Source organism: Oncorhynchus clarkii, chromosome 12 (genome assembly GCF_045791955.1).
Source record: "Oncorhynchus clarkii lewisi isolate Uvic-CL-2024 chromosome 12, UVic_Ocla_1.0, whole genome shotgun sequence".
Lineage (NCBI taxonomy): Eukaryota > Metazoa > Chordata > Actinopteri > Salmoniformes > Salmonidae > Oncorhynchus > Oncorhynchus clarkii.
The window spans coordinates 17,157,223-17,229,311 of NC_092158.1; the positions used below are offsets into that span (position 1 = coordinate 17,157,223).

A 72,089-nucleotide genomic window follows, 5' to 3' on the forward strand; every position below is an offset into this window, starting at 1 on the left:
GAGGAGGAAGAGTGGAGCTTAGAGGAGGAAGAGCGGGAGAGAGGAGCTTAGAGGAGGAAGAGAGGGAGAGAGGAGCTTAGAGGAGGAAGAGTCAAGCTTAGAGGAGGGAGAGTGGAGCTTAGAGGAGGAAGAGTAGAGCTTAGAGGAGGAAGAGAGGGAGAGAGGAGCTTAGAGGAGGAAGAGTGGAGCTTAGAGGAGGAAGAGTGGAGCTTAGAGGAGAGAGAGTGGAGCTTAGAGGAGGGAGAGAGGAGCTTAGAGGAGGGAGAGAGGAGCTTAGAGGAGGAAGAGTGGAGCTTAGAGGAGGAAGAGTGGAGCTTAGAGGAGGAAGAGTGGAGCTTAGAGGAGGAAGAGTGGAGCTTAGAGGAGGGAGAGTGAGCTTAGAGGAGGGAGAGATTAGCTTAGAGGAGGGAGAGAGGAACTTACAGGAGGAAAAGTGGAGCTTAGAAGAGAGAGAGAGGAGCTTAGAGGAGGAAGAGAGGGAGAGAGGAGCTTAGAGAGGGAGAGTGAATGAGCTTGGGGGAGAGAGAGGGGTGCTTAGAGCAGGAAGAGTGGAGCTTAGAGGAGGAAGAGAGGAGCTTAGAGGAGGAAGAGAGGGGGAGAGGAGCTTAGAGGAGGAAGAGTGGAGCTTAGAGGGGGAGAGATGAGCTTAGAGGAGGAAGAGTGGAGCTTAGAGGATGGAGAGAGGAGCTTAGAGGAGGAAAAGTGGAGCTTAGAGGAGGAAGAGAGGGAGAGAGGAGCTTAGAGGAGGAAGAGAGGGAGAGAGGAGCTTAGAGGAGGAAGAGTCAAGCTTAGAGGAGGGAGAGTAGAGCTTAGAGGAGGAAGAGTAGAGCTTAGAGGAGGAAGAGAGGGAGAGAGGAGCTTAGAGGAGGAAGAGTGGAGCTTAGAGAAGGAAGAGTGGAGCTTAGAGGAGAGAGAGTGGAGCTTAGAGGAGGGAGAGAGGAGCTTAGAGGAGGGAGAGAGGGAGAGAGGAGCTTAGAGGAGGAAGAGTGGAGCTTAGAGGAGGGAGAGGAGCTTAGAGGAGGGAGAGTGGAGCTTAGAGGAGGGAGAGTGGAGCTTAGAGGGAGAGTGGAGCTTAGAGGAGGGAGAGAGGAGCTTAGGAGGGAGAGAGGAGCTTAGAGGAGGGAGAGAGGAGCTTAGAGGAGGAAGAGAGGGAGAGAGGAGCTTAGAGGAGGAAGAGAGGGAGAGAGGAGCTTACAGGGGGGAGAGAGGAGCTTAGAGGAGGAAGAGAGGGAGAGAGGAGCTTAGAGGAGGAAGAGAGGGAGAGAGGAGCTTACAGGAAGAAGAGATAGAGAAGGAGCAGAGGAGTGGGAGATAGAGGGAGAGAGTGTACCCGGGCTAGTCAGATGCTTATCACAAATTCCATTGATGTTTGGGCATGTCCAGGTGAGGCACAGAGGCAGGCTGGCAGTAAGAGGACACTTCCTCTTCACCCTGCATTAATCTACCGTGTGTGTTTGTGGGTATGTACGCACGTCTGATGCAATCTCTCTCATGTGATCTCTCGCACAATGTTTTGTTTTGTCAGGCAACATGTTCCTCTAACCTGACAGACTGAAATGGAGCAGAGCAGGATTCAGGATGCAGGATTCAGGATTCAGGATGCAGGATTCAGGATGCAAGATTCAGGTTGCAGAATGTAGGATGCACATGAAGCCGATGGAAGAAAATGGTGAGATGAGAGCAGGAGAGACTTCAAGCCTTTTGAATAGTCACCATTTTGGGTGTAACGGTTCATCAAACCCATGGTTTGGTAAGTATTTCGGTTTTGGGGTCATTGTTTGCTTTCAGTACGGCGGGAAAATTAAATGCCTGGTGTTGTCTGATGTTTTTTTATTTTTTTATTTAACCTTTATTGAACTAGGCAAGTCAGTTAAGAACAAATTCTTATTTACAAATACGGCCTACACCGGCCAAACCCTGACAACGCTGGGCCAATTGTGCGCCGCCCTATGAGACTCCCAATCACGGTCGGTTGTGATACAACCTGAATGTGACAGGAATGTTATGTTTGGCCTCTCAAGTTTCCACTTTGACGCTGCATTTGTAACCATGCGGTATGAGGGAATTTACCAGTTGCAAAGTCGTAAATACCAGTTGGATGCATTCCTGTGATTTGAACTCGTTGAGAAACGCTGATTGGCTAATGTCCAACAAGCTGCGTCAACCATAAAGTAAAAGTTCAACTATCATGTAAACAAATGATAGAGTTCAAAAACCACAACAATAGATTGTTGATGCATTTATTGTCAAATGCTTATAGATGCCATTTCTGTAGTAAGTGATGTTAGATTTCACCATGTGGGAAAAGTGGGTGCTCAGGATGTTAGATGAGTTTCCCACTAGTAACTACCAGTTAGAGGGACGTTAAAGTGGATTTTTCCTAGTCGTATGTGGTAAATTCCCAATTCCCACTTGGTTACGAACACATCATGACAATGGCTCCTTCTGTGCCAGATGCACGCTTGTGACTGTCATAAAGGGATCATCTGTAGCATGCTACATCTCCCACTCCTGGCTACTGTGATGGGCTGTCGCAGTCTGGCAAGATGACGGAAGTGGATGCCGGGGTTGAATGGAGCAGCGCGTTGAGCAAAGTTGGGTGTTGATGACAACAGTAGTGTCAAAGAATGGAACAAAAAGGAAATGATCTCAAATTGGAGTGGAGGTCTTGGGATAATTTGTTTCTTGTTGGGATGCATTTGTTGATTTAAGGATGCATATCTGGGAGACCAGTTTGAGGTATTGAAGATGGGAAAAGTGGAATTTATCAGAGCAACAGGAATGGTCGTATTCTGATGAATTGTGTTTCTGAAGAACAGAGGAAGATTGCAGTGGATCTCAAAAGAATCCACACAATAGGTTCTGTAAGTTCTGTTGTTTATTGATAAAGATCTACCTGAAGCTGTAAGAGCTGTAAGAGCTGTAAGAGCTGTAAGAGCTGTTGTTCCCAAACCATTGCAGTTAACAACTGTAAAGGATTTGGCCATGTTTCAGGTGTGTGAAGATGGATGGAGTAAAATTAAGAATGATGTGTGGAAGGGCGATGGTGTTGCAAGTGCGTCATTCTATGAAAATGGTGGCTTTTTGAACAGCCAACTTTTACAAATTGTTATTCTTTTTTTTAAATCAAAACTTAGTCTGATAATAGTTAACCCCTTAACATTATAAATCAACATAAATGACAGCCTAACATATTAATATTTTTACTACATTACATTAAAAAAAATGCTTGTGCTGCCTTTTTGTCACTGGTGTTACCTATATTTTAGATGACAATTCAGGCTTTCTAGAATGTAATTTCAGTCTTTAATTTGCATATATAATCAAATACAGAAAGGATTTATGGTAATACAAAAAAATGGTTTGGATTGGTAGTAATTGCCTTTAAACATGCATCTGTAAAATTCTATTGTCTGACATTTTTCCATTTACTCTAGTTTTTTTTGTAACAGAAATAATTGAGGTTGAGTCATCAAAATTGAATGATTGTATCCTTAAACTGTTTACTAATGAATGTAGCAACAGTTAGGTAGATACAAAAACCATATTCAATCAAATTGGGCAACTCTGATGGCAGAACACCAACATGCCATACAGTAATACCAGTGACACAATGTAACACCAGTGACACAATGTAACACCAATGACAAACATAAGATTATTTCAAAGAAATGTTATTCATTTATTAGATTTCATAAGATGGGTTGATTTATTATGAACAATAAAATGAGGGTTATTGGTCAAAGATTAAGACCAAAAGATGAAGCCTAGTGACCAAAAGATGAAGCCTAAAATGTGTCTTTCATAACACAATATTGTCACACAAACATATAAAACATGTCCCCTAGAACATCAGAAACACTAACATTGAACATTGATATCATCTCTTGGGCTTGGCCGGTAGAACTTGTTGACACCATTCCTGTGCAGACACTTTACTATGACATGATGTTCTTCAACCTCCAGTATAATGCCAGGGTTGTTCGTCGTAGTTCACGATACACCACTGTCCACTGTGGTGAGACTCAATGACATCTGGACAAAGTGGAGCTGAGGTATCCAGGTCGATGACATTAGTTGATGTAGAGGTGAGAGATCACGGCCATTAGCCAGCATTGTCGGGAGGGTGACTTCTTGGAGTCCACAACATGGGCATTCTCACACGCCTTGCGCTGCTTGGCAGAGACAACTTATGTCTCTATATTTTCCGCCGGGTATGGTACTTACATCCTGTTGAATTCGCATGGTTCCTTTTATGGTAACCAGAGATACCTCAGACATCTTCTGTGCCTTTCGTTCCACCTCTTCCTCGCTGACATAATGCAACTGTATTTGAGTGCCAGAGTCCCTCAACTCCTGCTAGACAGACATTACATCTCTTATGTCTCTCCCGTGGCGGACCAAGAGGTCGGCTGACCTCTAATGAACCCCCCACTCCATCCGGAGGACCTTTTCTGTGACTGGCCTCAAAAGAGTTCCACGTAATCCCCTGGAAGCTGTTCTTGTAAGGTTCTATGCAAACTATGTAAAAGTTGCCCTTCTGTTTATATTGTGTGGCAGGGCCATCACTGAAGAAATGAAGGTGTTGCACGGCAGGGTACTGGAGTTTTATTATGTCCAGGATGGGGTCCAGGTGAGCCCATATGGCTGCTGGATCCTGCCTTCTGCTGGGTGAGATGGTGCAGAAGGAGATGGGAGGCTCCTCTGCCACAGAGTACACCAGTGTGGAGCGTCACTTGCTTGTGTGACTCCCAAAAGTGAACTGACTCGATCTCTGAAGCGTACTTGCAAGTGAAGTTCTCACTGAAGTCTATATGGATCAGGCAATCATGTCAGGTTTTCCCTGAGATCCGGTAGATGTTGTACTGCCATCTAATGTTGAACAGATGTCTCCTGAATTTAAAGAGTCTAGCTTGGAATTGCCACAGTAAAGGGAAAGGTTGATAGTGTTAACAGGGAAAACTCTAGGTCACCAACCTTTTCTGAGTCAAGATCAATTTCTGGGAGGGTGGCGCTAGAGAGAGTGCTATGGAACGTGTTTTGTTAGAGCTCCGCTTAATTTTTAAACAAATTCATATTTAAATCTTAATCTCTCACAACCTATAACTTCAAACATTGTCTGGCAATATGACAAAAGGAAATGGGAAATGCATTGAGATACTGATCTGTATTATAATCGTGATAAAAAAGTTAATAGTAGAATTATGGAATAATTATAGTGGATGTTAATGTAAATGTACGTTCTGCCAATGTCGATGTGTGTTAAATTGAGTTTTTTACTTTGAGTGATAAGACCAATTTTAATCACTGAGCAATGTCATTCTAAATTTAGGTTGGATAATTAACTGGATTCTAATTATGATTTTATTTGGAAAATGAATGATTTTTAAAACTGAAGGATTGTTGTTATGAACTGAAGATGTTGAAGCTATTATAAGCATGCCATGGTGAATGGAGAGGGTGAACTCTGATTTAGAGAGTGAAATTGATCCTAATCTATTTTATGTATAGGAATTGCCCTGATGCTTATCTTGGGTCATGTTCATTAGGCACCAAGTGGATACATTTTATTTTAACTAGGAGTCATTACCTGGATTTGTACAACAGGATATGCTAATTTTAGTTCCTGGAATGGATATAGTCATTTCCAACATACTATGCTTGGAGTGTGATAGATAACTAAAGATTATTTTATTAAACTCCATTGTTGCATGCACTACATTATGCATTAAACATGTGCTTTTCACTGTCTATGGAAAATATAGCTTTGAATCTCATAAACTGTATGTATTGTTTTTCTTTGTGGGTTCGTGCAGGTGACTGTGGATCCTAACCTTCCCAGACAAATTGCTGGAGTGCTTAGAAAATATGTTGAGGATTGAAATAAGAGACAGTGGTAAGTTTCTTGGAATGAAGCTGGTCATGTGCAGGAACCCCATGCAATGAGTTATTGTTTTGTGATTTTTGGTTTATGTAGAATGTATGTATTTTCTATGTAGATGGATGTTCTCTTAAATCTTGTAATTTTCGAGAATATTCTCAAAATGGGGGAGATGTCATGGAAAATTGCAAGATTATGTTTAATGCGTGTATTACATTATAATAGTTGTTACATTTGACAGAATAGAGTATTGTGTGTGTGTTCCACTGAGGATGGGCCTCTATGAGATAGCACTGACAGAGGAGATTTATGATGTCTTTGGGTAATAAAACCTAAAGAGCATTCCAGATAACATGAGCTAATGGTTCTGTTCTATGCCGTATCAGAGAGAGACGGTTCCCTTTTGGAGTGAGGGGGCCAGCCACTGGTCTTTACAATGAGAACTGTTGACACAGCAGTAACTGTCTGCTATGTTTTATAGACATCTTTCATACAAATCTTAACCTTTGTGAACTGTTCCTAAGATCTGTGGTTTGTCAGTGTAAGTTGAGAGGGGTGTATCTTGGCTATAAAAGATCTTTGTACTTTTCTGGTGGTACTTTTCAATGGTTCATTAGAAATAGCGCATCATTGAAAGTCAAAAAGGCTATTGCAAAGCTCTTATTAAAAAAATATGTAGTTTAAGTATAACTCTGACTGGTGTGTGAAGTTTGTAACTCTCTCCTCATTTGGTAAAGCAGAAATATGCCACGACAGGTTCTACAGGATGCCTTCTCAGAGCATGCGCAGAACACCTGTCAGGCATATTCACCGTAATTTTCAACCTCTCCTTGTCCCAGTCTGTAATCGCTACAAGTCTCAAGCTGACCACCATCATTCCTGTTCCCAAGAACTCTAAGGCTTCATGCCACAATGACTACCGCCCCGTACCACTCACATCTGTAATAATGAAGTGCTTTGAAAGGCTGATAATGGCACACATCAACTCCATCATCCCAGACACCCTAGACCTACTCCAATTTGCATACCGTCCCAACAGATCCATAGACGATTAATTCTCAGTTGCACTCCACGGTGCACTCACCCACCTCGAGGTAATTGAGGTAATATGTACATGTAGTAAAGGTAAAGTGACTATGCATATATAAAGCAGATAGTGCAAATAGTCTGGGTAGCCATTTGATTAGCTGTTCAGGAGTCTTATGGCTAGGGGGTGTAGAAGCCTTTTGGAACTAGACTTGGTGCTCCGGTTTTTAAGGTCTTCCTCTGACACCGCCTGGTTTTGAGGGTCTGGATGGCTGGAAGCTTGGCCCCAGTGATGTACTGGGCCATACTCACTACCCTCTGTAGTGCCTTGCAGTTGGAGACTGAGCAGTTGCCATACCAGGCGGTGATGCAACTTGTCAGGATGCTCTCGATGGTGTAGCTGTAGATGTTTTTGAGGATCTGATGACACTTGACAAATCTTTTCAGTCTCCTGATGCGAAATAGGCATTGTCGTGCCCTCTTCTAAACTGTCTTGGTGTGTTTTGGCCTCCCGAGTGGGGCAGCGGTCTAAGGCACTTCATCTCAGTGCAAGAGGTGTCACTGCATTCCCTGGTTCGAATCCAGGCTGCATCAGATCCGGCCGTGATTGGGAGTCCCATAGGGCGGCGCACAATTGACCCAGCATTGTCCAGGTTTGGCCGGGGTAGGCCGTTATTGTAAATAAGAATTTGTTCTTAACTGGCTTGCCTAGTTAATTAAAGGTTAAATAAAAAATAAAAAGTTAGCTTGTGATGTGGACACCAAGGAACTTGAAGCTCTCAACTTGCTCCACTACAGCCCTGTCTATGAGAATGGGGGCGTGCTCAGCCCTCCCTTTCCTGTAGTCCACGATCATCTCCTTTGTCTTGATCACATTGAGGGAGAGGTTGTTATCCTGGCCATGTCTCTGACCTCCCTATAGGCTCTCATCGTTGTCAGTGATCAGGCCTACTGTTGGGTCGTTGGCAAACTTAATGATGTCTCTGACCTCCCTATAGGCTCTCATCGTTGTCAGTGATCAGGCCTACTGTTGGGTCGTTGGCAAACTTAATGATGGTGTTCGAGTCGTGCTTTGCCGTGCAGACATGCATGAACAGGGAGTACAGGAGGGGACTGATCACGCACCCCTGAGGGGCCCCCATGTTGAGGATCAGCATGGAATATGCATTGTTACCTACCCTTACCACCTGGGGGCGGCCTGTCAGGATGTCCAGGATCAGTTGCAGAGGAAGGTGTTTAGTCTCATCTGATCACTGGGCAGCTCGCAGCTGTGCTTCCCTTAGTTGTCCGTAAGAGTTTGCAAGCCCTGCCACATCCGATGTGCGTCGGAGCCGGTGTAGTAAGATTCAATCTTAGTCCTGTATTGATTCTTTGCCTGTTTGATGGTTCGTCTGATGACATAACAGGATTTCTTATAAGCGGCCGGGTTAGAATTCCCCTACATGAAAGCGGCAGCTCTACCCTTTAGCTCAGTGCGGATGTTGCCTGTAATCCATGGCTTCTGGTTGGGCTATGTACGTACAGTCACTGTGGGGAGGATTTCATCGATGCACTTATTGATGAAGCCAGTGACTGATGTGGTGTACTCCTCAATGCCATCGGAAGAATCCCGGAACATATCCCGGTCTTTGCTAGCAAAACAGTCCTGTAGCTGTGCATCTGCGTCATTGGACCACTTCCGTATTGTCCTGACTTTACTTTTCAATAATCTGATGACTGTTATTTATCCAATCAATTAACTACAGTATGTTTAATAGTTACCCGATTGATATTAATCATGTAGCAAATAACTCATTAGGAATTTGGGGCACCACGGGAACGGTTGTTTAACTTGTTGCGTCTACCAAACCCGGATCCGGGTTTCTATTTACAGACCTAAGTTCATTACCATAACGCAACGTTAACTATTCATGAAAATCGCAAATGAAATGAAATAAATATGCCATCTCTCAAGCTTAGCCTTTTGTAAACAACACTGTCATCTCAGATTTTCAAAATATGCTTCTCAACCATAGGAAAACAATCATTTGTGTAAAAGTGGCTAGCTAGCGTAGCATTTAGCGTTAGCATTAGCGTTAGCATCCAGCACGCAAGATTTCAACAAAAACATAAAAGCCTTCAAATAAAATAATTTACCTTTGAAGAACTTCGGATGTTTTCAATGAGGAGACTCTCAGTTAGATAGCAGATGCTCAGTTTTTCCAAAAAAGATTCTTTGTGAATTCGAAATAGCTCCGTTTTCTGCATCACATTTGGCTACCAAAAAAAAAACGAAAATTCAGTCCTCAAAACGCGAACTTTTTTCCAAATTAACTCCATAATATCGACTGAAAACATGGCAAACGTTGTTTAGACTCAATCCTCAAGGTGTTTTTCACATATCTCTTCAATGATATATCGTTCGTGGAAGCATGGTTTCTCCCCTCAATCAAATGGAAAAGTACAAGCAGCTGGCGTTTGCGCACCGAATTCCACGCAGGACACCAGGCGGACACTTGGAAAATGTAGTCTCTTATGGTCAATCTTCCAATGATATGCCTACAAATACGTCACAATGCTGCTAACACCTTGGGGGAACGACAGAAAGTGTAGGCTCATTCCTTGCGCAAACACAGCCATATAAGGAGACAATGGAAAACAGAGCTTCAGAGATTCTGCTAATTTCCTGCTTGACGCATCATCTTGGTTTCGCCTGTAGAATGAGTTCTGGGGCACTTACAGACAATATCTTTGCAGATTCTGAAACTTCAGAGTGTTTTCTTTCAAAAACTGTCAAGAATATGCATAGTCGAGCATCTTTTCGTGACAAAATATCACGCTTAAAACGGGAACGTTTTTTATCCAAAAATGAAATAGCGCCCCTAGAGATCCAAGAGGTTAACCTCACTGCGCACCGAACCCGTTAGCGGGATTAAATTCGACAACATACGGTGATCACTACATAAATAGTCATATTAAACATTCATGAAAATACAAGTGTCTCACATGTATCGAAAGCCTAGAATCTTGCTAATCCAACTCCGTTGTCAGATTTAAAAAAGGATTTACTGCGAAAGAATACGATGCGATTATCTGCGCATTGAGCCCCATAAAAACAAACAATTTTAACCAGCACAGGCGTAACATAATCACAAACTGCATTAAAATAAATTGTTTACCTTTGATGATCTTCGTCTGTTTGCAATTCCAATGCTCATTGTTACACAATGAATGATCTTTTGTTTGATAAAATCTGTTTTTATAGCCTAACACAAAACATTTTGTGAAACATTTTGTGAACCGCTTGTGTCGTGAATTCCGTCTCATTCCATTTTCTGCGACACATTCCAGGTAAATAACCCACACAGAACGTGACTTTTCCAGTCATGTTTGGTTTCACTGCAATCAACTGGTTTGTTTGTAACAAAATCAAACCTGATGGGCCATTTCGCGGGACGTATTGACTGAAAGAAACCGATTTGAAGACAACAAGTCATGACATCATTGTGCACCTATGATTTGCCCGCTGTTTCGTTGATTGACTGTCTTTTAACCCAATGACCACTGATCATCTTGAAATCTACCTGGGTAGATAGCCAATGAGCTGAGATAAACGGCAATACGCCATGTTTATGTGTTGCAAGACCAACCCATGTAGTAAGCTTCAGCGTAAAGTGAGTCATTCGCTATTGAAGTTTCATACCGGAAGGAGCTACCCATATAACACACGCATTGTTTGGTGAATGCGCAGATTCAGCTGTTTGTATATCAATCATTATGGTGACTAAGTCAGGGAAAGCTAAATCTAAGTCTAGATATACAATTTTAGAATAAATTGATTGGGAAGGTGAGACAGAGATTGTTGTAGGACGCTTCATTTAGCGATTGTGGAGGAATATTTTTTGAATGGGGGAGGACATCGTTTTGGACTGGTAAGTTCTTATCATGCTAATGCCCTTGTTTGAAATTAATAATATAAAATATCATTTGTGATTTTTTATTTTATTTAGAAGCAATATATAAACATTTTCATGAAATGTGAGATGCGTGTGTCTGCCGCCCCACCCCAACCCACATGAAATAGCCTATTTGAGGCTGTTGAGGAGAGGGCAGGACCGCATCAATGGCCAAAGTGAAATGGAGACAGTAGATACAGCTGGTCTGTTGTAATATAATAAAGACAGTAGATCTAGCTGGTCTGTCATAATATAATAGAGACAGTAGATCTAGCTGAATGTCATAATATAATAGAGACAGTAGATCTAGCTGAAATGTCATAATATAATAGAGACAGTAGATCTAGCTGAAATGTCAGAATATAAAAGAGACAATAGATCTAGCAGGTAATAATAATATAATAAAGACAGTAGATCTAGCTGGAATGTCATAATATAATAGAGACAGTAGATCTAGCTGAAATGTCATAATATAATAGATTCAGTAGATCTAGCTGAAATGTCATAATATAAAAGAGACAGTAGATCTAGCAGGTAATAAGAATATAATGATATATTCAACCTAATATATTCAACCTTCAACTCTCTATATATATCTGTTTATTATACCTGTTGATACAGGGCTCATATGTGAAACTATTCTAACTGAACATTTTCTTTCACAGTGACCCTGACTCCGAATGGGAGTCTTATCCGGTGTCCTGTGTGAATTTAAGTATGCTCTCTCTAATTCTCTCTTTCTCTCTCTAGGAGGACCTGAGCACTAGGACCATGCGTCAGGACTACCTGGCATGATGACTCCTTGCTGTCCCCAGTCCACCTGGCCTTGCCGCTGTTCCAGTTTCAAGGCTATGGAACCCTAAACTGTTCATTTTTACTCTTGAGGTGCTGTCCTGTTGCACCCTCTACAACCACTGTGATCTCCACCCGGCACAGCCAGAAGAGGACTGGCCACCCCTCATAGCCTGGTTGCCTTTCTAGGGATTGCATTGCTTGCTGTTTGGGGTTTTAGGCTGGGGCTATATAAATAGATTTGATTTGATATTGATTTGACTGAGGGTCTTCCAAATATTGAAAGTGTGTAAATAGTTACCCATGTTATTTTGTAAATGTGTATATATATATATTTTTTCATATATTTTTAAATCAATAATATTTTTTTTTTCCCGTCATGTAGCACACTCATTTTGGAAGTTATCATTCTGAAACTTTGCAGGCGGAAATTGCAGGCGGAAATTGCACAAAGTAGGGGGGGAGCTGCAAGAGGTTTTAATTGCAATTCATCTGATCACTCTTCATAACATTCTGGAGGTTATGCAAATTGCCATCATACAAACTGAGGCAGCAGACTTTGTGAAATTTAATATTTGTGTCATTCTCAAAACTTTTGGCCACGACTGTAGACCACACTATTTACCAAGAGAGTTTTCATCTATATTTTTCTACTTACTTATTTACTACCACAAACCGATGCTGGCATAAGCTATAAGCAAACAAGAAAATGCTCAATGTAGTGGCCAGGGACTTTAAATCCATTTTACCTAATTTCTACCAGCATGTTACATGTGCAACCAGAGGGAAAAAACTCTAACCACCTTTCCTCCACACACAGAGATGCGTACAAAGCTCTCCCTCACCCTCCATCTGGCAAATCTGACCATAACTCTATCCTGCTGATCCCTGCTTACAAGCAAAAACTAAAGCAGGAAGTACCAGTGACTCGCTCAATACTGTCATGACTGTCCCATGAAGATCCAGATGGGTTGGATCAGCTTTGCAGTGGATCACTTTGGCCAGACTCCTTCTGGGGGGGGGGGGGGGGGTCAGAGAGCATGTCAGCTTGACAAACCACCCCTTTTGAAGAAATGTATAAAATGAGGGGCTAAGAATGAACATATTAGACCAGAGATGTGTGTAGCTGCAGCTCATGTCCAAAGTGGTTTGAACTCTGAATATCAACATAAGGTAGAGGCGAGAAGCTCACCTCCCGGACAATCACTGGTTCGGCTGATTAGCTGTCTTAAGTAAATTGGGACCATTCTACTACTCTTCTTAAATCACTGTAGTATGCTACTCTTATCACCCAATGGGAACCACCGACACGGCTGGCTAACCTATCTTCAAAGAGGCAGTTTCAGGAGCGAATGGAAGGGAAATCAACTCTGTAGTTCTGTTCAGGACTACGCAACAAACCAAGACATTTACATGTATATACATTCATAATTTCTTACTCCAAACAGGTGGCGGTTCATGTGCAAAATACATGATTACTATGAGAGTAGTTTCTAAATGTACCAAAGTATTTATGTCTCTGTACCTTTCTCTCTCTCCCTCCTCATCAATTTTGCAACAAGCCGCAATATTGTGTCAGTCCACAAGGGACCTGTTTCTAGTGTAGTATGTGTGCATGTTTATCCTGTGTTATCATTTAGTCAACTAGTAAATAGATAATTAACCCAATCTGCGTAGTACTAAGTAAGGCTGGAGTTTTTGCAGATGCAGGAGGTTACGACTGTTCAAAATTATTTGATACAAGGTTATGATTAATACGTTGACTGTTTTATGAACCTTTAGTTTAATTCGGGAGATGGTAACTCTTTAACACAGGTGTGAGTGTTGACAAGGACAAGGCTGGAGATCACTCTGTCATGTTGATTGAGTTCAAATAACAGACTGAAAGCTTCAAAAAGGAGGGTGGTGCTTGGAATCATTGTTCTTCCTCTGTAAACCATGGTTACCTGCAAGGAAACACGTGCCGCCATCATTGCTCTGCACAAAAAGGGCTTCACAGGCAAGGATATTGCTGCCAGTAAGATTGCACTTAAATCAACCATTTATCGGATCATCAAGAACTTCAAGGAGAGCGGTTCAATTGTTGTGAAGAAGGCTTCAGGGTGCCCAAGAAAGTCCAGCAAGCTCCAGGACCATCTCCTAAAATTGATTCAGCTGCGGGATCAGAGCACCACCAGTACAGCGCTTGCTCAGGAATGGCAGCAGGCAGGTGTGAGTGCATCTGCACGCACAGTGAGGCAAAGACTTTTTGAGGATGGCCTGGTGTCAAGAAGGGCAGCAAAGAAGCCACTTCTCTCCAGGAAAAACATCAGGGACAGACTGATATTCTACAAAAGGTACAGGGATTGGACTGCTGAGGTCATTTTCTCTGATGAATCCCCTTTCCGATTGTTTGGGGCATCCGGAAAAAAAGCTTGTCCGGGGAAGACAAGGTGAGCGCTACCATCAGTCCTGTGTCATGCCAACAGTAAAGCATTGTGAGCCCATTCATGTGTGTGGGTTGCTTCTCAGCCAAGGGAGTGGGCTCACTCACAATTTTGCCTAAGAACACAGCCATGAATAAATAATGGTACCAACACATCCTCAGAGAGAAACTTCTCCCAACCATCCAGGAACAGTTTGGTGATGAAAAATGCCTTTTCCAGCACGATGGAGCACCTTGCCATAAGGAAAAAGTGATAACTAAGTGGCTCAATATTTTTTGGGTCCATGGCCAGGAAACTCCCCAGACCTTAATCCCATTGAGAACTTGTGGTCAATCCTCAAGAGGCGGGTGGACAAACAAAAACCCACAAATTCTGAAAAACTCCAAGCATTGATTATGCAAGAATGGGCTGCCATCAGTCAGGATGTGGCCCAGAAATTAATTGACTGTCACGACTTCCGCCAAAGTTGGTCCCTCTCCTTGTTCAGGCGGTGTTCGGCGGTTGACGTCACCGACCTTCTAGCCATCACTGATCCATTTTTCATTGGTTTTGTCTTGTCTTCTTTCACACCTGGTTCCAATCCCATCATTACATGTTGTGTATTTAACCCTCTGTTTCCCTGTCACGCCCTAGTATTTTGTGTGTTCTTGATTATTTTGGTCAGGCCAGGGTGTGACATGGGTGATTTATGTGGTGTGTTTTGTCTAGGTTTTTTTTGTAGGTTATGGGATTGTGTTTAGTGAAGTATTCTAGGTAAGTCTATTGTTGCCTGGAGTGGTTCTCAATCAGAGGCAGGTGTTTATCGTTGTCTCTGATTGGGAACCATATTTAGGCAGCCATATTCTTTGAGTATTTCGTGGGTGATTGTTCCTGTCTCTGTGTTTGTTGCACCAGATAGGGCTGTTTCGGTTTTTCACGTTTCATGTTTTGTATATTGTTCATTTTTCATTAAAGATGTATAAAGATAACCACGCTGCATTTTGCTTCTCCTCTCTTTCACCAGAAGAAAACCGTAACAGAATCACCCACCACAACAGGACCAAGCGGCGTGGTGACAGGCAGCGGCAGCAGGAGCAGCGAAATCAAGATTTCTGGACTTGGGAGGAAATCTTGGAGGGAAAAGGACCCTGGGCACAGCCAGGAGAATATCGCCGCCCCAAAGAAGAGCTGGAGGCGGCGAAGGCGGAGAGGCGCTGGTATGAGGAGGCAGCACGGCGGCGTGGATGGAAGCCCGAGAGTCAGCCCCAAAAATGTATTGGGGGGTGGCACACAGGGAGCATAGCGAAGCCAGGTAGGAGACCTGCGCCAACTTCCTGTGCTTACCGGGGGGCTAGAGAGACCGGGCAGGCACCCTGTTATGCTGTGGAGCGCACAGTGTCCCCAGTGCGGGTGCATAGCCCGGTGCGGTACATACCAACTCTGCGTATCGGCTGGGCTAGAGTGGGCATCGAGCCTAGTGCCATGAAGCCGGCTCTACGCATCTGGTCTCCAGTGCGTCTCCTTGGGCCAGTCAGCATGGAGCAGCCAGAGCCGCCATTCAGCATGGAGCAGCCAGAGCCGCCAGTCAGCATGGAGCAGCCAGAGCCGCCAGTCAGCATGGAGCAGCCAGAGCAGCCAGTCAGCATGGAGCAGCCAGAGCCGTTAGTCAGCAGGGAGCAGCCAGAGCCGCCAGTAAGCCAGGATCAGCCAGAGCCGCCAGTAAGCCAGGATCAGCCAGAGCCGCCAGTAAGCCAGGATCCGCCAGAGCCGCCAGTCAGCCAGGATCCGCCATTCAGCCAGGATCCGCCATTCAGCCAGGATCTGCCAGAGCCATCAACCTGCCTGAGCTTCCTCTCAGTCCTGAGCTTCCTCTCAGTCCTGAGCTTCCTCTCAGTCCTGAGCTACCCCTCAGTCCTGAGCTACCTCAGTTCCGAGCTGACCCTCAGTCCGGAGCTGCCACTCAGTCCAGTGGGGCCCTCTGTTAGGGTTCTTAGGCCAAGGTCGGTGGTGAGGGTCGCCAATCTAAGGACGCTAAGGCACGTATTTCGTGGGTGATTGTTCCTGTCTCTGTGTTTGTTGCACCAGATAGGGCTGTTTTGGTTTTTCACGTTTCATGTTATGTATATTGTTCATTTTTCATCTTTCGTTAAAGATGTATAAAGATAACCACGCTGCATTTTGGTCCTCCTCTCTTTCACCAGAAGAAAACCGTAACATTCCCCGCATGTCCTTGTCGGAGATTGTTTGATTTATGTACTGTGCGAGTCATGTGTCAGTGTGCGATGGGTTTTGTACCCACTTTTATTATTTTTTGTATATTTTGGTTTTGGAGTTTTATGATCAATTATTAAACGACTCCGTTTATACCAAGTTCGTTCTCCTACGCCTGACTTCCCTGCCACCAACACGCACCCATTACATTGACAGCATGCCAGGGAGCATTGCAGAGGCCTTGATAAAGAAGGGTCAACAATGCAAATATTGACTCTTTGCATCAACTTCATGTAATTGTCAATAAAAGCCTTTGACACTTATGAAATGCTTGTAATTATACTTCAGTATTCCAAAGTAACATCTGACAAAAATATGTAAAGACACTGAAGCAGCAAACTTTGTGGAAAATAATATTTGTGTCATTCTCAAAACTTTTGGCCACGACTGTACAGCCTATCATTGTCACGACTTCTGCCGAAGTCGAAGCCTCTCCTTGTTCGGGCAGTGCTTGGTGGTTGACGTCACCGGTCTTCTAGCCATCATTGATCCATTTTTCATTTGTTTTGTCTTGTCTTCCTACACACCTGGTTTCAATCCCATTCATTACCTGTTGTGTATTTCACCTTCTGTTTCACTCATGTCTTTGTCAGAGATTGTTTGTTGTTCAGTTTTGTGTTGTTTGTATAGGTGCGCGACGGGTCCTCGTACCCACTTTATTTTATTATTATTATTAGTTTGGAGTTCTGTTTTGTTTACAGTCATTAAACAACTCCATTTCATTAAGTTTAATTATCCTGCGCCTGACTTCTCTGCCACATATACACACGAATCCGACAATCATGAGATACTCTACCAAATGACAGAGATTTGGGCTGTGTCCGGTGTCTGAACTAAATCCTTTGCGTCCGACTTATTAAAGAAAAATTCCTTGTCCATTACGAGGTAAGTAGTCGCTGTTCTGATATTTTTGGTCAAAAGAGACGGTGGTAGAAACATGATTTCCCAAATAAGTTAAAAATAACGCGAAAAATCACTCAATAGCACAATTGGTTAGGAGCCTGTAAAATGGCAGCCATCTCCTCCGGCGCCATACTAAACCATTGACTACAGATCAGCGTTCAACACCATAGTCCCCTCCAAGCTTGGAACCCTAGGACTGAACACCTCCCTCTACAACTGGATCCTGGACTTCCTGATGGGCTGACCCCAGGTGGTGAGAGTAGGCAACATCACCTCCGCCATACTGACCCTCAAAATGGAGGCCCCACAGGGGTGTGCGCTTAGTCCCCTCCTATACTCCCTGTTCACCCACGACTGCATGGCCGTGCATGACTCCAACACCATCATCAAGGCCTGGTGATGAGACCTGGCACGTGGTGCCTGAACAGCAACCTCCGCCTCAACGTCAGTTTGAGTAAGGAACTGATCGTGGACTACAGGAAAGGGGGGGGGGGGAGCACTCCCCCATCCACATCGACGGGGCTGCAGTGGAGCGGGTCGAGAGCTTTAAGTTGCTCGGTGTCCAAATCACTAAGGACTTAAAATGGTCCGCAAACAGTCGACAAGAAGGCGCGAAAGCATCTCTTCCCCCTCAGGAGGTCGAAAAGATTCGGCATAGGCCCAACAATCTTCAAAAAGTTGTACAGCTGCAACATTGAGAGCGGAATTATTGCTTGGTATGGCAATTGCACCGTCCCTCGATCACATGGCGCTATAGAGGTTGGTGTGGACAGCCCAGTACATCACTGGGGCTGAGCTCCCTGCCATCCAGGACCTCGAAACCAGGTGGGGTGAAGGGTAGGTCCGGATAATTGTTAAATACTCCAGCCACCCAAGCCATAGACTGCCATAGATTCTGCTTCCCCTTGGCAAGAAGTACAGGAGAAACAAGTCTGACAGCAATAGGTTCCTGAACAGCTTCTATGACTGCTAAATAGCTAACAAAATGGCTACACTGACAATCTCCATTGACCCTTCAACTTTATTTTCTCTATGCACACTCACACACCCACTCTATGCACATTTTACACACTCACTCACACACACTCACACTCACACTGACACTCCAACACACGTACAACTCATTTTTTCACACACACATGTAACACGTCCCACACATTCATACTGACTCTACACACACTCACATACAATCACACTGTACGCTGCTACTACTTTGTTAATCATATATCCTGATGCCTAGTCACCTTACCTCTATAGATATCTAACCCTACCACTCCAGTATCCCTGCACATTGTAAATATGGTACTGGAACTGACCCTGTTTAAAGCTTACTTACTTTCTCATTCTCTTCTTATTTCTATTTCTCGTGTGTTTTTGTTCTACCTGACTTTTGTATAGATTTGTTATAATACTACTGATATTGATTGCTTCATTGTTGGGAAAGAACTGGCAAGAAAGGCATTTCACTGTACTTGTGGACGTGCCAATAAAACATTAAACTTGTCTGTTACAGTATATGCTTATTGTCACCCATCTCTCCCGTGCTCCTCCACCGTTATTTATTTAGTCAGAGGTCATTCATCTATAACAAATATTATGTGTATACTATGAGTGGCTTATTTAGAATGTGTACAAGTCTATGATATGTAATGCAGTGGTTCCCAAACCTTCCTTTTGGGGCCACCAGACATTTCATCATGTTGTTGTAGACCTGAATTTGCTCACCTGATTCACTAATCAAGGGCATGCTGATTAGTTGACCAGTTGAATCAGGTGTGCTAGCTGTGGAGTAGTTCAAATACATGGAACGGCTGGGGGTCCTCAAGGAGAAGTTTGAGAACCATTGGTGTAATGTAGAGGCTACAATCCGAGAAGACACTGCCTTGTCCTGATCTGATCTGGAAAACCCAATCTGCCTCATATTGTTTAAACAGCCTCTAGGATGAACCGACCTGCCCACATGCTACCTGGACAAGCTATGGACCCTGGGGGTAGAAGCAAACAGGTAACCGAGCTATAACTAGGCCACAACAAACAGATAACCAGGCTATAACTACCGCCACAACAAACATATAACCAGGCTATAACTAGGCCACAACAAACAGATAACCAGGCTATAACTAGGCCACAACAAACAGATAACCAGGCTATAACTAGGCCACAACAAACAGATTAGCAGGCTATAACTAGGCCACAACAAACAGATAACCAGGCTATAACTAGGCCACAACAAACAGATTAGCAGGCTATAACTAGGCCACAACAAACAGATTAGCAGGCTGTAACTAGGCCACAACAAACAGATTAACAGGTGTTAACTAGACCAGAACAATATGAGACAGCTAACTATTAATGTGAGAGACAAAGATATGCTGTCACTCAATGTATGTAAACATTTATTTATTTATTTATCTATTTCACCTTCATTTAACCAGTTAGGCCAGTTGAGAACAAGTTCTCATTTACAACTGCGACCTGGCCAAGATAAAGCAAAGCAGTGTGACAAAAAACAACAACACTGAGTTACACATGGGATAAACAAAAGTACAGTCAATAACACAATAGAAAAATCTATATACAGTGTGTGCAAATGGCGTAAGGAGGTCAGGCAATAAACAGGCCAATAGGAGCAAAGTAATTACAATTTAGCAATTAACACTGGAGTGATAGATATGCAGATGATGATGTGCAAGTATAAATTCTGGTTCAACCAATATGGCAACTAAATGCTTTCGTAAATAAAGCGGTATGTAAATACAAAACCTAGTCTGGCAGGCTACAGTATGCAAATGATAGTTTTGTTCCTGTTTCTTTGTGCCAGTCTGATCTGTTAGCTGTTTCACTCTGCTAGAACAGGTTTTATCTGGCCAGGGTTCTTCCGCATTCCTCTTTAATAGGGGCCTTTATCTTATGACACATTTATAAACAGGAATTGTACACACATTTGCTCTATGTTGGTTTCAGTGTGGTTATCAGAGGTACACTCAGTTGAAAACTCAAACATGTTTGGAATTATACTTGTGGTGAGCAGTTGTTTGGTGTAGGTGGATTGTCACAGAGACTGAGGTGGTGGTGAGGGCAAGCTCAGTGTCCATGTTTACTCTGTCACACTTCCTGTGTATCAAAGTTTGGTAAGAGCTTTTAAGTGTTGCTGTATGGCCCATTAGGCAGGATTAGAAGAGGGCGGCATTTGCTGAGATAAGATGACCAAGACGCTCCTACAACAACACAAGAAACCTCACATAATTCTGCCCAAAAACAATTATAATTTCTCTCAACCAATGGCCTACGGTCTTTTTAAGTGAGCGCCACCCTGTGATAAGCAGTGCCCACTTTGTCAAAGGTAGGGGTGCAAAGTATTGTGTTCTTCCATTCCCAGTGATCCTCTCCAGGGTGCTGTTGGAGAGACGCAGAGCTCCACTAATGTTCTGTCAACAAATAATCTATCAGAAATCACGAAGCAGATATAGCCTATGGTAGAAAGCAGAGGAGGATGGGCTCATTGTAATGGCTGGAATGGAATTAATGGAACGACATCAAACACATGGAAACCACATGTTTGACTCTGTTACGTAAATACCATTCCAGCCATTACAATGAGCCTGTCCTCCTATAGCTCCTCCCACCAGCCTCCACTGGTAGAAAGAGTTTTCTGCAGCCTACAGGCTGGACATCAAGTGTATGAAAATATAATGAGTTGTACACACATGCAGGTTTCTCCCATCAAATAGCCTAACCTAAATGGTTCCCAATCAAGTAAAAAATGCCCTGACATGTTAACAAAGAACATACCAGAGCTGACAATGTAAAAATCTGTCGTTCTGCCTCTGAACAAAGCGGTTAACACACTGTCCCCTGGGCCCCGTTGACGTGGATGTCGATTAAGGCAGCCACTCGCACCTCTCTGATTCAGACACATTTCAGTCGAAAACATTCAGTTGTACAACTGACTAGGTACCCCTAGTAAAATTACTAGGTATCCCCAGTAAAATGGACAATATGGAATGGGCAATCAGGCTCCTCACAACTGCTTTCCAGGAATTTCACCCCATGGGCTAAATTGTCATTATCAGTGATTTCAAGTTTGCATCCGTCAATGTTTGACTCCTGATGAAGTTGGGTAGCTGATAGACAAATGCATTAGTCACAGGAATCAGGACTAATGAAGCCAATGCAACTGCATGTTTTACAAACGGACGGCCTACCATTAATCAAATTCCATCTGAGGGTCAACACTGTAGGCTACACCACAGTCAGCACGGATCGACGCCCACGTCTTTTGGACAAATGTTTTTGGTACAGTCCGGACTTGATTTCCACGGACTTTGATTTTTGGTCCGGTTCAGACCAATCATAGACGTCTATGTTTGGTTCAGATTTGGTCCGGTCTGGATCAGCCTTGATATGGCAAAACATATAGACGTTTATAAATGGCACACGTTCACAATCCATGTCTCAATTGTCTCAAGGCTTAAAAATCATTCTATAATCTTTATTTTCTCCATCATTTATACTGATTGAAGTGGATTTAACAGGTGACATCAATAAGGGATCATAGCTTTCACCTGTATTCACCTGGTCAGTCTATGTCATGGAAAGAACTGGTGTTGCTAATATTTTGTACACTCAGAGTATAGAACCATGTTACATAGCCATGTAGTTAAAAAAAAGACAGCTTAAAAAATTGTGTATTCTTTTCACGTACAGTATGTGTCAGTCCTCAGCATACTGGTTATTAGTGCACTAACAGTTACTGGAAACTATACACACAGCAAGTCCTGACCCAGTACATGTATGATGGGTTACACTACACCTGTGTTACTTAACATGCTTTGCATCTTCTCAGAAATCCAGCTTATTTTGAATTGTTACCATTATTTAACTAGGCAAGTCAGTTAAGAACAAATTCTTACTTACAATTTACAATGAGATGCAGTACAAAAGACCGCTGCACCACTCGAGAGCTCTTGTGTCTTTTATTACTTTATGGAATAGTAAATTAACACACATTTGGGGAAATGTTGCCAGTCTCCACAAGGAAAGGGGCTATTTCTAAGTGTGTTAAGGTTACTGTTAGGGGTTAAATGTTAGGTTTAGGGTTATACAGTTAGGAGTTAAGGTTAGGTTAGGGTTAAGGGTTAGGTTTAGGTTAAGAGTTAGGGTTTAGGGAAAATAGGATTTTGAATGGGAATAAATTGTGTGTCCCCACAAGGTTAGTAAAACTAGACTGTGTGTGTGTGTGTCTTTCATCCTATACCACCTGTTATTTCATAATAAACAATGAAACATAGAAATAAAGTTATGTAAAGCATTTCACTTGTTACGGATACAGGTATCCTGTGTGTGTGTGTGTATGTATCCTGTGTTTTCTCTCCTTCTCCCCTCACAGGTGAAAATCATCACTCCCCAATCAGTCACCAATCAATCAGAAGACACACCTCCTCCTGTTTCCTACCCAATCACAGTTCCTTTCCCTTGGTTTAAAAACCCTGTCAGTTGTTTGCTCTAGAGCTCAATCTCTCTGTAAATGCCATGTCTGTAGATCTCTCTGTTTCACTCTCTTTGTGTATTAACCTCTCTTTTGTTTGAGCACCTCCATAGCACTTTGTCATCACCTGTGAGTATTGTTTTTGGTTATGGTGTTTGTGTTTGCTTGCTGGTGGGAAAAGGGGAAACCAAGACAAGTCGCCCATGGGCATACACTACCCGTAGGTAGACTTTGTTAAATACACTAGTTAGAACTGGGCGAACCACCCACTATATTTTTGGTTAGTTAGTTAGCTGTTGTTAAAGTAGGCTAGTCTAGCTTAGGGGTGTTTTTGAATAGTAGTTTCTTTCCTTGGGTCCAGCTCAGCCCCTTTTCCTGCCCCCCCCCCCCCCTTACCGTGTGTTTACAAATAAACCTTGAGTTTGACGGTAGATTTCAGTTGTCGTAGTTATTTCGTTCTCACTTTTACTTTGTCACTATAATTTGTATGAGTTGTTACGGGTCTCATTACCATCCCCCCCCCCTAGACTGTCGGGCCAAAAGGGATTCGTAACATCACTGTTCAGTTTGAGTCAGCTAAACCCATTCCATGCACCCTCTGAGGGTTGTTCACACCTGAGCAGACTGGTTGAATGCTTGTTAAATACCCCCATCTACAGGCTGTTAGGAAGTACAACACTTAACAGGTGCCTAAACAGTGTGTGTGTGGTGTGAGAGCAAGAAAGATGTGGATGTGTTTGAGCGGCTCAGTTGTCATTTCGGTGACCATGTTGGTCATCACCTTTCAAAACTGTTGCATTATGGGGATAAAAATTGTTCCGACTTGAACATTCATGTCAACTGTATGAACTGGCTTCTCACTGACTTCATCCTGCAGCCATCTCCTGCATTGTGGTAGGCTCTATTGTCAACTAATCATTAGGCTGTTTTTGTTTGACCCACGACTGAAACGGGAACAAACTTTTCCGTGATTCATATATACTGTATGCAAATGAATGTCATATTTGAGACCTCTCTCACCAATAATAATTTTTAAAAGGCTAATTGATAATTAGAGAACTGTTCTAATTAAAGAAGCAATAAAACTGGCCTTTAGACTAGTTTAGTGTTTGGAGCATCAGCATTTGTGGGTTCGATTACAGGCTCAAAATGGCTAGAAACAAATAACTTTCTTCTGAAACTCGTCAGTCTATTCTTGTTCTGAGAAATGAAGGCTATTCCATGCGAGAAATTGCCAAGAAACTGAAGATCTCATACAACGCTGTGTACTACTCCCTTCACAGAAGAGAGCAAACTGGCTCTAATCAAAATAGAAAGAAGAGTGGGAGGTCCCGGTGTGCACAACTGAGCAAGAGGTAAGTACATTAGTGTCTAGTTTGAGAAACAGATGCCTCACAAGTCCTCAACTGGCAGCTTCATTAAATAGTACCCGCAAAACACCAGTCTCAACGTCAACAGTGAAGAGGCGACTCCCGGATGCTGGCCTTCTAGACAGAGTTGCAAAGAAAAAGCCATATCTCAGACTGGCCAATAAACATTTAAGATTAAGATAGGCAAAAGAACACACTGGACAGAGGAACGCCCCCAAAGCAAAAAAATATATACTTCTAGTTTAAAGTGACAGATAATATGGGGATTTTTTTATCATAATAATTAAGTTTCCGGGGGGCGCCAACATCAACTCAACTGTTTAAAAAAAAAAACATTTGCTCTTTGAAGAAGCATTTATTTCATTTTAATTGAAAACAATTACAAAACTGTATTTCATTGTTACCAATAAATGATTTGATATTGATATAAAAACGTCTGCATTGGATCTCTATCACTTTAGTAAAATAATTTACTAAAGTGATATCATTAACTATTTTGCTCAATGTTATTTCCTTTATTTAAATTGAGTAACACCACGTGACACTTTATTGAAGACACCAAATTATCAATGGAATCCTCAAATGAATGGGATACTAAAAGGTTGTCATTAGCTAATAATTTCCTTTAAAATAGACTCCTCCCCAATAAAAGCTGGTCCCTGGAGAGAATGCTGAAGGTCCTTGTAAATCTGTGTAATGACTGATATTTCAACGCAGTAACACCAATAACAAACCTAAGGACACACATTATACTAGTAGAAAATATGTATTTGAATAGCCTTTGTTTTTATTGATCAACACAATACATTAAATACTTTTTGTTCACTTTTTAGCATTCAAAATTCTAGATATCTCTCAATACCCAAAACATGTCACTACAACTCTACACGTCACTACTGGGACAAGCCAATTTGCTTACCCTAAGTGCATAAACAAAGTTATGCCGTATAAAGGACTTGCATTATGTTTTATCATTGATAAACAGTTCAATATAAACAAAAACATGTATGATGTGTAACTATTTGTCATTTTAAAATGTTTTTCATGGTTGCAAAAGAAAATTCCACCGCAATTCAAGAATGACCCAGCAATCAATGGGGTACAGTCAGTCTGGGAACTGAACCAGCAACCAAACAATAACAGTGAAAGCGCACCACACCTAGGCTACCTGTACCATATTGGCAGAGTTGGGTAGGTTACAGTTACTAGTTACCTGTCCAAAATTGTTAAGAATCTGATTACTTTCAGTTACTTTTGGATTACTTTCCCCAAAAGAGGCATTAAAAGAAGACAGAAAGGAGCCATCAAACACATTTGGTGTGTCTTCATAGTGGTCTCTGACTCAGGTGAAACAAACTTAAACTTCTGCCTTTTTTCAATGCTGAATTGAATGTAATTGAGAAAACAGAAAATGTATTTTTTAGCAAACATCCTTTCAGAATTTAAACGTAATCCAAGAAGTAATCTAGTTTTTCAAAAGTACCTGATTACAATATTTTGCTGGTAAAGTAACTGATTAATTTTTTTTGTATTCAGATGTCACTTTAATCATGTTTACATACTATTTTACCCACTTCATATGTATATACTGTATTCTAGTCAAGGTTCATCCTATATAATGTAACTACTGCTGTACACAATAGTTATATTCGTATACTGGCCGTTATGTCTATGCACACCATATATATATATATATATATTTCTCCGCACTCTGACATAGCTCATTCTAATAGTTTGTATATTTCTTAATTTTGGGATTTGCATGTATTGTTTTGTATTGTTAGGTATTACTGCACAGCTGGAGCTGGAACATAAGCATTTCGCTACACTTGGGATAACAACTGCAAAATATGTGTTTGCAACCATTTACTGTACTCCTTAACCCTATGTGGGACACAGGACAGACCACTTTGATGTAAGGCTCCATACCTTGTAGCCTAGCCTAAAGGCTACCTTTGTTGCTCGTCTGAAAACGGAAGAGAATATGTTTCTTACCGCTTTGACTCTATCTACTGTTCAATGCTTTGTGGATTTATAAAGCACCAGTATAACACACACACACACATGTGAATAAACATTATGTAGCCTAGGATTACTTAAAATAAATGTTTTTAGGATATCAGAGTGATTGCAAATCAAGTTATATATCAAGAGATATAAGCCACTATAATCATGTACTTTGCTCTCATAATGTTCTAAATAAATATTTGAGTAGGTCTGTCTTACTGTGGTCCCTGGTTGGTTATGTTGGTAGAACGTTTGCCTTGCGCGATCTGGCAAATTCTCTCTGTCCCAGCAGGCAATGCACACACCACTGAGAGCGTACGCAGTGTTAACAGGCTAGGAGGACAAGCTAGCAACGGAGGCTTGTGTGCTTTTCAAAACATTCAAGAAATAAAACCTATAGTTATCCAAAAGAAGTCAAAGAAACAGCCTACGTGTCATCAGCAGGATTAGGTGAGTTTCCTATCATTTCACGTGCACAGTGTGTTTTATATTGGAGCTTGCCGGAGTGCTTGGAGCCCTGAAACACGCTGCGTGGGATGGATGTTCGGTGCTGGCGCTGGTTCGGCCCTGCTGATGAGTAAGCATCACTTTGGACAGGATTACAGGAAGGCTCGCTAAGAACGGCTTACATTCTCTTTTATATACATGTAGGTGTTGTTTCTGTTAAACATTTGTTCGGTCAAATATGTTTGGATAGGGCCTGTGTTTTCACTAGCCGCGGCATCCAAGAGCACGGTCAGGAATTTGGGAATGAAGTCTTGAGTATCAGGGTGAGGTGTGCTGTGGGGAATGAGGAATCTCTTAACATTTTATACAACGTTATTGTTCACTTCACCTGGGTTACTAGGCAATATTGCATTTCGCATAGTGTTTGCTTGATGAACTTCGATATATGTAGTGGCAAGTTTTTGCTGAGTATGCCCTATACCGCCACGCCCCCTCCTACTCTTGCACATGTAACCTACTTTATTAGAGATCGTACAGTTGATGTGTTTGTGCATTATTAGGTTCGACTTTTTAAAACATTTATTTAACAAGGACCTCGACAAGACCATCTTATTTCTTGATATTAATATATTGTTTACTTCGTTGCACTGTTTGCGGTAGTTCACAGTAGGTTACAGTGGTGTAGCAATATCCCCCCCCCCCCCCCCCCCCCCCCCGGGTACAGGTAGTATTGTTTGGTTATTTGTCTGTGAAGACTGAGAGAGGTGGAAAGACTGAATGTTTTTGTGGGTTTCCAAAAGCGATGTGCCTTCCACGTCGCTGGTGTTTGGGTTTGTGACGGCAGATGGGGCCATCATGCTTCTCTGACATGAGGTAGGCAGTGAATGTCCTGTTTAAATCAAACCTGTCTACTGGCGGTCAGAATATGTTGCTTATATCTATGTAATATTTTAACGTATAGCCCAGAGTCTCTATGGGTGGGAGGGAAGACCCATAGGGTTGAGCTGGCCCTACCACAACCCAGCCAGAAGAGCATGCTGTATGTGGGGTTGAGCTGGCCCTACCACTACCCAGCCAGAGGAGGCTGTATGTGGGGTAGAGGGGAGACCAGCGGGGGAGTAGAGGGTAAAGGTTTGGATGAAGAATATTACGCTTCGTCAGACATGACGGTTAAATAAATATTAAATAAAAAAACATGATTGAAAACACACGGTTATCAGCTATCTATCTCCCAGAGAAGGGGTGTGTGAGAATATGTATGGAAAGCAATCCATTATGTAACAGCAAGCATATTTTATTCTATAACTCTGTATATGTGTGTATATTGAAACAAGCTAAATTGCTCCTTGATTTTGCACCTCCACATTTGCCTGTCTGAGTGCACACACACACTATTTACTGTTTGTGCGTGGTGGGTAATCCTACATCTGCTGTGACATCACACATTGTATACGTACCTAGGAGCCAGCTCTGAGGCCCGATTGGGTGTCTGTTTCCTGCACTACCCCTATTACCATCATTAGGTAATGTACAGCTGATGTCGGGACGTTTACATACACTTTGGTTGGAGTCATTAACTTGTTTTTCAACCACTCCACAAATTTCTTGTTAACAAACTATAGCTTTGCCAAGACGGTTGGGGCATCTACTTTGTGCATGACAAGTAATTTTTCCAACAATTGTTTACAGTCAGATTATTTCACTTATAATTCACTGTATCACAATTCCAGTGGGTCAGAAGTTTACATACACTAAGTTGAGTGTGCCTTTTAAACAGCTTTGAAAATGCCAAAAAATGATGTCATGGCTTTAGAAGCTTCTGATAGGCTAATTCACATAATTTGAGTCAATTGAAGGTGTAGCTGTGGATATATTTCAAGGTCTATTTCCAAACGCCTGAAGGTACCACATTCATCTGTACAAACAATAGTATGCAAGTATAAACACCATGGGACACCACAGCCTACAAACCTGACTCAGTTACACCAGCTCTGTCAGGAGGAATGGGCCAAAATTCACCCAATTTATTGTGGGCAGCTTGTGGAAGGCTACCCAAAACGTTTGGCCCAAGTTAAACAATTTGAAGGCAATGCTATCAAATGCTAATTGAGTGTATGTAAACTTCTGACCCACTGGGAATGTGATGAAAGAAATAAAAGCTGAAATAAATAATTCTCTCTACAAATATTCTAACATTTCACATTATTAAAATAAAGTGATGATCCTAACTGACCTAAAACAGGGAATTTTTACTAGGATTAAATGTCAGGAATTGTGAAAAACTGAGTTTAAATGTATTTGGCAAAGGTATGTAAACTTCCGACTTCAACTGTATGCTACATGCGCGCACACACGCATGTACAGCCGGACACACACGTAGTGCAAGCCAAGGGTTAACTGCAGCGGGTACAGTGCCTTCGGAAAGTATTCTGACCCCCTGATTCCCCCCCCACACACATTTTGTTAGGTTACAGCCTTATTTTAAAATTGATTAAAGTTTTTCTCATCAATCTACACACACTACCCCATAATGACAAAGCAAAAACAGGTTTTTAGAAATGTTTGCAAATGTGTTATATATATATATATATATATATATATATATAAAAATAAACTTAAGTATTCAGACCCTTTACTCAGTACTTTGTTGAAGCACATTTGGCAGTGATTACAGCCTCAAGTCTTCTTGGGTAGAATGCTAAAAGCTTGGCACACCTGTATTTGGGGAGTTTCTCCCATTCTTCTCTGCAGATCCGCTCAAGCTCTGTCAGGTTGGATGAGGAGCGTTACTGCACAGCTTTTTTCGGGTCTCTTCAGAGATGTTCGATCAGGTTCAAGTCCGGGCTCTGGCTGAGCCACTCAAGGACATTAGGAAGCTTGTCGTGAAGCCACTCCTGTGTTGTCGTTGCTGTGGGTCATTGTCCTGTTGGAAGGTGAACCTTTGCCCCAGTCAGGTCCTGAGCGCTCTGGAGCAGGTTTTCATAAAGGATCTCTCTGTACTTTGCTCCATTCATCTTTGCCTCGATCCTGACGAGTCTCCCAGTCACTGCCACTGAAAAACATCCCCACAGCATGATGCTGCCACCCATGCTTCACCGTAGGGATGGTTCCAGGTTTCCTTCAGATGTGATGCTGGGCATTCAGGCCAAACAGTTCAATTTTGGTTTCAGTTTGACCACAGAATCTTGTTTCTCATGGTCTGAGTGTCCTTTAGGTTCCTTTTGGCAAACTCCAAGCGGGCTGTCGTGTGGCTTTTACTGAGGAGTGGCCACTACCATAAAGGCCTTATTTGGTAGAGTGTTCAAGAGATTGTTGTCCTCCTGGAAGGTTCTCCCATCTCCACAGGGGAACTCTAGAGTGCTGTCAGAGTGTTGACCATCGGGTTGTTGGTCACCTCCCTGACCAAGGCCCTTTTCCCCTGATTGATCAGTTTGGCTGGGCTTCCAGCTCTACGAAGAGTCTTGGTGTTTACACATTTCTTCCATTTAAGAATGCTGGAAGCCTGTCCCCAGATCTGTGCCTCAACACAATCCTCTCTTGGAGCTCTATGAACAATTCCTTCCACCTCATGGCTTGGATTTTGCTCTGACATGCACTGTCAACTGTGGGACCTTTTTATATAGACAGGTGTGCCTTTCCAAATCATGTCCAATTTAAGTTAACACAGATGGACTCCGATCAAGTTGTAGTAACATCTCAAGGATGATCAATGGGAACAGAATGCACCTGAGCTCAATTTCGTGTCTCATATCAAAGGGTCTGAATACTTATGTAAATAAGGTATTTCAGATTTAGCATTTTTTATACATTTGCATAACATTTCTCAACCTGTTTTTGCTTTGTTATTATGGGGTGTTGTGTGTGGATTGCAGAGGATGTTTTTTGTTCATTTCATCAATTTTAGAATTAGGCTGTAACGTAACAAACAGTCAAGGGGTCTGAATACTTTCCGAAGGCAACGTATTTACAGTTTGTGCATTTGATAGGCATACTCTGAGCTTTTTTCTATTTGGATGTTCCTGATGGCCAATTTGGATTGGCTGTTTTTGTGTTATTAGTGTGGTGTTATTTTGGTCTCTGCTGATATGAAGATGAAAGTCTCATATGAGTTCACATACTACACTGCATACAATCACTTACACACAGTTCTTCCCCATTTTGGCGTCCAGCTCCATACAAGAACAACGGTAGGTTTTCCTCAACCTATTGAGAAAAGAAGAACCTACTATAGTTAACAAGAGGGATATAAACTCTGCCTAACTCCCATTTTGCTGGTGTGACAGTAGTGTGTAACATGGTAGAAACCAGGAGCAACACAAAATGTCAGCAGGGCAGGTGTTAACACCACACCGCCACCCTGGCCTAAAGGCTTCTGCATGTTTTGGTTCGGCTGGTGCCAAGCCCAACTCTGTTACTGAACCGAACGTATACACCCTTAAAAGACCTTAGCTTGAAAAAAACACACAGTAGTACGGTTTGTCTGTCTTGAGACGTTGTAGCCTGTATATACTTCCTCAAAATAGTAGAAATTAATCTAAGATAATTCATTCCGACTATTCATGACAGTTTTGAGGTTTTTGCCAAGGAGCTCAGTCGTGCAATTTGACTTCGAAATAAGATGTTTGGTGCAGTATTTCTCAAGTGAAAACATTTGCAGTCATCTATCGTTGAATGACGACAAACACTCACTTCATGGAAGTACTGTTGACCAATGAACGAGACAGTCGTGAAGAGGGCCGAACAAAGCCTATTCCCCCACAGGAAACTAAAAAGATTTGGCATGGGTCCTGAGATCCTCAAAAGGTTCTACAGCTGCAACATCGAGAGCATCCTGACCGGTTGCATCACTGCCTGGTACGTCAATTGCTCGGCCTCCGATCGCAAGGCACTTCAGAGGGTAGTGCGTACGGCCCAGTACATCACTGGGGCAAAGCTGCCTGCCATCCAGGACCTCTATACCAGGCGGTGTCAGAGGAAGGCCCTAAAAATTGTCAAAGACCATAGTCACCCCAGTCATAGACTGTTCTCTCTACTACCGCATGGCAAGCGGTACCGGTGTGCCAAGTATAGGACAAAAAGGCTTCTCAACAGTTTTTACCCCCAAGCCATAAGACTCCTGAGCAGGTAACCAAATGGCTACCTGGACTATTTGCATGTGTACCCCCCCAACCCCTCTCTTAAGCTGCTGCTACTCTCTCTTTATCAAATATGCATAGTAACTTTAACTATACATTCATGTACATATTACCTCAATTGGGCCGACCAACCAGTGCTCCCGCACATTGGCTAACCGAGCTATCTGCATTGTGTCCCACCACCTGCCAACCCCTCTTTTTACGCTTATGCTACTCTCTGTTCATCATATATACATAGTCACTTTAACGATACCTACATGTACATACTACCTCAATAAGCCTGACTAACAGGTGTCTGTATATAGCCTTGCGACTTTTTTTTCAAATGTCAACTGTTTTATTTCTTTACTTACCTACACACACACACACACACACATACCTTTTTTTCCCACACCATTGATTAGAGCCTGTAAGTAAGCATTTCACTGTAAGGTCTACACCTGTTGTATTCGGCGCACGTGACAAATACACTTTGATTTGATGAAGAGGATTAGACTTCAGGTACCAACATTTTGGTTTGCCTTGGGAAAAAATAGTGTGCACGAACAGCCGAAGACAAATGACAAATATCCTTACCGGAGATCAAAATGAACAGAAATATCAGTGGCATCATAATATATGCACAAACTGTGTCAGATGTGAAGCATGGGGACACCTAAAGGAACACACGGCAGGTTTTAACACCCCTCCTCCACCCTGTTCTAGTGGACCACAGGCCGGGGTGTTAACCTGCCCTAACTGAACATACAGCAAAGGTCTGGAATTTCCAGGCTGGAATGCCATGGTAATGTTCTGTGGGTGGGGCGCTGTTCAGAGAGAGTGAGTGTGGGGTTGTTTGGTGTTTCTGATGTGGTGTTGGGTTGTTTGTGTGTGCTTGTGCAAGATCGACATGTTTACCTCGAACTTGGATCATATAGGCGGGGCGCTGAGCCCTCCAAGGCAGTAGGCAGTAGTGACACATGCCAGCTCAAACTGGTTGCAACCAAATGATTCTGATGAAGAAAAGAGCTTGGGGGATAGAGTGCAGAGCTAGACAGCTAGCTAGCTGCAGGGAAGGTTCTTCTTTTTTTTCCCTGATTCCCTTTCATTTTTTCCAAAATTCGTCCTCACTTTTGTTTTTCCAGGTATCTGTTTCCCCCAGTTTTTTTTTCTTCTGGTTTTCGCTCTTAAAATCACTTGAAAGGAAACACCATCCCCCAAAGACCCCCCCCCCCCCCCCCCCTCAAGCAAACTATCCTGGAGTGGCAATTAGGCTACCTGTCATTTTGTTAGTATAGATGTCTGGACAGGCCAATGATTGCATTACCATCCCAATATGACAGAACATGTTGACCAGACTCATGAATATCTGTCTAGATAGGCCAAGGATTGCATCCCATGACAACAAGTGTAAACCAGAACATTGATGGCATATTTTGAGTACTTATCAGCAATGGCTGAGGCTGATTTTGTCCTCTTCTGGTTCTGAATGTGATTTTTACTCCAGCAGACATGGAGTCCCTTCCTTGTGGACTGTCCACAGCAGGCACGTCTCCCATCTCAACCTGTGTGAGAAATAAAAGAAAAGGGGACCAGGAAATGTTTATTCATTTGAAATAAACAAAGAACACACTTGAAGGTCATAATAGCTGTTCTGTTTTAGTGGCATGCTGTTATCTATTACATAGCTAACACTAAGTCAAGTCAATTTATTCGTTTCTCAAGCATGTGGAAATTGTACAATTATTTAGGAAAGTAGTTGAATGAAGCTGAATAAAGACAAATAATGGCACCGCTCAATTTTGAATAATGAAAAAAGAACAGAGCATAGTTTTTAGAGCATTGTTAGTCATTTTGTTGTACTCCTGCTATTCTTAGGATTTGAGGGGTGCATTCAGAAGGATGTAACGGATGATAGGCCTGTACATTTTCTTGTGGACAGGCTATCACATATTATCATGAGAAAAGCTAGCTACAATTCAATCATCAGATAATGTTATATTATCATCTTTCCCCCATTGCACTTTGTGCTGGTGTGCATTGAATGCCCATTGATGGGACTGCTATATCCCGCAGGAAACATCCCATCTTGGCGTGTCAATTTTATACTCTCATAATAGTCTCTGGGTAAAAAAAAAAACTCTGAGCAAACTTCACTGAATAAAAATATAAACGCAACAATTTCAAAGATTTTACTGAGTTCCAGTACCAGTCAAAAGTTTAGACACACCAACTCATTCAAGGGTTTTTCTTTAATTTGACTATTTTCTACATTGTGGAATAATAGTGAAGACATCAACTATGAAATAACACACACAGAATCATGTAGTAACCCAAAAAGTGTTAAATAAATCTAAATATATTTGAGATTCTTCAAATAGCCACCCTTTGCCTTGACAGCTTTGCACACTCTTGACATTCTCTCAACCAGCTTCGTGAGGTAGTCACCTGGAATGCATTTCAATTAACAGGTGTGCCTTGTTAATTTGTGGAATTTATTTCCTAAAATGCGTTTGAGCCAATCAGTTGATGTTGTGACAAGGTAAGGGTTGTATACAGAAGATAACCCTATTTGATAAAAGACCAAGTCAATATTATGGCAAGAACAGCTCAAATAAGCAAAGAGAAATGACAGTCCATCATTACTTTGACTGACCTTCATGTCTTAATCTGGAAAATGTCAAGAACTTTAAACTTCAAGTGCAGTCGCAAAAACCATCGAGCTGAAACTGGCTCTCATGAGGACCGCCACTAGAAAGGAAGACCCAGCGTTAACTCTGCTGCAGAGTTACCAGCCTCAGAAATTGCAGCCCAAATAAATGCTTCACAGAGTTCAAGTAACAGACACATCTCAACATCAACTGTTTAGAGGAGACTGCGTGAATCAGGCCATGGTCGAAATGTGCAAAGAAACCACTACTAAAGGACACCAAAGTAAGAAGAGACTTGCTTGGGCCAAGAAACACAAGCAATGGACATTAGATCGGTGGAAATCTTGAAGTTTGAAAGTCACGGCTGCAAGGTTAAAAATATTGCTTTGGATAACCAATGGCAGTCTTAACTCTTCTTCTGTGGGGTTTATCATTGATGTATTCCTCTCAAACTTTGCTTACTTGATATCTAGCAAACTCATTCAAAACTGTCCAGCTATGTTGACACTCGCGCACAGCCTATCCTTGTGCCAGCTATCACATTGCATTAATGAAATGCTTAGTTCTGAGAAAATAGTTCCAAAAATAAATGTTTTTCCAACAACTATAATCAAAATATTCTAATTTCATATATACTTGTAAAGAATACCCGTGAGTACCAAGTGCTAACCACCCAGCTTTTTAGTAGTTAGGTCTTTTTCCCTGCTTTTGAGGGGAGCTGGCTAGTAGATACCCACAGACTTCCAGCTAAGATAACAATATGCTACCTTTTTTTTAACTTCCTTCAAACTGCATGATGAGACATAAAAATGGTATCCATGAGTCCGTCTGACTCTGGGTAAGTAGAGAATTACCCAAAATACAGACTTATCCCTTTAAACCACATCAGGAAACCAATTTTGAGGTCTGTGTGTAGTACCCATTTTAATTCCGGTGTGCACCAGCAAAAGGCTGTAGTTTAGCAGTGTTTTTGTAGTGCACAGGTGATGGTAGAATTTGCAAAACAAATACCCATTGGACTGATGCAAATAATCCTATCATTCTGACAGGTAAGCATAGGCTACTTTTTGTAGTTAGATGCACTATGCAGATATCGCTCCGTCATTTCCTGGTTGCTAAAATTCTGATTTGTCTAATTTCAGTTTGTGACAAAACAAGACTATAGTGTACAGAATCATTCAACATGTAATTTTAAATACTTTTAGTTGATTCCCTACTAAGTTCAATGAAATTAGGAAAATTGTTGAATTCCATTTTAATGTCTGTATTGCATGATTCCGTCCACGTTCTCCGCATCGCAGATTTTATTAAGGCCCTAGAAAGGTAGTGGGGGCTCAAGGCTGCCTCAAGTCGGCCTATAGGGAAAAAGACACTCACCCAAAGTAACTAACGTTTACACAGTAATGTCATGAAGCACAGTAACATCCAAAAGATCTGTTTTCCGAGAGAACATTTATCTATTACTATGGTTACCACCAACGTCCCATATTCTAGCTCCTGTCACATACACAGCGCACTGGGTGAGCCGCAGAGCAACACTTGCTTAAGGGCACATTGGCAGTAGATAGTCAAGTCTTCTCTCTAATTTTAATCCTCCCCAACTGCCGGTTTGGAGACTCATTCAGAGAGCGAGAAGCAGTTAGTCTGCTTTCTAACCCACCAGGCCCCATCTCTAACCCCCTGGAGGAATAGACTAGTCAGGATCGAGGGAAAGATCAATGGAGCAAAGTACAGAGAGATCCTTGATGAAAACCTGCTCCAGAGCGCTCAGGACCTCAGACTGGGGTGAAGGTTCACCTTCCAACATGACAACGACCCTAAGCACACTGCCAAGACAACACGAGTGGCTTTGGGACAAGTCTCTGAATGTCCTTGAGTAGCCTAGCCAGAGCCCGGTCTTTTCCATTTGATCATCGTTGAGATGTTTCTACAAATTGATTGGAGTCCACCTGTGGTAAATTCAATTGATTGGACATGATTTGGAAAGGCACACACCTGTCTATATAAGGTCCCACAGTTGATAGTGCATGCCAGAGCAAAAACCAAGCCATGAGGTCGAAAGAATTGTCCGTAGAGCTCAGAGACAGGATTGTTTTGAGGCACAGATGTGGGGAGGAGTACCTTTTTTATAAAAAATAAAAACATAATTAAAAGGCAGTCCTGCTTGGAGTTTGCCAAGAGGCACCTAAAGGACTCTGACAATGAGAAACATTATTCTCTGTTCTGATGAAACCAAGATTGAACTCTTTGGCCTGAATGCCAAGTGTCAGGTCTGGAAGAAACCTGGCACCATCCCTACAGTGATGCATGGTGGTGGCATCATCATGCTGTGGGTATGTTTTACAGCAGCAGCGACTCAGAGACTAGTCAGGATCGAGGCAAAGATGAACAGAGCAAAGTACAGAGACATTGAAAACCTGCTCCAGCGAGCTCAGGACCTTAGACTGGGGCAAAGGTTCACCTTCCAACAGGACACCGACCCTAAACACACATCGAAGAGAATGCAGGAGTGGCTTCGGGAAAAGTTTCTGAATGTCCTTGAGTGGCCCAGCCAGAGCCCAGACTTGAACCCAATCTAACATCTCTGGAGAGACCTGAAAATAGCTGTGCAGCAATGCTCCCCATCTAACCTGACAGAGCTTGAAAGGATTTGTAGAGAAGAATGGGAGAAACCCCCCAAATACAGGTTTGCCAAGTTTGTATCCTCATACCCAAGAAGACTCGAGGCTGTAATCACTGCCAAAGGTGCTTCAACAAAGTACTGAGTAAAGGGTCTGAATACTTATATAATGTGATATTTCAGTTTATTTTTAATACATTTGCAAAAATGTCTACAAACCATGTGTTTGCTTTGTCATTACGGGGTATTGTGTGTAGATTGAGGGGGGGAAAAACCATTTTAATACATTTTTAGAAGAAAAATGTGGATAAAATCACGGTCTGAATAGGTTCCGAATACACTGCATATGACATTTAGCAGACGCTTTTATCCAAAGTGACTTACTTACAGTCATGCGTGCATACATTTTTACAATGGGTGGTCCCGGGTATCCAACCCACAAGTGCCGTGCTCTACCGACTGAGCTACGGAGGACCACGGATGGAAGTGGCATGTCCTATTTGTAGTCCATGTTGAGGGTTTTATATGTAGGGTGCGTTTGTAAATTCACTCTGGCTATCTACTCTGATTTTCAGAGCACTCTCATCTGAGTGTGCCAGAGCTCAGAATAATAGATGCATTTACAAATGTGCAGTACCCTGAATATGACCGGTGGCAGTAAACGTTTCCAAAACGTCAGTCAGCAGCACAGTTGGTCACCAATGCTCTAAATAACATAACCTCCCGTCTAGCTCTGCTAGGGTGAGTAAAATGGTCAGAGTGAGGTGTTTTCTCATTTGTGTCTGGAAATGCTAGTAAGCTAGCCAACTTTTAGCCACTTAGCTTGGGTGCTTGACTGTCGTTATGAGGTCAAAATGCTCAGATGAACCCAATGCTCCAAGAGCTGCTCTGACATTACAAACGGGACAATCTAACCAAGCTCTGAACACACTCTGGCTCACCGTGAATTTAAGACACCCATAGGTGTTCTATAAGTCAGTTTGTTTCTTCCAGGGAGGGCAGCATTGGAAGTGTCACTGAAGTGTTGATTTTCATAGTAACGTCAGAAAAGCATGTTTTTTTTATTTTTATTGTGCAGTCCTTGTCTGATTGGACATTGTGTGATTCCATTTGGATTGATTGGGTTTATTTTGGGTATGATGAGGACAAGGCATTGGGCCTAGAGGAAAACAGAATACAGGTACCAAGTTTTGCTTGTGCAAAAGGAATCATTCCCTGTGTGTTAGTGATAGACATGTGATAGACTTGTGTATTTTGTTTGGCATGTTGAGTGACACTGACCACTGACATGTGACCCCTGCCCTGTAGGGATGGAGTTCCCTGTGGACGTGTTGGGATCAGTGAGACATGAGGAGGAGGAGCAGGCAGCAGAGGGCTACATGACGCAGCTACGATACATCATCCCCGACAAGGCCGAGAGCTTTACCCTGACCAGCCACAGAATGGTAGTCACACAAACACACCTACAGTACTAAATGCATGGTTGGTTTATTTGACTCTAACCCCATGTCTCTCTGGCTCTCCCTCAGATCTGTATCAGTCTGTGTAACGTTGGTTTTGTTCCCATCTATGGAGGAGACCTGAAGCATAAGATTCTGGCCCTGTTCGCCCCAGAGGACCAGCTCACAGGTACATCCCTCCCTCAGCACAGAACAAGTCTCTAGCCTCTTGTCTGTCCGTTGATACAGTCACAGTGTAAGCTGGTCGTTTCCACCACATAGATGGATGTAAGCTATTTTATTTAAAGCTATAAGCTTACACACATCAGATCGAAAAGTTTCATAATGTCTGGGGGTTTATATTTTACAGAGACACGTTTGGATTCTAACCAGATGTCATACTCATCTAACTCTAATTCTCTGTCTCTCTCTCTCCAGCGGTAGCTTTGTTTCTGGCGGGTCAGTGGTGGTCTGTAGAGGACATCCTCAGAACCTCCGACCCCTCCAGATCTGGCCTCCTCAAGGTTCACAAACTGCAATACATACAACACGAGATGATTGTTGAGTTGACACATCGAGAAACATAAAGCTAGCACATTGAAACACACAAACACAAGGTGTCACAAACTGACTCTGTAGAGGTAGGATATTGGGTTTGTCTATCTGGTGTGAGGAGAGGCTCAGTCTGATGGGATATGAGGGACACACAGGATCCTACAACAACATGACTGAGAGCACACAGACACAAACTAACCTGGCATGTTTATCAACCCAATGAAATGCATAATGACATTGTTTTGAACAGAATCTCAACCTCTGCATGTGTTGTGTGTGTTACCTTAACATTTCATTAAGTGACAGTCTTTATCTATGTGTGTGTCCCAGGTGAGGAGTCTTGGTGAGCGGCTCGTCCTGTACGTTCTGAACCGTATCGTGTACCGCGTGGGTGAGATGGACAAACCTGAGGTGCCCTTCCTGTGCCACGGACAGAACCACTTCGCCAAGCTCCTTTGGAAGGATGGACACGCTGTCGGTTTCTACTCTGTCAAACCCAAAGGTTTTTGTCTGGTCAAACTGTCACTGGTAGCGGTCATCTTTGGTTTCAAACCATACTGGTCTTATTTGATAGGTGAAGTTAGCTGGAGAGTTGGCACTGGACAGTACCCTTAACTTACACAAGGCTGTCCGTGACCCTGAACCTCCTGAAGATGATTACTATAATGACAGACTTTATACATAGCATTAGTCAATCATGTCTCAATCAATTATAGCGTACTTTCAAGTAGAGGTTGACCGATTTATGATTTTTCAACACCGATACCGGATATTGGAGGACCAAAAAAGCCGATACCGATTTAATAGGCTGATTTTTAATTGTTTAATTTATTTGTAATAATGACAATTACAACAATACTGAATTAACACTTATTTTAACTTAATATGATACACCAATAAAATCTATTTAGCCTCAAATAAATAATGAAACATGTTCAATTTGGTTTAAATAATGTAAAAACAAAGTGTTGGAGAAGAAAGTAAAAGTGCAATATGTGCAATGTAAGAAAGCTAACGTTTCAGTTCCTTGCTCAGAACATGAGAACATATGAAAGCTGGTGGTTCCTTTTAACATGAGTCTTCAATATTCCCAGGTAAGAAGTTTTAGGTTGAGGTTATTATAGGAATTATAGGACTATTTCTCTCTATACCATTTGTATTTCATTAACTTTTGACTATTGGATGTTCTTATAGGCAATTTAGTATTGCCAGTGTAACAGTATAGCTTCTGTCCCTCTCCTCGCTCCTCCCTGGGCTCGAACCAGGAACACAACGACAACGGCCACCCTCGAAGCAGCGTTACCCATGCAGAGCAAGGGAAACAACCACCCCAAGGCTCAGAGCGAGTGACGTTTGAAACACTATTAGCGCGCGCTAACTAACTAGCCATTTCACTTCGTTTACACCAGCCTCATCTCGGGAGTTGATAGGCTTGAAGTCATAAACAGCGCAATGCATGATGTACAATGAAGAGCTGCTGGCAAAACGCACGAAAGTGCTGTTTGAATGAATGTTTCGCGCTTGCTTCTGCCTACCACCGCTCAGTCAGATACTTAGATACTTGTATGCTTGTATGCCTAGTCAGATTATACGCAACGCAGGACACGCTAGATAATAACTAGTAATATCATCAACCATGTGTAATGAACTAGTCATTATGATTGATTGTTTTTTATAAGAAATTGAATGCGAGCTAGCAACTTACCTTGGCTTACTGCATTCGCGTAACAGGCAGTCAGTCTCCCTGTGGAGTGCAACGGTCGTTATTGTGTTGGACTAGTTAACTGTAAGGTTGCAAGATTGGATCCTCTGTCGTTCTGCCCCTGAACAAGGCAGTTAAACCACCGTTGCTAGGCCGTCATTGAAAATAAGAATGTGTTCTTAACTGACTTGCCTCGTTAAATAAAGATTAAATAAAGGCGTAAAAAAAAAATCTGCAAAATCTGTGTCCAAAAATACCGATTTCCGATTGTTATGAAAACTTGAAATCGGCCCTAATTATTCAGCCATTCCAATTAATCGGTCAACCTCTACTTTCAAGACATGAATTAACAGAATCTCTTCCTCTCTCTCCAGACAGCTTGTGTAATGGCTTTGTGACCCAACGCTACCAGCTGCCTGTTATGGACTCCATCTTTGTCAGGAAGTGTCATCGTGGAAACAGTCATGGTCTGCAGATGCTGGAGGACTTTGTGGACTCTTTCAAAGATGACCAGCTCGGCCTGAAGTACCCTCTCTCTCTAACCATGTATAAAGGTTAGTGGTAGTAGTCTATCTATTCAATTCAATGGGTTTTATTGGCATGGGAAACATGTGTTAACATTGCCAAAGCAAGTGAAGTAGAATAATATACAAAAGTGAAATGAACAGTAAACATTACACTCATAGAAGTTCCAAAAGAATAAAGACATTACAGATGTCGTTTGTGTATGTATACAGTGTTGTAACGACGTGCAAATGATTACAAAATGTACAAAATGGAAAATAAACAAACATAAATATGGGTTGTATTTACAATGGTGTTTGTTCTTCACTGGTTGCCCTTTTCTTGTGACAACAGGTCATAAATCTTGCTGCTGTGATGGCACGCTGTGGTATTTCACCCAGTTGATATGGGAGTTTATCAAAATCAGGGATGTTTTCAAATTCTTTGTGGATCAGTTTGGGTTTGAAGTGCTTTTAAATTGCAGACTTGAATTTGGACTTGAATTTAGATGTAGCCCAAAAAATTGATATTTTCTGTATTTTCATTACCACTGGAAAGAGGCCCAGTTCTGCCCGACACGCATTAGTTGGTGTATTTCTCTGGACTTGTAGAATTTTCAGACAGAATTCTGCATGTAGGGATTCAGTTGGATGTTTGTCCCACATTGTAAAGTCCAGTTTATTGAGTGGCCCCCAAACCTCACTTCCGTAAAGAGCTATTGGTAGGATTACACTGTCACATATTTTGGTCCACATTCTAATCTGGATGTTGATTTTGAATAATTTCATTTTTATTGCGTACAATGCGCTGTCTGCTTTTTCTTTGAATGCATTCACTGCCATATTAAAGTCTCCGATGCAGATATGGTCAGACCAAGGTACGAGTAATATTTTGTGTGTTCAATTATTGTTGTTCAGGACAAATTTATATTTATGTTTCTGACATCCTGTTTTTTTTCAGGAAAATCATGATTTTCATTTCGTTTTTTTATTTACTGCCAGGGCCCAATTTATGGCAATATTGCTCTAGAATGTTAAGGTTCTGTTGAAGACCTTCTTTGGTTGGTGATAGAAGTACCAAATCATCAGCATATAGCAGGCATTTTACCTCTGTGTCAAATAGTGTGAGTCCTGGGGCTGGAGACTGGACCAACATGTCTGCTAATTCATTGATATACATGTTGAAAAGATTTGGACTCAAATTTAGCCTTGTCTCACACCTCGACGTTGTGAAAATAATTCTGTTCTTTGGTTTTTGATTTTTATTGCATACTTGTTTTCTGTGTACATACATACACCTGACCACCAAGCCCACTTTGTAGAATTTTGTAGAATAGCCCTTCGTACCAAATAGAATCAAATGTTTTTTTTAAAGTCAATAAAGCAATTAAAGATTTTGCCTTGTTTTTTGGGGGGTGGACTTGTTTATTCATTTGTGTGTATATATGTTCAGTAGTGCGGTGGTGTTTTATTAATTAGTGTGTATATATGGTCAGTAGTGAGGTGGTGTTTTATTAATTAGTGTGTATATATGGTCAGTAGTGAGGTGGTGTTTATTAATTAGTGTGTGTATATATGGTCAGTAGTGAGGTGGTGTTTATTAATTTGTGTGTGTGTGTATATATGGTCAGTAGTGAGGTGGTGTTTATTAATTAGTGTGTATATATGTGGTCAGTAGTGAGGTGGTGTTTATTAATTAGTGTTAGGTGTACAGTGCCTTGCGAAAGTATTCGGCCCCCTTGAACTTTGCGACCTTTTGCCACATTTCAGGCTTCAAACATAAAGATATAAAACTGTATTTTTTTGTGAAGAATCAACAACAAGTGGGACACAATCATGAAGTGGAACGACATTTATTGGATATTTCAAACTTTTTTAACAAATCAAAAACTGAAAAATTAGGCATGCAAAATTATTCAGCCCCTTTACTTTCAGTGCAGCAAACTCTCTCCAGAAGTTCAGTGAGGATCTCTGAATGATCCAATGTTGACCTAAATGACTAATGATGATAAATACAATCCACCTGTGTGTAATCAAGTCTCCGTATAAATGCACCTGCACTGTGATAGTCTCAGAGGTCCGTTAAAAGCGCAGAGAGCATCATGAAGAACAAGGAACACACCAGGTCCGAGATACTGTTGTGAAGAAGTTTAAAGCCGGATTTGGATACAAAAAGATTTCCCAAGCTTTAAACATCCCAAGGAGCACTGTGCAAGCGATAATATTGAAATGGAAGGAGTATCAGACAAATCTACCAAGACCTGGCCGTCCCTCAACTTTCAGCTCATACAAGGAGAAGACTGATCAGAGATGCAGCCAAGAGGCCCATGATCACTCTGGATGAACTGCAGAGATCTACAGCTGAGGTGGGAGACTCTGTCCATAGGACAACAATCAGTCGTATATTGCACAAATCTGGCCTTTATGGAAGAGTGGCAAGAAGAAAGCCATTTCTTAAAGATATCCATAAAAAGTGTTGTTTAAAGTTTGCCACAAGCCACCTGGGAGACACACCAAACATGTGGAAGAAGGTGCTCTGGTCAGATGAACCCAAAATTGAACTTTTTGGCAACAATGCAAAACGTTATGTTTGGCGTAAAAGCAACACAGCTGAACACACCATCCCCACTGTCAAACATGGTGGTGGCAGCATCATGGTTTGGGCCTGCTTTTCTTCAGCAGGGACAGGGAAGATGGTTAAAATTGATGGGAAGATGGATGGAGCCAAATACAGGACCATTCTGGAAGAAAACCTGATGGAGTCTGCAAAAGACCTGAGACTGGGACGGAGATTTGTCTTCCAACAAGACAATGATACAAAACATAAAGCAAAATCTACAATGGAATGGTTCAAAAATAAACATATCCTGGTGTTAGAATGGCCAAGTCAAAGTCCAGACCTGAATCCAATTGAGAATCTGTGGAAAGAACTGAAAACTGCTGTTCACAAATGCTCTCCATCCAACCTCACTGAACTCGAGCTGTTTTGCAAGGAGGAATGGGAAAAAATGTCAGTCTCTCGATGTGCAAAACTGATAGAGACATACCCCAAGCGACTTACAGCTGTAATCGCAGCAAAAGGTGGCGCTACAAAGTATTAACTTAAGGGGGCTGAATAATTTTGCACGCCCAATTTTTCAGTTTTTGATTTGTTAAAAAAGTTTGAAATATCCAATAAATGTCGTTCCACTTCATGATTGTGTCCCACTTGATGTTGATTCTTCACAAAAAAATACAGTTTTATATCTTTATGTTTGAAGCCTGAAATGTGGCAAAAGGTCGCAAAGTTCAAGGGGGCCGAATGCTTTCGCAAGGCTTCTGTGGTCAGTAGTGAGGTGGTGTGTATTAATTAGTGTGTGTGTATATGTTCAGTAGTTTTTATTTAATTGTACCTTTATTTAACCAGGCAAGTCAGTTAAGAACAAATTCTTATTTTCGATGACGGCCTAGGAACTGCCTGTTCAGTGGCAGAACGACAGATTGACCTTGTCAGCTCGGGGGTTTGAACTTGCAACCTTCCGGTTACTAGTCCAACACTCTAACCACTAGGCTACCCTGCCGCCCCCTGAGGTGGTGTTTAATAATTAGTGTGTCTATATATGGTCAGTAGTGAGGTGGTGTTTATTAGTGAGTGTGTCTATATATGGTCAGTAGTGAGGTGGTGTTTATTAATGAGGTCAGTTGTGGTCAGTTGTGAGGTGGTGTTTATTAATTTGTTTGTGTATATATGGTCAGTAGTGAGGTGGTGTTTATTAATGAGTGTAAGGTGTATATGTGGTCAGTTGTGAGGTGTTTATTAATGAGTGTAAGGTGTATATGTGGTCAGTAGTGAGGTGTTTATTAATGAGTGTAAGGTGTATATGTGGTCAGTAGTGTTGTGGTGTTTATTAATGAGTGTAAGGTGTATATGTGGTCAGTAGTGAGGTGTTTATTAATGAGTGTAAGGTGTATATGTGGTCAGTAGTGAGGTGTTTATTAATGAGTGTAAGGTGTATATGTGGTCAGTAGTGAGGTGTTTATTAATGAGTGTAAGGTGTATATGTGGTCAGTAGTGAGGTGTTTATTAATGACTGTAAGGTGTATATGTGGTCAGTAGTGCGGTGGTGTTTATTAATGAGTGTAAGGTGTATATGTGGTCAGTAGTGAGGTGTTTATTAATGAGTGTAAGGTGTATATGTGGTCAGTAGTGAGGTGGTGTTTATTAATGAGTGTAAGGTGTATATGTGGTCAGTAGTGAGGTGGTGTTTATTAATGAGTGTAAGGTGTATATGTGGTCAGTAGTGAGGTGGTGTTTATTAATGAGTGTAAGGTGGTCAGTAGTGCGGTGGTGTTTATTAATGAGTGTAAGGTGTATATGTGGTCAGTAGTGAGGTGGTGTTTATTAATGAGTGTAAGGTGGTCAGTAGTGTGGTGGTGTTTATTAATGAGTGTAAGGTGGTCAGTAGTGCGGTGGTGTTTATTAATGAGTGTAAGGTGTATATGTGGTCAGTAGTGAGGTGGTGTTTATTAATGAGTGTAAGGTGGTCAGTAGTGCGGTGGTGTTTATTAATGAGTGTAAGGTGGTCAGTAGTGCGGTGGTGTTTATTAATGAGTGTAAGGTGGTCAGTAGTGCGGTGGTGTTTATTAATGAGTGTAAGGTGTATATGTGGTCAGTAGTGCGGTGGTTGGGGAGAAAGCCAATTTTACATTTTACTTATTACCTTTTTTTCTTAATGGAAGTTTTGAATTCTTGAGTTCAAAATGCTACAGAAAACCTTTCCCAAGTTGCTGTTTACACAAATTTCCTTGTAATTATTGGGGTCTGATTTGTCTCCACTTTTGTGGATAGGGGAGATGAGCCCCTGGTTCCAGATATCAGGAAAGCAGACAGGTTAATATGTTGAACAGTTTAAGCGCAGCATTTTACAACTCAGTTGTGCTGTTCTTCAGCATTTCATTTCTGCTGTTATCTCGACCACAAGCCTTCTTTGATTTTATAGATATGAGCTTTTCATTTAGTTCTTGTTGGGTTATTGGGTAATCTAATGGATTTTGGTTGTTTTTAATGACTGATTCAAGGATGTAAAAAAAAAAATTGAATTTCTAATCGGTTCTGTTTTTTTGTGGGATGATTTTGTATAGATTATCAAAATAAGTTTTCCAAATTCCTTCATCTTGTATGTTTAATTATTGTGGCTTTGTCGTGCTTAAAATGTTCCACACGTCCCAGAACTGATTTTGGTCAATTGTGTTTTCAATTTCATCGTGTCTTGTTTGTATAAATCAATTTATTGCGTTTCAGTGTAAATATTCATAGCTTAGCCCTGGGTTGTTTTGCTGCTTATGTTTCACATTTGTCTCAGGTGTTTTCTAATTGTTTTACATTCGTTATAAAACCATATTTCAGAAACATTTTAGTTTTTTGTTTCTTTTGCAATTTTTTGGTTTTCTCAAATGTGCTTTTGATGCTGCTTTTTGGAGTATGCACTTGATGTTTTGAGTAGCCGAATTGACACCTTCTAGTTATAGTTTTTGGTATTGTGAGTTATTGAAGAACTGTATAGGCTCTCGCTGTGTTTGTGTGTGTGTGAAGGTTAGTAGTAGTTTGCTCTCTCTCTCTCTCTCTCTCTCTCTCTCTCTCTCTCTCTCTCTCTCTGCCCCTCTCTACTGTACTCTATAACTGTACAACTTTGCAGCCCCTAAATAAATAAATCGGTCAATCAAAGTGTACCATCTCTCCCTGACCTGCAGTGTGTGGCCAGTATCTGTGTCGGTACCCAGCTGACCAGGACCTGCTGTGGGTGGTAGAGGGAGTGGGAGGACCCTACCAGAGAGAGAGAGTGGCCAACAAGATCAAAACACTGAAGGGTACGGATACAGTAGCAGGAGATCTAACACCCAATGGCCTGTCAAGGAGGATGTGATGTTTACAGTACCTTCAGATAGAAATGTGTTAAGTAGAACCTATATGATTGTCTGTCATGAAGAATAGGAAACGCGACGGCAGCTCAATTCATAACATTTCTAACGTTCTGTGACCTAACTGATCCATCTGGACCTTAGCAGGATGATAGCAGTCCCGATTAGCTGTGCTGTAGGGTCTTGGTGATGTCAGACACAGTGGCCAGACTCTCACATGACTGGTAACTATGACTGGTAATTGCCTTCTGATTGTTGTGCTGATTCCCATAAAGTGGTGCTTCCCGTGGTGAAGGCTAATGGAGATCACCAAGCAGCCTCTCTGGACAGCACAGACATCAACATGGAAGAGGGCTCAGACAGCTGTCTGGACATCACCGTACGTCTCTGTCTCTGTCTCTCTCTGTCTCTCTCTCTCTCTGTCTCATCTATCCAACTTTGTTCTTGTTTGTCTTTCTTTACATTTTTTTCTCTCTCCATTCTGTTGGGTTTCCTTAGTCTCTCGCCTCCTGAAGAGCTATGTGGATGTATTTGTTGTTTATAGTTTAAGAATATCCTCAAACGTCAGATTTAAGTTGTGTAGGGACAATATAATCAAGTAATGAGGATTTAATATGGTCTTGTTTTTTAGGAGGATGTTTTGGTGCTGAATAAGCCCCTCCAGTTAATAGAAGGTAAGTAGCTCAGAGAAGTCTTGAGTCCTGAAATAAATAACTATGAGAAAGATTTTGGTGTTTCTGAGTACATCAAATGCTGTCTTTTTGTGTGAATACACATTGGAATGAAAATGGTTACTCTCTAGCCCTGGAGGGCACACCAGTGTCAACACATACCTGGAGTAGTGGACCTAAAAAGCGTGGCAGAGAAGAGATGGAAGACTCTGAGGAGGAGAGCCAGCCTCTGAAGATGAACAGGTTAGACAAGGAGTCTCAATGAAATAGCAACATCCATCAAAGTATTAATGAAATGTATGTATGACAGCTTCCCATTGGCTGAAAATCATAATACCTCTGGTTTACTGTGTGTTCAGATTGGAGGAGGCAGAGCCCACCACTACAGCTGTAGAGGGAGAGGAGGAGGAAGGAAGCGGGGGGGATGAGACAGAGACTGGAGAAGCAGAGGCTGCTCTGTCCCCTATAGAGGAGGCCAAAGCTCAGGTGAGAGGATGACGGACGTGATTAAGATGAATACATCATTAGGAAACAACAGTTCATTTGGCTGTTCTGGGTTGCTTGTCTTTGTTGTTTTATGTTACTATGGTTGTTGTTAGCGAATAACCAGCCACTATCATAGCGTATTTCGCACTTGTTGCGCAATAAATTGCACCCTGTTCCTTATGGGCCCTGGTCAAAAATAGTGCACTTCATAGTGAGTAGAGTGCCATTACATACAGAGTGTATGGTTAATCAGGAAAAGGAGGCGTTGACCATTGGTTGTGGCTTTTCTATCCTCAGGAGGCTGAGGTCAAAGGAGAACTGACTGATGACCAGGGAGAGGAGGAAGAGGTTGCCACACAGGAGCCTGATGCTGTGCTGGAGAACAGAACGACAGAGGAAGATGTGGAAATAGAAGAGCAGGATACGAAGGAGGAAGATTCCATTGAGGCTAAAGTATGTGTTTCAATGCCTCAGTTGGAATGTGTGAGATGGGGCCATTATTGGAGAAAGGGGTTCACAGATGAGACAATAGGATCCTTTCGATGTTGGAAAGTTCCTATTTGTACTGTGGACATGTTTCTACAGTATGTGTTAGAAAGGGAATTGAGGAATATGTTTTTCGCCACTACTTTTTTCTCTTTGTCCTCTGCAGGACACCGTAGATGCAGCTCTTGTGGCATCAGAGGAATTGGCTGAGACGGAAGCTGTGGTGGAGAAGGAGGCTCCTCTCCTGTTAGAAGAACCAGCCTCTGCTACAGAGAAGTCCCCTCCGCCTGCAGAGCCAGCCCCAGCAGAGCTCTCCCTCTCTGGGGAGGTGATTGAGGACGCAGGCGAACCTCCAGAGGAGGCCGCAGCTACACCCATGGAAGGAGAGGAGGTAGAGGGAGAAAAGGAGGGGGCGGAGAAAGCAGTGAAGGAAGAGGAGAAATCCATGGAGGCAGCCATCACAGTGGACAGCAGTAGCCAGGAAACAGTGGTCCAGGTAGGGGTAGCAGGCCTGTCCTACCAGCCTCCGGAGGAAGGAGAGAACCAGCCTCTCACAGAGGAAGAAGGAGAGGAGGAGGCAAGAGAAGAGGTCAAAGGAGACGAAAAGAAAGAGGTAGAAGAGATGGAGAATGTTACAACCACAGAGGATGAGAAAGAGGAGGGAGAGAGTGAGAGCTCAGACGAGGGTGGTGACGGTAAGGTCCTTTGGAGGAGAGGCAGTGGCCAAGCGGCGGTGCCTAAACATAAATCTAAGAGACTGAGCAGAGTGGTCATGGAGCCCGAGGAGCAGGGCACAGAGCAGCCGGAGGTCACGGAGGAAGAGGAGGAGGAAGCTAGAACGACAGAGGAGGAAGAGGGGGCTGTAAAGAAGAGCTTGGCTGAGGAAGAGGTGGAGGAAGAGGAGCATCCACCAGTGATTGACCAGAGAGCTTTGAGGAGGAAGAGCCGACAGGTCCAGGCTCCAAAGAAAGCCAAAGGGAAACGACGCAGCAAGATCTAAACACAGCAGACGTTGCATATATAAAAACACACACAAAACACATGTTTAGAGGTGTGCAGTAAGGGGTGTTTTCTACCTGGTTTTAGGGTTTGTAAGGCATCTAAAGTTAACATGTATTATCTCTGTACGATGTTGTTTAGATTTTTAATTTAGGTCGTTTTATGAAAGGTTTAAGTACATGAATACTCAATACTCTCTGTTGCAATAAGTCAATGTGAAGTATTTTTATTGTTCAGAATTGACTTTATTCTTGTTTTTATTGCCTTGTTCTTTCGGTACTGACTGAGATTGAGTTTCACAGGGCTGATGTGGAAGTTTGAAGATGATTTTCATTCTCTAGCTCAGTTACATTTTTTCCAATAGCCTCGTCCTACACTGAGTCTGTGGTTGTTACATTTATACTATTTACAGTATTTAAATAGTTTGGGTTGAAATGCACCTCCTTAGTTTGGAGATGTTGGAGGAGTCATTTGATAAATACAGTCATTGAAGTTCTGTTCCAATGAAAGCCAGCCGACCCAGTTGCTCTTGAAGACCAGTTTTCCTACACCCCCTGTTTTATGACCAGTCACTTGTATTAAGGAATGAAATGTTCCAAAAATACCTGGGGTTTTCTCCATGTTGTCTTATCTCTTCAGATGTGCTGAAATACTTTTTATTTAGGAAAAAGCTGTGAATGAACGGCAATTATAATATGTAAGCTGCACGGCACAGACGCGCACATGCACATTGATATATAAACGTGTATACACACAACTATAGTATTTTGTGAATATACCCAGTAACTGAAATTTGAATAGGAAAAATAGATTTGGTTATTATTGTTCTTGCCCAAGTATAATTCAAGATTATAATTTAAACTTTATCTTATATCTAATAGCATGTTTAATTGCAAGTGTATTGATTTTAAGGGTAAAATATGTATATTACAGTAAGTAGATGATGGCAGAATTGAAGTGAATGTGACTCTATATACCGGTGATATTTTTGTTATATACACTGTTGTATACACTGTTATATACACTGTTGTATAATGGCACAACATTCACTGTTTAGAAACACAAATTTGCTACACAAGTTGAGCTATTTCTGCGTGAATTTGATGCTGTCATTGACCGTGTCACTTCACAGGGAAAGGTACGTTGAGACAAAGATAAAGCAGAATCTGTCAGTGGGCTGTTTATGTTCCATGGCTATGGGTTAATACACTGCTCAAAAAACACTACAATAACACATCCTAGATCTGAATGAATGAAATATTCTTATTAAATACTTTTTTCTTTACATAGTTGAATGTGCTGACAACAAAATCACACAATTATCAATGGAAATCACATTTATCAACCCATGGATGTCTGGATTTGGATGTCAAAATGAGGCTCAGTAGTGTGTGTGGCCTCCACGTGCCTGTATGACCTCCCTACAACGCCTGGGCATGCTCCTGATGAGGTGGCGGATGGTCTCCTGAGGGATCTCCTCCCAGACCTGGACTAAAGCATCCGCCAACTCCTGGACAGTCTGTGGTGCAACGTGGCGTTGGTGGATGGAGCGAGACATGATGTCCCAGATGTGCTCAATTGGATTCAGGTCTGGGGAACGGGCGGGCCAGTCCATAGCATCAATGCCTTCCTCTTGCAGGAACTGCTGACACACTCCAGACACATGAGGTCGAGCATTGTCTTGCATTAGGAGGAACCCAGGGCCAACCGCACCAGCATATGATCTCACAAGGGGTCTGAGGATCTCATCTCGGTACCTAATGGCAGTCAGGCTACCTCTGGCGAGCACATGGAGGGCTGTGCGGCCCCCCAAAGAAATGCCACCCCACATCATGACTGACCCACCGCCAAACCGGTTATGCTGGAGGATGTTGCAGGCAGCAGAACGTTCTCCTACGGCGTCTCCAGACTCTGTCACGTCTGTCACATGTGCTCAGTGTGAACCTGATTTAATCTGTGAAGAGCACAGGGCGCCAGTGGCGAATTTGCCAATCTTGGTGTTCTCTGGCAAATGCCAAACGTCCTGCACGGTGTTGGGCTGTAGGCACAACCCCCACCTGTGGACGTCGGGCCCTCATACCACCCTCATGGAGTCTGTTTCTGACCGTTTGAGCAGACACATGCACATTTGTGGCCTGCTGGAGGTCATTTTGCAGGGCTCTGGCAGTGCTCCTCCTGCTCCTCCTTGCACAAAGGCGGAGGTAGCGGTCCTGCTGCTGGGTTATTGCCCTCCTACGGCCTCCTCCACGTCTCCTGATGTACTGGCCTGTCTCCTGGTAGCGCCTCCATGCTCTGGACACTACGCTGACAGACACAGCAAACCTTCTTGCCACAGCTCGCATTGATGTGCCATCCTGGATGAGCTGCACTACCTGAGCCACTTGTGTGGGTTGTAGACTCCGTCTCATGCTACCACTAGAGTGAAAGCACCGCCAGCATTCAAAAGTGACCAAAACATCAGCCAGGAAGCATAGGAACTGAGAAGTGGTCTGTGGTCACCACCTGCAGAACCACTCCTTTATTGGGGGTGTCTTGCTAATTGCCTATAATCTCCACCTGTTGTCTATTCCATTTGCACAACAGCATGTGAAATGTATTGTCAATCAGTGTTGCTTCCTAAGTGGACAGTTTGATTTCACAGAAGTGTGATTGACTTGGAGTTACATTGTGTTGTTTAAGTGTTCCCTTAATTTTTTTGAACAGTGTATATAGACCCTACATCTGGGTCATATTCACTAAGCATCAAACGAAAGAAGGAAACCTTAAACAGGGAGGGACTACCTGAGACTGGTTTTAGGCAAAGTGTTTCTCTATTAGTATGACTGCTGTTTGTTAGCTATAGCTGTGTCCAGGCTGGTCATGTAAAAGCTACATCGTAAAACACCTGGTGGATCTCAATAGTCTACAGGGGTTTTGTCTCCTTAGCTCTCCTTCACCTGCACGGATCTGAAAACAACTAGATATAAGTTAAAGCAATATGGCAGAAACCTACCTGGGGATTTTCCACTTCCAGATCAGTGAAGGAGACGAGGAGAGGATGCCACTGTTTATTGTGGAAAATCAGTTTCAACCACCACTACACTTGTGGGTTGATTCCTTTACGTATGTTGCTATCATCCACCTGTTAATACTCTGACCCCAGAATGTGAATCAAGGCTTAGTTTTAACTCAGATGTACGGAATGTTACACAGCCATGTTAGTTCTGGTTGTTTTCAGTTTGAATATGTCCTGGATATAAGGCAACAGCGGAGGGAGCCAGAGGAGGAGTCATTGAGCTGCATCTAGTTTAGCATGGCCTTTACTACCGTTTTCAGATTCAGGTTGATTATAGAAGTCACCTCTTGGTGGTGCTCATATTCTGCCTTGGCTGCTGTGGTTCCCACTGTCTTCTGTGCCTAGGGTGGTTTTATACAGACTTCCTAGATATCTACAGGCTTACCCCAGGGCTGTGTTCAGTGGGGTGTGATGTTACAGAAGGTTAAGATGGAAAGAGATTCTGTTAGCTGGGCACAAGACAATCCTGTCTGCAATGTTCAGAACTTGGCACCTTCCTGAACGTACCCTAATACTCTAAATCTTATTGACCTCATTCACAACCAATAGCCAGAATATGGCAGGCTTTAGTGTGTCTGTTCCAAATGGCAAATTATTCCCTATATAGTCCACTATAACCTTTTATTTAACTAGGCAAGTTAGTTAAGAACAGATCTTATTTAGAATGACGGCCTACCCCTGCCTTACCCTAACCCGGACGACACTGGGCCAATTGTGCACCGCCATATGTAACTCCCAATCACAGCTGGTTGTAATACAGCCTGGAATCGAACCAGGGTCTATAGTGATGCCTCTAGCACTGATATGCAGTTCCTTAGACCGCTGCGCCAATAAAATAAATAAATGGTGCACTATAAAGGGAACTGGGTGCCATGTAGGATACACTTATGTTTGTTCTGTTGAATGTTTTCAGTGATCAGTTTGTGGTTGGAGAGATGGACAGTTTGTGGTTGGAGAGATGGACAGTTTGTGGTTAGAGAGATGGACAGTTTGTGGTTGGAGAGATGGACAGTTTGTGGTGACACCAATGTAAGACATCTGCTATGGGAGTGGTTTCATTTCAGGGACTGATTCGGTTTAAAATCAATCAATTCAGGAGAAGAATCTAGATGAAATTAATGAATTGAGTGTTTACTTTCCTATGATTTCAAAAGAAAGAAAAATGTGTGCCTTTTATTTAATGATCCCTGCCTGTGTTAGGGACCTTGTTTTCCGTGTTGCGCTTTAACTAATAAGTAGAATTTCAAATCACCTGAATTCACTGAGTTATAGTAGATTTAAACTAATTCCTGCATCTTGTGATGTTACTGGACATTTACTATTGGTTCGTCAGCTGTTTTAGTATGGACTACTGTTTATCTTAATATATCTTACTGAACGTCTTTCAGCCTATGAATTCCTTGTAGTTAATAAACTATTTTTTTCTGGAATTACACTTTGTATTTATTTGGTGTCTCTAGCAGCCTGAGAGGACTGACAGTAAACCCTCAGCTTACCTTTCCCCTTCCTTTTTTTTATCCTATTTTATTAGATCATTGGGATGGAATTAACAGAACGGAGTCAAACGTGGTTTTGTTGTTTGACTCCATCCCATGAATTCCATCTCAGCCTTTACAATGAGCCCATCCTCCTATAGCTCCTCCCACCACCAGCCATTGATTTAGTTCTATCTGTATATCACGTGAACCTTGTAGAAAGGCACGTGCTCCAGATCTGCCTTGTGCCTCCGTCGCTACAGGGACATCTCTCTAGGTGATCTCAACTCTGTTGCCTCTCCACACAGCCTGTCATATTCCTCACTGGAGCACAGCCTTCTATCTGTCTGTGTGTGTGTGTGTGTGTGCTTGCCGTCAGATAAGCCCAGCAGAGCCTTATCGTCAGCTGTCTAGAGTGCAGCAACGAGAGGGGTGTGTGTGTGTGTGTGTGTGTGTGTGTGAGCCAGGCTGCAGGTCTTTTATGCAGCCGTTTGTCCTGTTTATGTGTTCCTGCCTCTCCTCTACCCCTCTTCCCCCTCTCCCTCTCTCCATTGATGGTGTGACGTGTATAATTGATGGCCCCATATTGCTGTGGTGTAGCTGGTTTAATGGGGCTTGACACAGAAAGGGAAAGCTGCATGCAGCCTGGGAGGGGACTTAACCCTTTCACCTACCTCTCTATACACACACGCACATGCCCAGACGTGTGTATACACACACACACACACAGGCACCCATGATGGTAGTAACATCAATGTGTTAATTACTCACACTATTATCAGTGGACAGAAAAATAGAATATATTAGCTGTGTGATTCAACCACTGAGGCCCCCACTCTTCTGACTCGAAGGGAACACCAATAGTTTTAGCAAGCCAGCGTTAGCTATTGCCCACTGTTTTGCTCGACTGAGTCGAAGTGTCTGACAAAGGTAAGTGACTAGCAGTGTTTCCCAACCAGCTGTGATGGTCTCAGCTGTAGTGCATGCTCTGACCAGAAGGGGCCAGCATGGTTCCAAGGTCCCACATCACAGCCCAATGGTTAGTTAGCTTGGCTTCCCTCAGGCATCCACTCTGGCATTCAATGTGCTTATTTTATTTTGTGTGGATTTCTCTGGCCTAGGAGACAATATCAATGGATAGGAAGGGTTATCCCACCCCTCACGTGTGCACGCGCACACACACACAAGTGCATGCACCATTAATCAATTGAGGCAATACAATTAGGCTATTGTGTGAGACAAGAAAACAGAGCATTGGAGAATGAGCGAGTCAACTGTAGGATCATTGTCTGTGTGCACACACTCTCTCTTTCTCTCTCCTAACTTTTCCCAGGTGACAGAGACCAGGGAGAGGCACTATTTTAAGAGCTGATATCACACCACTCCTGTTTTTTTCTCTCCTCTTGTCTCTTTCTGTGTGAGAGTTTTGGGGGGATGGGGGTGGATGTGAGGTTGGTGGAAAGATCATTTTTTTGCCTTCTCTCTCTACCATCCTCACTTGCGCTCTCTCTCTCCCTGGTACTGTTCTCTCACTCCTCCACTGTGCCGTTTATTCTTTGTCCACATCTTCTCTGTAGGTCTATTGCCCATTTCTCTCTCGCTGTCTGCTCTCCCTCTCCATCCCTCGCTCTCTCTCTCCCTCTCTCCTTCCCCTCTCTAACGCCCTCCATGCCAGGCAGCCAGTAGATTGGCTGTTTCCTGCACGCCCCAGTAGAGCTCTTATCTGCGAGTGAGTGCTGATTGTTGCGCCGTCTCTCATTGTGACTGGCAGTTCAGGCTCGCACGCTGAAATGGCTGATTTGGTCAATGTTTGTCTGCAGGACCTTATCTCCAAACCTTACATTAACTGTCTTGGCAGTGTGTGCAGGCAGTCTCTCTCCATCTCCTGACCTCCTCTCCTTCCTACACCCCCACCCACCTCCCTGTCTCTATCTTCATTTTTACTATTTTTTTTCTCTCGCTCTCTCTTTCCTACCCTCTCTGGCCCGCTCTCATCCAAACCCATCCCTCATCCTCCTCTCTGTTGTTTCTCTGACCCCACGGAACGTTTTCGCCTCTACCCCCCCGCCCCAATATCTAAACAGTGATGCATACATGCTCTGAGAGAATGCTTTATAGAGTCTGTAGACTTACTGATAACTATCAATGATTTATGGGTAATATAGTAATGAATAAACTAATGCTAATCCGAAAGCCTTGGGCTAATGCAGTACTGAGCCTCGAATAGCCCTTGTGTGATTTTGGGGTGACTCACTCTGTATCCTAGTCAGCGAAATTGGAGCTCATTTGCAGCTTTCGATCGGTGAGTGTGGATACACGGCGGCTGGCGTGGTAAACACGCCATTTTAGACATTATTTATTTATTCTGTTTATTAGCAGGAAGCTGTTGGTTCCGTCTGCTGTCGGCAGCTGTGATGTAAACAGAGTTCATATGTATTGAGACCCCTGCTGCGTGGTGGGCTGTCAGGTTGCACACAGAGACCTCAATGAAGGTTTATTAACGTTTTGTTGTGGATTACTCTTTGTGTGGAAGGTAAAATAGTGAGTAGAATTGAATCATCTGCCAATTAAAATATATTTCAAAAGATGTGTGTGTGTGTGTGCGCATGTTTGCTCCATGTTTCTCTTCAATTACCTGAGTGATCAATTCACCTTTTTTCAGAAAACAGGCCTTGTGTGGGCTTTGATGACTTTCAGCTACACACACAGACATACTTTCAGTTATGTTTCTTTAATTACTACACCTGCAGTAGAGGGTAAACTTGTGGACCCTTTAAATTCCTTGGTTTCATGGTTCATTTCTATAATCCACTTCTTTATGACACACAAATCAACTACCACTAAAGTGTTCTGTCAGGATCTTATCCTCTTGCAGAATGCAGTGCCCGGTTTCATGGGCACCAAACCAATTGTGCTATTGTGTTTTATCACATTATTTGTAACTTATTTTATACATAATGTTTCTCCCACCATCTCTTATGACTGAATAGAGCGTCTGGATATCAGAACAGCGATTACTCACCTCATACTGGATAAAGATTTTTTTCTTTAACAAGTCTGACGTGAAGGATTTACTTCAGACACCCGACGAGGCCCAAATCCTCGTCATTCACGTGAAGAAGAGATGGAGATATAGGGCTCGTAGGTCGGGTGCGTTGTAAGAATCCGACGGTGAGTGGGTAACCTGCCTCTACCTTCCATCCTATTAGCCAACGTACAATCACTGGATAATAAACTGGATGAGCTGCGAACAAGACTATCCTACCAACAGAACATTAAAAACTGTAATATCTTATGTTTCACCGAGTCGTGGCTGAATGACGACATGGATAACATACAGCTGGTTGGGTTTTCAGTGCGTCAGCAAGATAGCTCAGCTGCCTCTAGTAAGTGGTGGTCTATGTCTATTTGTCAATAACAGCTGGTGCACGGAATCTAATATTGAGGACGTCTCAAGGTTTTGATCGCCTGAGTATCTCATGATAAGCTGTAGACCACAGTATTTACCAAGAGAGATCTCATATTTTGTAGCTGTCTATTTACCACCACAAACCGATGCTGGCTCTAAGACCTCACTCAATGAGTTGTATAAGGCCATAAGCAAACAAGAAAATGTTCACCCAGAGACAGCGCTCCTAATGGCCGGGGACTTTAATGCAGGGAGACTTAAATCTGTTTTTACCTCATTTCTACATTACATGAGCGACCAGAGAGAAAATAAAAACTCTAGACCACCTTTACTCCACACACAGAGACACGTACAAAGCTCTCCCTCGCCCTCCTTTTGGAAAATATGACCATAATTCTATCCTCCTGATTCCTGCTTACAAGCAAAAACTAAAGCTGGAAGTACCAGTGACTTGCTCAATACTGATGTGGTCTGTTATTGTTATTTTAATGTTGCTCTTTACTGATGTTTTTTTGTATTTTTTTTAAACTTACGTTTATTTTAGTAAATACTTTCTTAAAACTTGTTTTTCTTAACTGTATTGTTGGTTAGGGGCTTGTAAGTAAGCATTTCACTGTAAGGTGTGTTCGGTGTATGTGACAATTTGAATACAGTACATGCAGAGAGTTATGTTCCTGTTCTGAGCTCCTGTCAGTGTGTATTACAGTACATGAAGAGAGTTATGTTATGTTCCTGTTCTGAGCTCCTGTCAGTGTGTATTACAGTACATGAAGAGGGTTATGTTATGTTCCTGTTCTGAGCTCCTGTCAGTGTGTATTACAGTACATGAAGAGGGTTATGTTCCTGTTCTGAGCTCCTGTCAGTGTGTATTACAGTACATGAAGAGGGTTATGTTATGTTCCTGTTCTGAGCTCCTGTCAGTGTGTATTACAGTACATGAAGAGGGTTATGTTATGTTCCTGTTCTGAGCTCCTGTCAGTGTGTATTACAGTACATGAAGAGAGTTATGTTATGTTCCTGTTCTGAGCTCCTGTCAGTGTGTATTACAGTACATGAAGAGGGTTATGTTATGTTCCTGTTCTGAGCTCCTGTCAGTGTGTATTACAGTACATGAAGAGGGTTATGTTATGTTCCTGTTCTGAGCTCCTGTCAGTGTGTATTACAGTACATGAAGAGGGTTATGTTATGTTCCTGTTCTGAGCTCCTGTCAGTGTGTATTACAGTACATGAAGAGGGTTATGTTATGTTCCTGTTCTGAGCTCCTGTCAGTGTGTATTACAGTACATGAAGAGGGTTATGTTATGTTCCTGTTCTGAGCTCCTGTCAGTGTGTATTACAGTACATGAAGAGGGTTATATGTCAGCACGCTGTGTGTGTCGGCTCTGTGCTCTACACACGGGGCAGCTCTGCTCACCCATTGTCTGGACTCATGTCCCTACACACACACACACACACACACACACACACACACACACACACACACACACACACACACACACACACACACACACTGCTTGCTGGAGATATGCCAACAGAGCTCCCCATTGTGCCCACTCTGAATAGGACAGAGGGGACATATACACATAAGCCTGCCAGCCTGTCAGTCCAACCAGGCTGATCTACCAGATAGACATGCAGAAACACACCCAACACAGAGCCTCTGCTTTGGGAATCAATATGCAGTATCTTTTGATTATTTCATAAAACTTGTTTTCAGCATTTCATCTAAAAACTACATTTTTTTAAGACAAACAGATCAGATAACTATTTTCCTCACAATCACAGAATAATAAACTGAAACTGTTGTGTTGGTCGACCCCTCAGCCTCCTTCCATGCTACATCACTCTGGGGTAACAGGTGGTACTAAGACCCATGCTCTGGGGTAACAGGTGGTAGGTAGTAAGACCCATGCTGCATCACTCTGGGGTGGTACTGTAGCACTAAGACCCATGCTGCATCACTCTGGGGTGGTACTGTAGCACTAAGACCCATGCTGCATCACTCTGGGGTGGTACTGTAGCACTAAGACCCATGCTACGTCACTCTGGGGTGGTACTGTAGCACTAAGACCCATGCTACATCACCCCGGGGTGGTACTAAGACCCATGCTACGTCACTCTGGGGTGGTACTGTAGCACTAAGACCCATGCTGCATCACTCTGGGGTGGTACTGTAGCACTAAGACCCATGCTGCATCACTCTGGGGTGGTACTGTAGCACTAAGACCCATGCTACGTCACTCTGGGGTGGTACTGTAGCACTAAGACCCATGCTACATCACCCCGGGGTGGTACTAAGACCCATGCTACATCACTCTGGGGTGGTACTGTAGCACTAAGACCCATGCTACATCACCCCGGGGTGGTACTAAGACCCATGCTACGTCACTCTGGGGTGGTACTGTAGCACTAAGACCCATGCTGCATCACTCTGGGGTGGTACTGTAGTACTAAGACCCATGCTGCATCACTCTGGGGTGGTACTGTAGCACTAAGACCCATGCTGCATCACTCTGGGGTGGTACTGTAGCACTAAGACCCATGCTACGTCACTCTGGGGTGGTACTGTAGCACTAAGACCCATGCTACATCACCACGGGGTGGTACTAAGACCCATGCTACGTCACTCTGGGGTGGTACTGTAGCACTAAGACCCATGCTGCATCACTCTGGGGTGGTACTGTAGCACTAAGACCAATGCTACGTCACTCTGGGGTGGTACTGTAGCACTAAGACCCATGCTACATCACCCCGGGGTGGTACTAAGACCCATGCTACATCACTCTGGGGTGGTACTGTAGCACTAAGACCCATGCTACATCACCCCGGGGTGGTACTAAGACCCATGCTACGTCACTCTGGGGTGGTACTGTAGCACTAAGACCCATGCTACATCACCCCGGGGTGGTACTAAGACCCATGCTACATCACTCTGGGGTGGTACTGTAGTACTAAGACCCATGCTACATCACCCCGGGGTGACCCATGCTACATCACCCCGGGGTGGTACTAAGACCCATGCTACATCACCCCGGGGTGGTACTAAGACCCATGCTACGTCACTCTGGGGTGGTACTATAGCACTAAGACCCATGCTGCATCACTCTGGGGTGGTACTGTAGTACTAAGACCCATGCTACATCACCCCGGGGTGACCCATGCTACATCACTTTGGGGTGGTACTGTAGTACTAAGACCCATGCTGCATCACTCTGGGGTGGTACTGTAGTACTAAGACCCATGTTACATCACTCTGGGGTGGTACTGTAGTTCTAAGACCCATGCTGCATCACTCTGGGGTGGTACTGTAGTACTAAGACCCATGCTACATCACCCCGGGGTGACCCATGCTACATCACTCTGGGGTGGTACTATAGCACTAAGACCCATGCTACATCACTTTGGGGTGGTACTGTAGTACTAAGACCCATGCTACATCACCCCGGGGTGACCCATGCTACATCACTTTGGGGTGGTACTGTAGTACTAAGACCCATGCTGCATCACTCTGGGGTGGTACTGTAGTACTAAGACCCATGTTACATCACTCTGGGGTGGTACTGTAGTTCTAAGACCCATGCTGCATCACTCTGGGGTGGTACTGTAGTACTAAGACCCATGCTACATCACCCCGGGGTGACCCATGCTACATCACTCTGGGGTGGTACTGTAGTACTAAGACCCATACTACATCACTGTGGGGTGGTACTGTAGTACTAAGACCCATGCTACATCACCCCGGGGTGACCCATGCTACATCACTTTGGGGTGGTACTGTAGTACTAAGACCCATGCTGCATCACTCTGGGGTGGTACTGTAGTACTAAGACCCATGCTGCATCACTCTGGGGTGGTACTGTAGTACTAAGACCCATGTTACATCACTCTGGGGTGATACTATAGTACTAAGACCCATGCTGCATCAATGGCATGCTATTCTCTATATAGTACACTACTTTGGATCAGATCCTATGGTGTTACAGTGCCTTGCGAAAGTATTCGGCCCCCTTGAGCTTTGCGACCTTTTGCCACATTTCAGGCTTCAAACATAAAGATATAAAACTGTATTTTTTTTTGTGAAGAATCAACAACATGTGGCACACAGTCATGAAGTGGAACCACATTTATTGGATATTTCAAACTTTTTTAACAAATCAAAAACTGAAAAATTGGGCGTGCAAAATTATTCAGCCACCTTAAGTTAATACTTTGTAGCGCCACCTTTTTGCTGCGATTACAGCTGTAAGTCGCTTGGGGTATGTCTCTATCAGTTTTGCACATCGAGAGACTGACATTTTTTCCCATTCCTCCTTGCAAAACAGCTCGAGCTCAGTGAGGTTGGATGGAGAGCATTTGTGAACAGCAGTTTTCAGTTCTTTCCACAGATTCTCGATTGGATTCAGGTCTGGACTTTCACTTGGCCATTCTAACACCTGGATATGTTTATTTTTGAACCATTCCATTGTAGATTTTGCTTTATGTTTTGGATCATTGTCTTGTTGGAAGACAAATCTCCGTCCCAGTCTCAGGTCTTTTGCAGACTCCATCAGGTTTTCTTCCAGAATGGTCCTGTATTTGGCTCCATCCATCTTCCCATACATTTTAACCATCTTCCCTGTCCCTGCTGAAGAAAAGCAGGCCCAAACCATGATGCTGCCACCACCATGTTTGACAGTGGGGATGGTGTGTTCAGGTTGATGAGCTGTGTTGCTTTTACGCCAAACATAACGTTTTGCATTGTTGCCAAAAAAACACATGTTTGGTGTGTCTCCCAGGTGGCTTGTGGCAAACTTTAAACAACACTTTTTATGGATATCTTTAAGAAATGGCTTTCTTCTTGCCACTCTTCCATAAAGGCCAGATTTGTGCAATACACAACTGATTGTTGTCCTATGGACAGAGTCTCCCACCTCAGCTGTAGATCTCTGCAGTTCATCCAGAGTGATCATGGGCCTCTTGGCTGCATCTCTGATCAGTCTTCTCCTTGTATGAGCTGAAAGTTTAGAGGGACGGCCAGGTCTTGGTAGATTTGCAGTGGTCTGATACTCCTTCCATTTCAATATTATCGCTTGCACAGTGCTCCTTGGGATGTTTAAAGCTTGGGAAATCTTTTTGTATCCAAATCCGGCTTTAAACTTCTTCACAACAGTATCTCGGACCTGCCTGGTGTGTTCCTTGTTCTTCATGATGCTCTCTGCGCTTTTAACGGACCTCTGAGACTATCACAGTGCAGGTGCATTTATACGGAGACTTGATTACACACAGGTGGATTGTATTTATCATCATTAGTCATTTAGGTCAACATTGGATCATTCAGAGATCCTCACTGAACTTCTGGAGAGAGTTTGCTGCACTGAAAGTAAAGGGGCTGAATAATTTTGCACGCCCAATTTTTCAGTTTTTCATTTGTTGAAAAAGTTTGAAATATCCAATAAATGTTGTTCCACTTCATGATTGTGTCCTACTTGTTGTTGATTCTTCACAAAAAATACAGTTTTATATCTTTATGTTTGAAGCCTGAAATGTGGCAAAAGGTCGCAAAGTTCAAGGGGGCCGAATATTTTCGCAAGGCACTGTATATAGTGCACTATGTAGGGGTGCCATTATAATCTACACTGGATAGGTAAAATGTGTTGTTTTACAGGTCAGCTGTAGTAGTACAGTGCCTTTGGATTAAGTGCCTTGCTTAAGGGCACATATATAGATTTGTCACTTTGTCAGCTCAGGTATTTGAACCCGCAACCTCTCAATTACTGGCCCAACACTCTAACCACTAGGCTACCTGCCACCCAGCCCCAGACCACAAGCCTCAGATACAGGTTCTAAACTCTGTGTGGATACTGTATAGCCCATAGACTCAGACTGTTTGCACATTCCTGCGGACTTATTTCACACAACAGTCTAATTGGTATTTAGTATTTTATTAGGATCCCCAATTATCCTCTGCCAAGGCAGCAGCAGCTACTCTTCCCGGGTTCCAAACATGAAACAAAACATAACTAAAGTAATATACAGAATGTTATAACATGATATGATATATACAAACATTAAGAACACCTGTATTTTTCAATGACACAGACTGACCAGGTGAATCCAGGTTAAAGCTATGATCCCTTATTGATGTCACTTGTTAAATCCACTTCAATCAGTGTAGATGGAGAGGAGACATGTTAAAGAAAGAAGCTTTCTGAAGCCTTAAGACAATTTAGACATGGATTGTGTATGTGTGCCGTTCAGAGGGTGAATGGGCAAGACAAAATATTTAAGTGCCTTTGAACGGGGTATGGTAGTAGGTGCTAGGCGCACCGGTTTCTGTGCGTCAAGAACTGCAATGCTGCTGGGTTTTTCACGCTCAACAGCTTCCCATGTGTATCAAGAATGGTCCACCACCAAAAGGACATCCAGCCAACTTGACACAACTTTGTGGAGCATGGGCCAGCATCCCTGTGGAACGCTTTTGGCACCTTGTAAAGTCCATGCCCCAACAAATTGAGGCAATTCTGAAGGAAAAAAACAGTGCAACTCAATATTAGTTAGGTGTTCCTAATGTTTTGTACACTCAGTTTTCATATTCCTACATAACACTTCATAATACTACATCTCCTGCCTCTGCATCACACTTCAGAAACAGCAAATGGCCCCTGCCTTATGAGCCGTTCCAGCTTGCACAGGCCAAGGTTCGTGCAAGGCCACTTATCTACAAAATACATCAAATATCTGTGTCTCTTTACAGTTCCTGTTGTACCATAAGGTGTTCTTTTATCTGTTCTTTTATCTGTTTTTATTGCTATCTTGAGAGACCTGGGCTGGCAGAGAGTTCCATGTACTCATGGCTTTAATTAATACTGTGCATTTCCCAGCCTCTGTTCTGGACCTGGGGACTGTGAGGAGACTTCTGATTGCATGTCTTGTGTGGTACTGATGAATGTCAGAACTGTGTTGCCAACTGCTTGAACAGACAGTTTGATACCTTCAACACATCAAAACCTCTCACAAAGACCAACAGTAATGTAATCAATCTCTCTTCAACTTTGAGGAGTGCATCTAAGTGCAATACATGCTGCTTTGTTCTGGACCAACTGCTATTTACTGACAATTGAAGTCGGAAGTTTACATGCACTTAGGTTGGAGTCATTAAAACTTGTTTTTTAACCACTCCACAAATTTCTTGTTAACAAACTATAGTTTTGGCAAGTCGGTGAGGACATCTACTTTGTGCATGACACAAGTCATTTTTCCAACAATTGTTTACAGACAGATTATTTGGGTCAGAAGTGGATCAGAAGTTTACATACACTAAGTTGACTGCAAATTAAACAGCTTGGAAAATTCCAGAAAATGATGTCATGGCTTTAGAAGCTTCTGATAGGCTAATTAACATCATTTGAGTCAATTGGAGGTGTACCGTTGGATGTATTTCAAGTCCTACCTTCAAACTCAGTGCCTCTTTGCTTGACATCATGGGAAAATCAAAAGAAATCAGCCAAGACCTCAGAAGAAAAATTGTAGACCTCCACATGTCTGGTTCATCCTTGGGAGCAATTTCCAAACGCCTGAAGGTACCACGTTCATCTGTACAAACAATAGTACGCAATTATAAACACCATGGGACCACGCAGCCGTCATACCGCTTTGGTGCGAAAAGTGCAAATCAATCCCAGAACAACAGCAAAGGACCTTGTGAAGATGCTGGAGGAAATAGGTACAGAAGTATGTATCCACAGTAAAACGAGTCCTATATCGACATAACCTGAAAGGACACTCAGCAAGGAAGAAGCCACTGCTCCAAAACTGCCATAAAAAGCCAGACTACGGTTTGCAACTGCACATGGGGACAAAGATCATACTTTTTGAAGAATTGTCCTCTGGTCTGATGAAACAAAAATAGAACTGTTTGGCTATAATGACCATCGTTATGTTTGGAGGAAATAGGGGGATGCTTGCAAGCCGAAGAACACCATCCCAACCGTGAAGCACGGGGTGGCAGCATCATGTTGTGGGGGTGCTTTGCTGCAGGAGGGACTGGTGCTCTACAGAAAATAGATGGCATCATGAAGGAGGAAAATTATGTGGATATATTGAAGCAACATCTCAAGACATCAGTCAGGAAGTTAAAGCTTGGTCACAAATGGTTCTTCCAAATGGACATTGACCCCAAGCATACTTCCAAAGTTGTGGCAAAATGGCTTAAGGACAACAAAGTCCAGGTATTGGAGTGGCCATCACAAAGCCCTGACCTCAATCTCATAAAACATTTGTGGACCAAACTGAAAAAGCGTGTGTGAGCAAGGAGGCCTACAAACCTGACTCAGTTACACCAGCTCTGTCAGGAGGAATGGGACAAAATTCCTCCAACTCAAGTTAAACAATTTCAAGGCAATGCTACCAAATGCTAATTGATTGTATGTAAACTTCTGACCCACAGGGAATGTGATGAAATAAATAAAAGCTGAAATAAATTACTATTATCTACTATTATTCTGACATTTCACATTCTTAAAATAAAGTGGTGACCCGAACTGACCTAAGACAGGGATTTTGTACTAGGATTAAATGTCAGGAATTGTGAAAATCTCAGTTGAAATGTATTTGGCTAAGGTGTATGTAAACTTCCAACTTCAACTCTTCCAACTCTTTGCCGCACATAACCACACAGCTGGGCAGAAGTCAAGGTCAGTAGTCGAGGTGCGACAAAACTAGGGCCTCTAGGACCTGTCTGGTCGACTGAGATGTCAAGAAAGCAGAGATGTCAAGAAAGCAGGACAGACCTCTTGCCATTGTAGCAATCATTGAGTCTATATGTTTTGACCATGACAGCTTGCTATCTCGGGTTACCCCCAGCAGTATAGTCTCCTCAACTTGCTCAATCGCCACATTATTCAATAATATATTCAGATGAGGTTTAGGATTGAGCGAGTGATTTGTCCCAAAAATGATGCTTTTAGTTTTTGAAATATTTAGCACCTGCCTATTGATAGTTACTCATTATAATGTTAAGGGTGTCAGTTATTTACTTTACTGTCGTAGCCGACGTGTATACTGTTTAGTAATCAGTGTACATAGACACACAGGCTTTATACAAGGTCAGTGAAGGTCATTAGTAAACTCAGAACACAGTAATGGCCCTAGCCGCCTGTCCTGTGGGTATTGAAAACTCCGGACACATTCCTCTATCAGCATTTCCGTATTCACAGGAAAGCCTTCCCCAGCCAGCTTGGCTTTGCTCATTATTGCTCCTACGCACAGTGTTTGCCTTCCCTCCAGAAGAGCATACCATCAAGCAAAGATGGGCCACCATCCATGGTCTGAGAAGGGCAGGGCAGCTGATGCTCAAAGAACATCCTAACCCTAAGGCTTCTTGACCTCCTACAACCTCTAGCTCCCCTTGTGGACGAACTACAACCTCTAGCTCCCCTAGTGGACAACTACAACCTCTAGCATCCCTAGTGGATGACTACAACCTATAGCTCCCTAGTGGACAGACTACAACCTCTAGCCCCCCTAGTGGACGAACTACAACCTCTAGCTCCCTAGTGGACAGACGACAACCTCTAGCCCCCCTAGTGGACAAACTACAACCTCTAGCTCCCCTAGTGGACAACTACAACCTCTAGCATCCCTAGTGGATGACGACAACCTCTAGCCCCCCTAGTGGACAAACTACAACCTATAGCTCCCCTAGTGGACAACTACAACCTCTAGCATCTTCAGTGGATGACTACAACCTCTGACTACAACCTCTAGCTCCCTAGACTTCCGGCGCCGACAGAGATGGCCGCCTCGCTTCGCGTTCCTAGGAAACTATGCAGTTTTTTGTTTTTTTACGTGTTATTTCTTACATTAGTACCCCAGGTCATCTTAGGTTTCATTACATACAGTCGAGAAGAACTACTGAATATAAGATCAGCGTCAACTCACCATCAGTACGACCAAGAATATGTTTTTCGCGATGCGGATCCTGTGTTCTGCCTTACAAACAGGACAACGGAGTGGATCCTATGCAGCGACCCAAAAAAACGACTCCGAAAGAGAGGGAAACGAGGCGGTCTTCTGGTCAGACTCCGGAGACGGGCACACCGTGCACCACTCCCTAGCATTCTTCTTGCCAATGTCCAGTCTCTTGATAACAAGGTTGATGAAATCCGAGCAAGGGTAGCATTCCAGAGGGACATCAGAGACTGTAACGTCCTTTGCTTCACTGAAACATGGCTCACTGGAGAGACTCTATCCGAAGCGGTGCAGCCAACAAGTTTCTCCACGCATCGCGCTGACAGAAACAAACATCTTTCTGGTAAGAAGAGGGGCGGGGGCATATGCCTCATGGCCAACGTGGCATGGTGTGATGAAAGAAACATACAGGAACTCAAATCCTTCTGTTCACCTGATTTAGAATTCCTCACAATCAAATGTAGACCGCATTATCTACCAAGAGAATTCTCTTCGATTATAATCACAGCCGCATATATCCCCCCCCAAGCAGACACATCGATGGCTCTGAACTAACTTTATTTAACTCTCTGCAAACTGGAAACGATTTATCCGGAAGCTGCATTCATTGTAGCTGGGGATTTTAACTTCTTGATCCTACTTGAGACGCAGATGTCTCAACTAGGCACCTGGAAATGCAAATGCGCTACGCTAAATGCTAAATGTACTCGTTAAAACTCAAACCTTGATCAAAATTCACAAGCAGGGTATTGAATTAAAGCTACACTCGTTGTGAACCTAGCCAGCAAGTCAGATTTTTAAAATGCTTTTCGGCGAAAGCATCAGAAGCTATTATCTGATAGCATGCACCCCCCAAAATGCCAGCTCGACACGTAAACAACAGATTTTGCGATAGCCGGCGCTACCCAAAACGCAGAAATAAAATATAAAACATTCATTACCTTAGACGAGCTTCTTTCTTGGCACTCCTATATGCCCCATAAACATCACTATTGGGTCTTTTTTTCGTTTAAATCGGTCCATATATACCCAAAATAGCTTTGTATGGAAACTGTGTCATTCAGAAAAAATCATCGTTTTTAAACGCTGCGTAATTTTTTTAAATTAAAAAAGTCGACGATAAACTTTCACAAAACACTTCGAAATCCTTTTGTAATCCAACTTTAGGTATTAGTAAACGTTTATAATCTATCAAAATGATTACAGGGCGATGTCTCTTCAATAGGTCCTCACTTCAAAAACAATGCCATCTGATCTCTCCCTAAACTGCTTCCGGGTGAAGACTGGAAAACTGGAGGTCAGACAGATGTATTTTCCAACAATTAATTCAATTGAAAATTAGTACAATGGCGCCATCGTGCGGAATTTGTATGAGGTGCAGGCAAATTCCCATTAAATTCTGTTCTCTTTTAACAACTGGTGGAAGTGACTTATGGAAATTATTTTTTGCTTTCAGAGAGCAGTTTTTCTTGCGTTTTTCAATGAAACACACGCTCTGTTATAGTCACAGCCGTGATTTAACCAGTTTTAGAAACTTCAGAGTGTTTTCTATCCACACATACTAATCATATGCATATACTATATTCCTGGCATGAGTAGCAGGACGCTGAAAAGTTGCGCGATTTTTAACAGAATGTTCAAAAAAGGAGGGGGTAGGATGAAGAGGTTTTAACAAGGCTAATCTGAAAACAAGACTCCCTAAATTTTATCAGCATATCGATTGCGCAACCAGGGGTGGAAAGACCTTGGATCATTGTTAAACTTCCGCGACGCATATAAGGCCCTGCCCCGCCCCCCTTTCGGAAAAGCTGACCACGACTCCATTTTGTTGATCCCTGCCTACAGACAGAAACTAAAACAAAAGGCTCCCACGCTGAGGTCTGTCCAACGCTGGTCCGACCAAGCTGACTCCACACTCCAAGACTGCTTCCATCATGTGGAATGGGAGATGTTTCGTATTGCGTCAGATAACAACATTGACGAATACGCTGATTCGGTGTGCGAGTTCATTAGAACGTGCGTTGAAGATGTCGTTCCCATAGCAACGATTAAAACATTCCCTAACCAGAAACCGTGGATTGATGGCAGCATTCGTGTGAAACTGAAAGCGCAAACCACTGCTTTTAATCAGGGCAAGGTGTCTGGTAACATGACCGAATACAAACAGTGCAGCTATTCCCTCCGCAAGGCTATCAAACAAGCTAAGCGCCAGTACAGAGACAAAGTAGAATCTCAATTCAACAGCTCAGACACAAGAGGCATGTGGCAGGGTCTACAGTCAATCACGGACTACAGGAAGAAATCCAGCCCAGTCACGGACCAGGATGTCTTGCTCCCAGGCAGACTAAATAACTTCTTTGCCCGCTTTGAGGACAATACAGTGCCACTGACACGGCCTGCAACGAAAACATGCGGTCTCTCCTTCACTGCAGCCGAGGTGAGTAAGACATTTAAACGTGTTAACCCTCGCAAGGCTGCAGGCCCAGACGGCATCCCCAGCCGCGCCCTCAGAGCATGCGCAGACCAGCTGGCCGGTGTGTTTACGGACATATTCAATCAATCCCTATCCCAGTCTGTTGTTCCCACATGCTTCAAGAGGGTCACCAATGTTCCTGTTCCGAAGAAAGCTAAGGTAACTGAGCTAAACGACTACCGCCCCGTAGCACTCACATCCGTCATCATGAAGTGCTTTGAGAGACCATATCATCTCCACCCTACCTGACACCCTAGACCCACTCCAATTTGCTTACCGCCCAAATAGGTCCACAGACGATGCAATCTCAACCACACTGCACACTGCCCTAACCCATCTGGACAAGAGGAATACCTATGTGAGAATGCTGTTCATCGACTACAGCTCGGCATTCAACACCATAGTACCCTCCAAGCTCGTCATCAAGCTTGAGAACCTGTGTCTCGACCCCGCCCTGTGCAACTGGGTACTGGACTTCCTGACGGGCCGCCCCCCAGGTGGTGAGGGTAGGCAACAACATCTCCTCCCCGCTGATCCCCAACACTGGGGCCCCACAAGGGTGCGTTCTGAGCCCTCTCCTGTACTCCCTGTTCACCCACGACTGCGTGGCCATGCACGCCTCCAACTCAATCATCAAGTTTGCGGACAACACAACAGTGGTAGGCTTGATTACCAACAACGACGAGACGGCCTACAGGGAGGAGGTGAGGGCCCTCGGAGTGTGGTGTCAGGAAAATAACCTCACACTCAACGTCAACAAAACTAAGGAGATGATTGTGGACTTCAGGAAACAGCAGAGGGAACACCCCCCTATCCACATCGATGGAACAGTAGTGGAGAGGGTAGCAAGTTTTAAGTTCCTCGGCATACACATCACAGACAAACTGAATTGGTCCACTCACACAGACAGCATCGTGAAGAAGGCGCAGCAGCGCCTCTTCAACCTCAGGAGGCTGAAGAAATTTGGCTTGTCACCAAAAGCACTCACAAACTTCTACAGATGCACAATCGAGAGCATCCTGGCGGGCTGTATCACCGCCTGGTATGGCAACTGTACCGCCCTCAACCGTAAGGCTCTCCAGAGGGTAGTGAGGTCTGCACAACGCATCACCGGGGGCAAACTACCTGCCCTCCAGGACACCTACACCACCCGATGTCACAGGAAGGCCATAAAGATCATCAAGGACATCAACCACCCGAGCCACTGCCTGTTCACCCCGCTATCATCCAGAAGGCGAGGTCAGTACAGGTGCATCAAAGCTGGGACCGAGAGACTGAAAAACAGCTTCTATGTCAAGGCCATCAGACTGTTAAACAGCCACCACTAACACTGAGTGGCTGCTGCCAACACACTGACACAACTCCAGCCACTTTAATAATGGGAATTGATGGGAAATGATGTAAATATATCACTAGCCACTTTAAACAATGCTACCTTATATAATGTTACTTACCCTACATTATTCATCTCATATGCATACGTATATACTGTACTCTATATCATTGACTGTATCCTTATGTAATACATGTATCACTAGCCACTTTAAACTATGCCACTTTGTTTACATACTCATCTCATTTGTACATACTGTACTCGATACCATCTACTGTATCTTGCCTATGCTGCTCTGTACCATCACTCATTCATATATCCTTATGTACATATTCTTTATCCCCTTACACTGTGTACAAGACAGTAGTTTTGGAATTGTTAGTTAGATTACTTGTTATTACTGCATTGTCGGAACTAGAAGCACAAGCATTTCGCTACACTCGCATTAACATCTGCTAACCATGTGTATGTGACAAATAAAATTTGATATGATTGGATTTGATTTGATTTGGACAGACTACAACCTCTAGCCCCCCTAGTGGACGAACTACAACCTCTAGCTCCCTAGTGGACAGACTACAACCTCAACCCCCCCTAGTGGACGAACTACAACCTCTAGCTCCCCTAGTGGACGACTACAACCTCTAGCTCCCCTGGTGTACGGACTACAACCTCTAGCTCCCCTAGTGTACGGACTATGACCACTAGCAGCCCTAATGGATGGACCACGACCTCTAACTCCCCTAG

General features: G+C 43.0%; 1 protein-coding gene across 1 annotated transcript; it reads left to right on the forward strand.

Moving 5' to 3' along the window:
• Positions 1-26,360: 26,360 nt before the first annotated feature.
• Positions 26,361-54,137, forward strand: LOC139422772 (soluble lamin-associated protein of 75 kDa-like). The gene is made up of 13 exons (XM_071174105.1): positions 26,361-26,528; positions 38,219-38,355; positions 38,440-38,539; positions 38,788-38,873; positions 39,235-39,406; positions 40,981-41,160; positions 46,840-46,956; positions 47,283-47,386; positions 47,639-47,681; positions 47,810-47,921; positions 48,038-48,164; positions 48,462-48,617; positions 48,817-54,137. Exons 2-13 carry the CDS (start codon positions 38,221-38,223, stop codon positions 49,648-49,650), a joined length of 2,166 nt encoding a protein of 721 aa, XP_071030206.1. The 5' UTR covers positions 26,361-26,528; positions 38,219-38,220; the 3' UTR covers positions 49,651-54,137.
• Positions 54,138-72,089: the final 17,952 nt, after the last annotated feature.

Bases quoted from the DNA above. Each gene is read 5' to 3' on its own strand.
- LOC139422772 (XM_071174105.1), top strand. From the start codon at position 38,221: ATGGAGTTCCCTGTGGACGTGTTGGGATCAGTGAGACATGAGGAGGAG. The intron at 38,874-39,234 runs GTTCACAAACTG...TGTGTGTCCCAG, and splicing joins CCAGATCTGGCCTCCTCAAG to GTGAGGAGTCTTGGTGAGCG. The intron at 39,407-40,980 runs GTTTTTGTCTGG...CTCTCTCTCCAG, and splicing joins CTACTCTGTCAAACCCAAAG to ACAGCTTGTGTAATGGCTTT.